The 62,426-nt window shown below is 36.8% G+C and overlaps 1 protein-coding gene, 2 non-coding genes and 1 pseudogene across 3 annotated transcripts; all 4 read left to right on the forward strand.

The window, feature by feature from the left end:
• Nucleotides 1–626: 626 nt before the first annotated feature.
• LOC135583775 (scarecrow-like protein 9) lies at nucleotides 627–3,857 on the forward strand. The gene is made up of 2 exons (XM_065127844.1): nucleotides 627–849; nucleotides 1,137–3,857. Exon 2 carries the CDS (start codon nucleotides 1,220–1,222, stop codon nucleotides 3,629–3,631), a length of 2,412 nt encoding a protein of 803 aa, XP_064983916.1. The 5' UTR covers nucleotides 627–849; nucleotides 1,137–1,219; the 3' UTR covers nucleotides 3,632–3,857.
• A 45,267-nt stretch (nucleotides 3,858–49,124) lies between these two features.
• On the forward strand, nucleotides 49,125–49,196 carry TRNAD-GUC (transfer RNA aspartic acid (anticodon GUC)). The gene has a single exon. It is a non-coding gene; the product is annotated as a tRNA-Asp (tRNA).
• A 168-nt stretch (nucleotides 49,197–49,364) lies between these two features.
• On the forward strand, nucleotides 49,365–49,436 carry TRNAD-GUC (transfer RNA aspartic acid (anticodon GUC)). Its single transcript has one exon. It is a non-coding gene; the product is annotated as a tRNA-Asp (tRNA).
• Nucleotides 49,437–50,632: 1,196 nt separating this feature from the next.
• On the forward strand, nucleotides 50,633–59,063 carry LOC135624346 (pumilio homolog 2-like; annotated as a pseudogene).
• The last annotated feature ends 3,363 nt before the right edge of the window (nucleotides 59,064–62,426 follow it).

A 62,426-nucleotide genomic window follows, 5' to 3' on the forward strand; every position in this document is an offset into this window, starting at 1 on the left:
AACACGCCGTCATGTTAATGCACATCTAATTGAAACTATGTTTCTATTTTAGAGAATTAAGTCGATCCTGAACCACACACGAGCTCGAGTTCAAATTGATCACGAACATCGAATCTGATGTGGGATGGTGTCCTGTTGATGGGACACAAACAAGATAGTGATTGACTATGAACTGCCCACATCTTTACATGACCCCACGCATCGATCTATGGCTTTGGGTCGGGTCATATATGGTTGTGACCCCCGTGATTTCCACCGTACCATGGTGGTACAAATCTCCCGACAGTGGATCAACCTACAAGAATCATCTAATTATGCTACTAACTGCCAAAACCTAACAAAAAGGACAAATTCTGTAGAAGGTGAGAACACCTCCACCTCTGCATTTTTTTTATGGTAGGTGTCATCATTTCATTGGTGTCACGCCACGTGGTTGGAGAGAGAGAGAGACTCGTGGCCTAGTCTACAGTAGTCTTGCCACTTCTGCGTCGTGCCTGTGGAGCCGACGTGTCGCGTGGAACGACGCTGGGCGATACGATCGAGCGACGCCGACCTTCTGATGCACGCCATCCTGACGCGCCACGTTGACGGAGAGAGAGATCTTGAGAAAGCCGACGAACCGGGCGAGGAATTGGCCCCGGCGGTGCAGGGGCGGCAGTCAACTCGCGTTATTCTCGGCGCACGTCAGTTCAACGGCGTGGTGACCGGCAACAGCCGGTACGTGAGAGGGGAGCCACATCGCGAATGTTTCGATCAAGACACTTTATAGCCGATCATCAACGAAGACCTTGTCCTGAGCGACGGACGCACTCTTTCTCGCTTCGAGGAGTATTTGGTGCCTCGATCCAGGTAAAAACCCTCCCTTTCTTCGTGGATTCCTTGGCCATCTTGTGATAGATCTCGTCTTTTGCTGGTGTTATCTTCGTTCCCTGATTTCAGCTAGTCGTCGATTCCTCTATTCTACTCTTTTCAATTTCACGGATCTAATCGCTTTGCTATTGTTTCGAAATCTATGGACGCCGTTTCGTGTTCCCTTGAGATGTTAGCTTTACCGCTCTCACCTTTCTTGTTTCTGCTGTTGGTATGAAACTTGTGATGAGAGTAGCATTGACTTGTCATATGGATCTTCGTGGCAGACTTGGTCTCGGTCAGAATAGCAGTGGTATCTGAAGTTGTTTTGGTGAAATCTGCTACGGAGGGTGATGAGAGTTTGGTTGCCATGGGTACCGGAATTCGAGATTTCCGGGCAGTGATTAACGAATTCAAGCATGACCACCTCTTCCCCGATCCGATCACTGCCGAAGGCTTCAAGCTCGGAGCGCCGCCGGCGATGACTGCCTCAAATCATACTGGCTTATTCGACCTCCAGAGTATTCCCGCTGTACATACCCTTGATTCCACATCTGATTCGAGTGCTGTGTTCAGTACTGGCATGGATGGCGGATTTAGTTATGGTCTCTTCACCGAGGAGAATGCCTTGAGTAGCTTAGACCTAGGAGAACCACAGCCCTTTTCGAATCTCCCGGATGTTCATCCTGGGTTTTCACCTTCGGTTTCCACCCCAAACTCCAACCTTGTGCCATCTTTGAGTGTAAGCACCAAGGTCGATGTCTTGGAAGACTCTGAGATCTTCTCTGACATTGTCCTCAACTATATTGAGCGGATGCTCATGGAGGAGAACATTGATGAGAAATTTGATGTATATCCAGAACACCCTGCTCTCAGAGTTGCAGAGAAACCCTTTTATGAGATCTTAGGTGAGAAGTTCCGACATTCAGCTGATCAGCCATCATCGTGTTCCAGCCATTTCTCGGATAACCCCAATGACCTTAACCACCATGGGAGTTCCAGTGTCAATATCGGTGGCAGCATGGTTGCCGGCAATAGCTGGCCATATGATCCTATCGAGTACTCTCAGCTACAAGCTCATCCTGTCGTTGACGGCTCTTCACAGTCTTCGTTTTCTTCAACAAATATTTTTGGTAATATCGTACTAGGGGTTGAGGAGTCTATTCTAAGCACACTTACGGATCCTGATTTCGTTACTGAAAGCCAACCTGCTTGGCAATTCCAGAGGGGAGTTGAGGAGGCATGCAAATTCCTTCCAAGTGCTGATAGGTTGGTAGTCAACTTGGAAGCTGATGGTTTCTCCTTACTTCAAGGGACAAAAGAACAAAGGAGACTGGTTGAGGTCAAAGAAGAGACTGAAGACAAAGAACACCCGGTTCATCCAGCGAGGGGTCGGAAGAATCCACATGGGGAGGATTTGGATACAGAGGGAAGGATCAATAAACAGTCAGCGGTTTTCATCGAGGAGACTCTTCGCACAGAAATGTTTGATGATGTTCTGCTATGTAATGGGGAAAATTGTGCAAAGGGTGTCAATGAACTCCGACTGAAATTGCAGAACCAACTAAGCAAAATTTCCCATATCTGTCATTCTAAAGGATCAAGTAGGGGAAGGGGTCGAGGGAAGAACCAGTCAAAGAGGGAGGTGGTGGATTTTGAAACTCTCCTCATTCAATGTGCTCAAGCTGTGGCGACAGATGATCATCCAAGTGCAAATGAATTGTTGAAACAAATCAGACAGCACTCTTCTCCTCATGGAGATGCGAACCAGAGGTTAGCCCATTGGTTTGCCGATGGCCTCCAGGCTCGCCTTGTGGGTACAGGAAGTCAGGTCTACCATTCCCTGGCTGCATACCGGATTCCTGTTACTGACATTCTAAAAGCTTACCAGCTTTATCTGGCTGCTTGCCCTTTCAGAAAGATCTCTCACTTCTTCTCTACCCAGACCATTGTAAATGTGGTGGAGAAGGCAACGCGGTTGCACATTATAGATTTTGGCATATACTATGGTTTCCAGTGGCCAGATCTCATGCAACGCCTTTCTACTAGGCCTGGTGGGCCTCCGAAGCTTCGCATGACCGGTATCGATGTACCTGTGCACGGATTCCGTCCGACGGAGCTGATTCATGAAACAGGGCACCGGTTAGCTGATTATGCACGCAGTTTCAACATCCCTTTCGAGTTTCGGGCAATTGCTGCTAAGTGGGAGACCATTCGAGTAGAGGATCTCAACATCGATAAAGATGAGGTGTTGGTGGTCAACTGTTTGTACAGGTTTAGGAATCTGATGGATGAGACGGTGCTAGTGGATAGTCCAAGGGATGCAGTCCTGAAAACCGTAAGAAAGATCAACCCAAATGTGTTCATTCATGGTGTCCTTAATGGCACGTACGGCGCTCCATTCTTCCTCACACGTTTTCGGGAAGCTCTGTTCCACTTTTCTTGTATGTTTGACATGATTGAGATGACCGTGCCACGTGAGGATGAACCCAGACAGCTGATCGAAAAGGTTATGTTCGGCCGGGAGGCTCTCAATGTCATCTCTTGTGAGGGTACAGAAAGGGTGGAGAGGCCGGAGACCTACAAGCGGTGGCATGCAAGGAACCTGAGGGCCGGGTTCACTCAGCTTCCATTGAACCCTGACATCGTGAAGAAAGCAAAGAACAAGGTGAAATCCTGCTACCACAAGGATTTTGTTGTTGTCGAAGATAGCCAATGGCTGCTACAGGGGTGGAAGGGGAGGATCATTTATGCACTATCCACATGGAAATCGAATAGATAGTAGAAACCACAGGGCTAATATCGGTCGTTCATTCATTATAAAGGTGATTTTTGCTGCAAGAGTTGCAGTTCACACTTTCATCATTCTTTTTATGCCCATGAAAACTTCGACATCTCTGTGCATGTCAAACATGGTTTGTTTTCAGTTGATAGGTCACCTGACTTGAAAGGTACGATTGGGGATATGTTTGTTTGGTGAAACTTATCAGTATCTTTACTCGAAGCAAGTCTCATCTGTGAATTGCCTAAAGAATTTTGTGCCCTGTGATGGTAAATGAGTCTTTTTATTTCCCCCCCCCCCCCCAAAAAAAGAAAGAAACTTTGATTAATTCAGATATGAAACTACACTGAGATCAGCAACCAGAAAAAAGTTAAAATGGTGCTCTGAGATGATTTGACCCTATTTGCCAATCCATTTCTCTCACGAAAAATATAAAAAAGAGATCAAAATTGTACAAGTGAAAGAGCATTCAAAAAAATAGATGAATAGCATTATCAATCACAGTGGAACTCACATAGGTAGTATAAATGCTTGAGGACAAATATCAAGATTGGCTAAATGATCAGTAGTGGGCAGTTTAGGCAACAAGAGTTTCCAGCAGAAACATAAGGGGAAGGACCTTGCAAAAACGTTTTCAATTAACAAATGTATAATAAGCATGAACAATGAAGGCATTCACCAGAATCACACAAGAAAAGCTTAAGTTGATTTAATTAATTGTTGCCCATGTGATAACATCTCCAAATTCATCTATCCTCATTGGGGTGATAAAGATAAAACTAGATCCTTAATAGCTGGAATAACAACAGAAGCAAGGCATTGAGCAACAATGTCCATATGCCAAGAACCATCACTGAAGAATTGACATAAACATATATAATCATTTAAAACAGTAATATCCACATAATAAGCAGGTTTAAACACAATAGGGATCTCGAAAAGTCAACAATCCTTTATTAGTGAATTATCATTCCGATAAAAGTAATCCAGATGTTACATGACCTTAGTAAAGGATTTTCAACACTAATCAATGTTTTTGATAGCATTGATGCTCAGAGGGTGGATCTCATCATACTTAATATGGACAATTCTTAACTAAATGATATAGGCCCTGTTAAGATATTACATTACTCTTTTGATTTGATAAGCAAACTTAATAATGCGAAGATTATGAGTTCAAAGACCCTCATTAATCTTATGATTTTAACTTTGTTCCAACTAGCAAAGTGAAGGCCTTTAGCATTAGGCTCCTTTTGTCATAAAAAAATCATGGACAATCCTTTTAATAGATTTGATAACGGATTTAGACATTCAAGTATTAGATAGCATATGAACGCGTTTAACTAAGAGAATAAAATTTTTTAGAGTAAAACTTGAGATAAGTGAAAGGATTGCCTAACTGACCTTTTGCTAGATTCATTGAATATTAGGTTTAAAGACAACTAAGGTATACATTTAGGAGCTATAAGAGTATCAAGGTACTTAAAAAGGAAAAAAGGAAAGGTTCTCCTAATATGCTTTGAAAAGAAGATTTCAATTTTTAAGCTATTAATCTTTTGATTGATCATCATCTCATATTTCTTAAAAATCCTAAGAATTGTGGCACACTGTTTCCTATTTGTTCTAAAGCAAAGCAAAATATAATCTATGTTCATGAGATGCGGAACTTTAAAAGAGTGTTTGAAATAGAATGGGTAAAAAGTTACAAGAAGGATGTATAAGGGGACAAAGGATCCCCTTGTCTACTGCCTCTATTATTTTTAAACGAATTAGATACCTCACCATTTACATAACATGAAAAGATAAGAGAAGATATGCATAAATTAATCCAAGCAATAAAAATAGAAGCTAAATGCCTTGAAAGCATTAGGAATAACCTTCCAAAAAAAGGTTATCATAGGTTTTTTCTAAGTCAATTTTCATATTACCCAATGATTCTTACCTTTGGAATCATGAAATGGATAATCTCCTATATCACAAGGATATTATATTGAAACCTTCTATCTAGTAAGAAGGTTAATTATTCTTTAGAGATAATTTTTGAAAGATAAGGTTTGATTCTATTAACTAGGATTTTGTCCAAGATATATTAATTTAACCTAATGATTCTTGTCTTTGGAATCAAATATGGAATGAGTAATCTCTTAACTATAAGGATATTATCTTGAATCCCTATACCTGATAAGAAAACTAATTATTCTTTGAAGATGATTTTCGAAAGATAAAGCTTAATTTTGTTAGCTATGACACAGCATGATATAAGAAACCTAAAGAATAGAATTAGTCCAAGATAGTCCTGAGTTGATCAGCAATAGTCTCCCAACTACTATGATAGAACTCAATTGTATAGCTATTCGGGCCAGGACTTTTACCATAACATAAAGATTTGACCGCATCCTACACCTCCTTTCTTAGAAAAAAGGCATCATAAGAGAAAGGCTCTCCTGAGTTAAAAGACTATTTATGTTAAGCCGAACTAAGGAGTAACATCACTATTTGAAGGTTAGTTACAAAGCATATAGTATTGATTGACAAAAATCTATAAAATATCAATTTGAAAGGTAAAGGAGTGATCATTATGTTTTATTAGTTGGATACAATTAAGACAAATATAGATGGTGATAGAACTATGGTAGAACTTAATGTTACGATCTCCATCTGCAATCCACTTAATCTTGGCCTAAATCATCATTTCAAGTTAAGCTACCTAAGAACAATTTGAAAATGGTATTTTACGCTAGTACCAACTCCTCTTAGTTTGAAAATGGTATTTTATGCTAGTATCAACACCTCTAGTCAAAATAACATATGGGATTTTTTTTTTGTACCTTATTGGTTTTCTTAATCAATCATAATTTTTAATAGGAGATTTTAATTGATTTCATCATCAAAATATCGAGATGGGACAAAATCATCAATTGATTTCATCATCAAAGTCAATTTTCATTATTACCTAATAATTCTTACCTTTGGAATCAAACATGAAATGGATAATCTCCTATATCATATCATGAGGATATTATCTTGAAACCTTCTATCCAGTAAGAAGGTTAATTATTCTTTAGAGATAATTTTTGAAAGATAAGACTTCAATTCTATTAACTAGGATTTTGTCCAAGATATATTAATTTAACTTAATGATTCTTGTCTTTGGAATCAAATATGGAATGAGTAATCTCTTAGCCATAGGATATTATCTTGAATCTCTATACCCGGTAAGAAAACTAATTATTCTTTGAAGATGATTTTTGAAAGATAAAACTTAATTTTGTTAGCTAGGATTTTATCCAAGATATAGTAATTTACGTTACACAAATAGATAAGTCAAAAATCCTTATGGAGACGGGTTGTGACATTTTGGAATAAACACAGTATGAGTCTTGATCTAATTATGATATAAGAAACCTAAAGAATAGAATTAGTCTAAGATAGTCATGAGTTGGTTAGCAATAGTCTCCCAACTACTATAATAGAACTCAATTGTATAGCTATTCGGGTCGGGACTCTTACCGTAACCTAAAGACTTGACCGCATCCTACACCTCCTTTCTTAGAAAAAAGACAGAAAGGCTCTCATGAGTTAAAAGACTATTTATGTTAAGCCGAACTAAAGAGTAACATCACTATTTGAAGGTTAGTTGCAAAGCATATAGTATTGATCGACAAAAATCTATAAAATATCAATTTGAAAGGTAAAGGACTGATCATTATTTTTTATTAGTTGGATACAATTAAGACAAATATAGATGGTGATAGAACTACGATAGAACTTAATGTTATGATCCCCATCTGTAATCCACTTAATCTTGGCCTAAATCATCATTTCAAGTTAAGCTACCTAAGAACAATTTGAAAATGATATTTTACGCTGGTACCAACTCCTCTTAGTTTGTAAATGATATTTTATGCTAGAACCAACACCTCTAGTCGAAATAACATGTGGGATTTTTTTATCCCTTATTGGTTTTCTTAATCAATCATGATTTTGAATAGGAGATTTTAATTGCATTAATGAACTTGTGACTAATCTGTGGGTTCTCCCTTTCTGGTAACACTTTTTATCCGTTCACTTAGGAACTTTATTGCTAACAATGGCCTCATGGACCTTGGATTTGAGGGTTCCAGGTTTATGTGGTCAAATAAACATAAAGAGTTTATGAAAGTTTTTGTTCGACTTAATCATGTCGAGGGTGTTCTACTTGTGTGAAAAATATCCACTATGGTTTGTTAGTATTTCCAATGGTGGTACTCCCTATAAATCGATGGTAATACCACTTGGACTTCGAAATTTTATAGATTTGAATTTTTGACGACATTCTTAAAGTCTTTTGGAGACTATAAATATCCCACTTAGGCTTGGTTGATGAGGCATCTATTCTTTAGTAAAAAAGTATTATAAACTCTCATTTTAAGTATAGTTTGAGTCTCCTCCACCTCTTGAGTTTGGTTATCATTGTCAATTTTAGAAGGTAAGAGATCTTGTGTAAAAGGATAATATGAAGATTATCTCCTCAACCTAAAAAGGAGAAAGTTATAACAATGGTAGTTGATTTTTGTTCATAAGAAAGAAAATTAATAGTGAAAGCCAGTGGTCTCGAGGGAAGAGAAATCGGGAGTGGATATAGGTCGAGAAGACCAAACCATCATAAACTACTTTACCTTTTTTTACTTATCATTTACTTGTGACTTAATTTTATTCTCTAACTTTAACTTGATCAATCGAGTTTTCGAAACATATTGATTTATTGATCAAGTTTTAAAATCGATTTAAAATGTTATTACACTAATTTACTCCTCCTCTTAGTATCATTAAGATCCTAACAATTGATATCAGAGTAAGGTTATCTCATTTGGATTAACATTCAAGAGAGAATAAATGATATTTTCAAGCAATCAAGAGGGATATTCTAGCACACATCATCCCATATTCAATGGGATGAATTACACCTATTAGAAAACATGAATGAGGATTTTTTTTACTTTATATGGATTTTGATTTATAGAATATTATTGAGTTTGAATTTTAAAAATCTTTCAAACCAATGAAAGAATAAAATGATTTTGAAAAGAGAATATTTTTCTTTAAAAACTAAAATTATGAATATTTTATTTTATGCTTTAGAGAAAAATAAGTTCAATCAAGTTTCTATTTATGACATGACACACACTTAAAGTCACTCATGAAGGTACAAATAGAGTAAAAAAATCTAAAATTAATATTTTTAGTTTAAAATTATAAATTATTTAAAATAAAACCAAGTGAATCTATTTGTGACATGTATGCCCGTTTTACGAATATTATCAATGGATTAAAAGCTCTTATTAAAACTTATACTAATCTTAAATTAGTGAGTAAGATCTTAAGGTTTCTTCCTAAAAATTAGGATTCAAAGGTAATGATAATCCAAGAAGCTAAAAACTTGAACAACTTGTTGAATCTCGGATTTTGATAATGAAACTAATTGATAGTGTTTATGATTTAATCTGCGTTTTGAGTGATGTGGGATACTTCGATTAGGGAGAAACAATTAAAGCAAGAAGAATCATATTGGGCCGGAGAAAAACACGTTAGAAGATTGGATGTCGAGCTGAAGGATCGATCGACATATCGACAGAAGGCTTCGGGCCATGAGTTTGGGCATCGGGCCAAGAAGAGAAGATATTGTGCCAAGGAAATCAGAGTTGCAGAGGTCAATTGTCCGATTGGACAATAGGCCGCAAGAGAGGACGATGCGCCAAAGAATTGGATGAAGCGTTGATGAACCAATGGACATACTAGACAACATTTGATTAACTTAGTAATAATTGTCTAGATCGAAGTAGGTTTTAAGTGTGTAGGATTAACTATGATAGTAAGGCATAAAGCAAAATGAAGTCCTGAAATCAAGAATGCGATTTCGTTAGGAGTTCAAGAGTTCGTCGGAAGTCCGGACATTCGTCGGAAGTTCTACTAGAATTGACCGAGAAGTCCAGGAGCTTGCTAAGAAGCTCATTGGAACTCACCAAGAAGATCATCATGAAGTCCAAGAGCTTACCGAGAGTCTGCTGGAACATTGCCGAGAGATCGTCGGAAGTTCGTCGGAAGCTCGTTGGAAGCAACCTAGACTAACAGGACTAGATTAGCTTATTGTATATCTTAAATTTTGTAGTTAGCACATAATTAGGAAAGAATTGGGCCAACCCAATTAGGGGTCAGTTGGGCTCAAGTTTGGGCTGTGTTGAGCCAAGTGAAAATGCCCAAACAATGACCTAACAGGTGAAATCGACGAGGCACAGTCTCCGAGACTGTGTCAGGCGGTGGTACCGTTAGTCTGGGCAGTGGTACTGCCCAAACTCAGTCTCCAAGATTGTCAGGCAGTGGTACCACCAGTCTGGGCGGTGGTACCACCCAGTGTCAGACTATAGGGGGGTACCCCGTAGCTTGAAATTTCGGGGATTTGAATTTTAGCTCCATTTTTTAAGCCATTTGGGGTCTATAAATACCCTAGCTATTCTTGCATGGAGAAGCAAGAAAAGTGAACAAAAACTCTATGTTTCTAGAGTTAAAAACCCTTGTAAAGTATATAGTCCCTCCTCTTAAAATTTAGAGACTATTATAAGGGAGAGTGTGAGGAAAGCTTTGTAAAAAGGGGGTGTAAAAATTCTCTCCTGAGCCCGCAAAAGGAGAATAGAGTTGTAAGAAGGAGTTTGAACTTCACATATTAAAGGAAGATCGTTAGTGGATGCTAGTGGCCTCGACGGAAGAGGAATCAGTGGAGTGGATGTAGATCACGATGATCGAACCACTATAACTCGGTTTGCATTTACTTCTTGCAATTTACATTTACTACAAACTACCCTTCTTTACTTGCTTTACATCCACTACACTCTTTTGTATGCTTTCAAGTTAACATCTTCCAAAATAGGTTTAATCACAACGAGATTTTCAAACCGACGTAATTTTTACCACTGCACTAATTCAGAGTTTGGTTTTTCTCATTTGGTTTAACACCCAAGAGAAATGACTATTTTCAGCTTTCAATAGGGCTTTTCTCTCATTCGTCATCTCATGTTCATTGGGATGGACTACACTTATTGGAAAACTCGAATGAGAGTTTTCCTGCTTTCATTGAATCTCAATTTATGACATATAGTCGAATTTGGTTTTCAAAAGTCTTCTCTTCCAATGAACAATTGGAATAAGTTGGAGAAGAAGACTTTCTCTTTAAATGCAAAGGCTATGAATGCCTTGTTTTGTGCCTTAGATAAAAATGAATTTAATCGGGTTTCTATGTGCGAAACAACTTTTGATCTTTGGCACACTTTTGAAATCACATACGAAGGCACTAGTAGAGTAAAAGACTCTAAGATAAACCTTTTGATGCATGATTTTGAACTTTTTCGAATGAAGCAAAGCGAAACCATTGTTGACATGTACACCCATTTTGCGGATGTCATCAATGGCTTAAAAGCTTTTGGTAAATATTTTTTTAATTTTAAACTTATTAACAAGATAATAAGATCTCTTCCAAAGAGTTGGGATCTGAAAGTAATCGCAATACAAGAGGCAAAAGATCTTAATGATTTTCCACTTGAAGAACTTTTTAGTTCATTGATGACATATGAAATGACGCACAATGTATAAAATGAACATGAGAACAACCTTCCAAAGAATAGGAAGGACTTGGCATTTCGAACAATAAAAGACCACTTGAGCGAAAGCTCAAGTGATGGTGAACTTGAACTCCTCACTATAAAATTTAAAAAGTTCATGAAACAAGAATTAAAGAATAAAAATAAACTTAAAAAGAATGTAACTACTTGCTATGAACGCAAGAAGAAGGAAGCACTTTGGGACGAATCAAGCTCATCATGACGAGGAGAAAAACAACAAAAGCGAGGTGGCAAACTACGCCCTAACGGCTTTCGACGACAAGGTAATCAAAATCCCCTTAGTTTACTTTGAAATTACTTAATATTTTTCATGAGTTATTTTTTATAGTTTAGAAAAATTATATATATTTTTTTAAATTGTATGTTTAATGATGTAATCATGCTTATCTTTCTAGTAATTTTAAAAAATGATCATAACAATTGCATGAAAATATCACAAAATGTTAATATAATGCTTGTGCACCTAGTAAGATTAATCTTATGTATGTGTTTAAGATGCAAGAATTGTGTATTTTGATGATTTCCATATAGCTTGTCGATTTTGATTAAATATGCCTTATGAAACCATGCTTGATGATCTAATAATGCATAATGAGTTTATATTTCGAAATTATGCATGATGATTTTTATAATTCATGGCTTATTAAACTTTGTCGCAATGAAAGTTGCTTTTTCAGTTTTAAATAAGATGGATGGTTTTCATATAAAAAAACTTGGGCATATTTATATGAAATCAATCAAAACGCATAAAAAGGAAAATAAATTATCATTGGAATAAAAAATGATAAATCAAATCACTTTTTTAATGAAGCCTTATGTTTAATTTGTCATATTTTTTGTCATGATGATGAAATTTATTTTTCCATTTTAAATGTTGATGCTTGTTTTTATTTGGCATCAAAATTTGGGGCATGCATATATGAAATCAATCATATGAATTGAAACACTAAAAAGATGAAAGCTTTCTCATTGAAATTTTTTTTTCGATTTTTCAAAAAGGAGATTACTGAATCTATTTATGTTATGAATTTTGTGAACCATGAAATTAATTTTGATGATTTGAATTTAATGGGTTTTATTGAAATCATGATCTTGATTTCTCGAGATTTATAACTTGAAATTATTTATGAATCAAGATCTCTTATTATGTGTTCTTGTATCTTCTTATTGAGATTTATCCAAATGAATCATGGTTTTTCTCTTGATTTTTCGGAATTAATAACATAAGATTACCTTTGACGATCATTGACTATTTAATCTCCTAAGATGTATTTTTTCTATTTACTAAAAAGGAGATTGATCAAGATAAATCATTTACGAATTGACCTTTCTTGATCTTTCATCTTTCATGTCATAATTTTTATATGATTACCTTTGTATTTATGTGATGCTTAGAGTATTGATAGAAAAAAGAAATAAATTGCACCATTAAAAATTCTTCTTGAATGTTTACAATAAAAAGGGGGAGAAAGAAAATCGCTAGCATCTTAAGAGATTGATAAATCAACTTATGTCATTTTAAATCTCTTGAAAATGTTTTTGTTGGCTTAATGATTTGAATTTGAATGAGTTTTATTCAAATTATGATATTGATTTCTTGGAATTACTTGAGATTTTTTTAATCGAGATCTCTTCTTTGTACTCCTATAATTTTTTATTGGTATTTTATTTAAAGGGGAGATTTGTCAAGATAAATCATGTCATTTAGTATTCATGACTTAATCCTTCAGAACCTTTGATATTTTATCTTTCATGATATAATTTTTATGTACAATTCCATGTATTCATGAAATATATCTTATCACCAAAATTTTCTTGAAATCTTCCATGTGATGACTTGAATATTTATACCTTTGTGCTATTCCCCTCACTTTTCATTCTCAAATGATTTCTTGCATTAATGAGAATATTTGTCCAAATGAATCATAATGTATCCTCGATTATTTTTTTTCACAACACTGAATACATAAATTGATTTTTCATTCATGTTTCGATACTCCCTTGTCTTCATGAAGTATAACTCATCACTAAACTAATTTTTCTTGTTATTATTTATGTGATGATTTGAAAATTGATGAAAATGAAAATGAATTGCACCATTATATTTTTATTCCCCTCTTTTTGCCTATGACAAAGGGGGAGAAAATTAATGATGAATGTTTGATATCATAAATGCTTTAGTATCATGTATGATATGCCCATAGAGTTGATTTATTTTTGGTATCATGTATAAAGTAAGGATGATATGTAAGGTTTTGAAATTATGCATGTTTTAATTTGAAACTATAATAATGCACAAACATATTGTAATTAAGAATGATACTTTATCTTTGCCATGATTTAGAAATTGATATAAAGGGAAAAGAATTACAAAATTATATTCTTCCCTTATTTTTTACAATGACAAAAGGGGAGAAAAGTTGCTAGTTTGCACATCATAAAGAGAAGCAAAAAGCTTGCTAATATTAAGCAAAACTTTGTCAACTTTTATATGTGTAAGATTGCTAACTTGCATATTTTAAGAAGAAAAAGTTGCTTTCTTAAACATCTTAAATATTGTTAGCTTACATGATGTAAAAAAAAAAACTTGCTAACTTGCATGATGAAAAACTTGCTAGAATTGCTAGCTTGGACTTTGTAAATAAAGCAAAAATTGCTAGCTTGGACTTTGTAAATAAAGCAAAAATTGCTAGCTTGCACTTCTCAAAAGAGAAGAAAGAACTCTGTAGCTTACATGTTTCAAAGTGATGAAAATTTTACTAAATCGCTAAGCTTGTATATCTCTAAATCTTAGAAGTTGCACTTCGCCTTTTTTTTTAATGAAAAACGGGGAGAAGATATGATGACAATTGAATTATGTAATTGAATGATTTGATTATGCATGATTTTATGATGATGTGTTGCAAATATTCTTGATTAAATTTGCTTTGACTTGAATTCAACTTGAATTCAAGGTTCTATCAATATGCCATATTGATAGGGGGAGTTAAGGTTAACTCCGTCATCAATTGGTTGTCATCATAAAAAAGGGAGAGATTGTTGAATCTTGGATTTTGATGATGAAACCAATTGATAGTGTTTATGATTTAATCTTCGTTTTGAGTGATGTAGGATGCTTCGATCAGGGAGAGACAATTAAAGCAAGAAGAATCATGTTGGGTCAAAGAAAAACATGTCAGAAGATTGGACGTCGAACCGAATGATCGATCGACGTATCGACAGAAGGCTTCAGGCCAGGGGCTTACGATAGCAAGGCATAAAGCAAAATGAAGTCCTAGAGTCAAGAACACGATTTCGTTGGGAGTTCGAGAGTTCGTCGGAAGTTTTACCGAAATTGACCGAGAAGTCCAAGAGCTTACCAAAGAAGCTCATCGGAACTCACCAAGAAGATCATCATGAAGTCCAGGGGCTTGCTGGGAGTCCACTGGAATATTACCGAGAGATCATCGGAAGTTCGCCGGAAGATCATCATAAGCTCGTTGGAAGCAACCTAGACTAACCGGATTAGATTAGCTTATTGTATGCCTTAAATATCATAGTTAGCACATAATTAGTAAGAAATTGGGCCAACCCAATTAGGGGTTAGTTGGGCCTAAGTTTGGGCTATGTTGGGCCAAATGAAAAGGCCCAAATAGTGACCCAACAGGTGGAACCAACGTGGCACAGTCTCCGAGACTATCTTAAGCGGTAGTACCACCAGTCTAGGCAGTGGTACCGCCCAGACTCAATCTCCAAGACTGTCAGGCAGTGGCACCACCGGTCTGGGCAGTGGTACCACCTAGTGTCAGGCTGTAGGTAGTGGTACTGCCCAATGTAGGCAGTGGTACCTCTCGTACCCTGATATTTTGGGGATTTAAATTTTAGCTCCATTTTTAAAGTCATTTGGGGTATATAAATACCCTAGCTATTCTTGCATGGAGAAGCAAGAAAAGTGAACAAAAACTCTGTGTTTCTAGAGTTGAAAACCCATGTAAAGTATAGAGTCCTTCATCCTAAAGTCTAGATACCATTATAAGAGAGAGTGTGAGGTAAGCTTTGTAAAAAGGGGGTGTAAAAGTTTCTCCTGAGCTTACAAAAGGAGAATAGAGTTGCAAGAAGGAGTTTAATCTTCACATATTAAAGGAAGATCGTTAGTGGATGCCGGTGGTCTCGACGGTGTTGAATCTCGTATTTTGATGATGAAACCACTTGATATGTGTTTATGATTTAATCTACGTTTTGAGTGATGCAAGATGCTTCGATCAGGATGAGACAATTAAAGCAGGAAAATCATGTTGTGCCGGAGGAACATGTCAGAAGATTGAACATCGGGCCGGTGGATTGGTCGACGTATCGATAGAAGGCTTCGGGCCATGTATTTGGGCATCGGGCCAAGAAGAGCGGGTATTGCGCCAAGGATATCGGAGTTGCAGAGTCAACTGGCCGATTGGGCAATAGGCCGCAAGAGAGGACGATGCACCAAAGAATCAGACGAAGCATCGAGGGACCAATGACATGCCGGACAACTTGATTAATTGCTTAGGAGTAATTGTCTAGATCGAACTTTTGTTTTACATGTGCAGGATTCACTATGATAGCTTGAAGACATAAAGCAAGTCTACCGGAGTCAAGTTCGATGGGTGTTCGAGAGTCCGAAGATTCGTCGGAGATGCTGCCGGAACCAACCGAGAAGAAATTGGGGACTTGTCGGAGTTTTTGGAAGTCCACTAAATAGATTGTCAGAGGTTCGTGGAGATCACCGAGAAGGCTCGACTACTCGCTGAACTCGCCACAAGATCGGGAGCCTACTGGGAGTCCACCGGAAGAAATCCGATAGTGTATCGGAAGTCCGCCGGAAGATCGCCGGAAGGAGACTCGACGTTTGTCGGTTGAAAACTTGCTTAGGGCTATGTTTTTAGTTGCATAGTTTGCATGTAATTAGGGTTAGGATTAAGGGATAATCCTATATCCTGGTTAGGGGCCAACTAGGCTCGATATTACCTAGTTTGGGCCAGATTTGAAGCCTATCTAGTGACCTGTAGGACCGGGCGGTGGAACCACCGGACTGGGCAGTGGCACCACCTAGAACCCGAGGATCGGGCGGTGGTACCATTGGACTGAGCGATGGCACCGCCCAGCACCTAAGAGTTCGGGCAGTGGCACCACCCAGAACTCGAGAGTTCCGGCGGTGGCACCGCCAGAACTCTATCAATGTTGAAATTGACAGGCGGTAGCACCGCCACCGATAGGCAGTGGCACCGCTAGTCACCGATCGATATGACATTGACAGGTGGTGGCATCGCCACCGACAAGCGGTGGCACCGCCAGCCTCGAAAACCCAAGTTAATTCAAAATTTGGAGCCCAAATTTGAATCCTCTTGGGGCCTATAAATACCCCTCAATTCTCAGCAGAGAATACAACTTTTTGAGAAGCATTAGATTGAGATAAAGGCCTTTGTAAAGTTTTTGGCAATCCTTGTTTTCAATTGCTTGAGTGTTCACCTCCTTCTTTCTCATTGAAAATCTGTAAGAGTGTGAACCACTTGTAAAAGGGTATAAGAGGGGTATTTGTCCTTCCCCTTCAAAGTGATTTGCTAGTGGAAGTTGGGAACCTCATTGAAGAAGGCTTCGCAAGTGGATGTAGGTCATTTTGACCAAACTACTTTAAATTGGTGTGTTCCTTGAATGTGTGAGTGTTTACCTTTCTTAAACCATTATTTACATAGCAGCAAGCTTTCGGGTTTTATCTTCTCACTTTACTTGAGCTACTTTCACCAAGTCATTAATTGTCGAATCGAAATCTCTACGCATTTACGAAATCGTTTTCAAACTTACGAGTTTTAATATACTACACTAATTCACCCCCCCTCTCTTAGTGCCGCTCCGATCATAATAATTGGTATCAGAGCCTCGTTATTTCTCACTTGGATTAGCACTCAAGAGAAATGACTCTTTTCGGCAACCAATAGGGTCACTCTCTCATTCGTCCTCCCTTCTTCAATAGGACGGACTACACTTATTGGAAAACTCGAATGAGAGTTTTCTTGCTTTCATTGAATCTTGATTGATGGCATATAGTCGAAAACGGATATGAAATGTCTTTTCTTCCAATGAACTATTGGAATGATTTGGAGAAGTTGTTTTCTCTAAATACAAAGGCTATGAATGCCTTGTTTTGTGCCTTAGATAAAAATGAATTCAATCGGGTTTCTTTGTGCGAAATAGCTTTTAACATATGGCACACTCTTGAAATCACGCACGAAGGCACTTCTAGAGTTAAAGATTCGAAAATCAACTTTTTAATGTATGATTTCAAGCTTTTTCGAATGAAGCCGAGCGAAACCATTATAGACATGTACACCAGTTTTACGGATGTTGTCAATGGTTTAAAAGCTCTGGGCAAATGTTTCTCAAATTTTAAACTTGTTAGTAAAGTTTTACGATCACTTTCTAAAGCTTGGGAATCAAAAGTAATGGCAATACAAGAAACAAAAGATTTAAATATTTTTTCACTTGAAGAACTTATCGGTTCATTGATGACATATGAAATGGTGTGCAATGCACATGATGAACAAAACCACCTTCCAAAGAATAGGAAGGATTTGGGACATAGAACATTTGAAGACCACTCAAGCATAAGCTCAAGTGACGGTGAACAAGAACTACTCACTATGAAATTTTAAAAATTAAAGAAACAAAAATTTAAGAACAAAAAGAACGGAACTACTTGCTTTGAACACAAGAAGAACACAAAGTGGGATGAATCGAGCTCCTCCAAAGGCGAGAAGAAAATCAAGAAAGGTGAGGTGGCAAACTACGCCTTAACGACATTCAACGATGAGGTAATCAAAACCCCCTTAATTTATTTCAAAATTACATGATGCTTTCCATAATGCATTTTCTTTTTTAGTATAGAATTAATTTTCTTGAAAATTACATGTTTAGATAATATAATGAAAATGCTAATGAATTAGGATTATGCTTATCATGTTTACCTTTCCAATGATTTTAAAAATAATCATGAAAAATGCATATCTTATGATAAACAAACAAAATGATTTTTGATTGAAAATATGAAATCATGCTTGATGATTCAATAATGCATAATGATGTTTTAATAGTATGATTGATGATTTTATTTTATGCATGAGATTTTAAAGTTATACATGATGATTTTTGTGGTTTATTGATCTTGATGGTTTTATGACGAAATTCATTTTTTGATCCTAAACGTTGATGCATGTTTGAAAAGCATGTTAACATGAAATCAATCACTTAAAATGAAACACTTAAAAAAAATAAAAAATTCTATTATCAATGAAATCATGAATCTACTTATGTTATGAATTTTGTGAACCATAAAAATGATTTTGATAATTTAAATTTAAATGAGTTTTATCAAAATCATGATCTTGATTTTTTGGAATAATATGACATTTCCTTTAATGATCATTTCGATTATTTAAAAGAAGATTTGTCAAAAATGATTCATGGAATTTTGAATTCATGACTTAATCCTTCATTTGTTTATGTGATGGTTGAAACCTTTGTACTTTTGAATTCTTCCCTTCTCCTTTCGATTTTTGAATTCATGCATCTTATATGTTGAAGATTTGAAATCATGTTTTGATATCATGCATACCCAAGAAATGTTGATTTGACAAATTGAATGATTTGAAAATGAATGATGATTTTTCTCTTAAATGTAACTTATGATATTCTTTATGAATCATCATCTTGATTTCTCGATATTCGATACATGAAATTTTATTATGAATCAAGATCTTGTTCTTTGAACTCCCATGTTTCTTCTTATTGTTTACTAAAGAAGAAAATTTCCGAAATGAATCATGAATTTTTGGAATTAATAATTTTTATGATTCATAAAGAATTGAGAGATTAAAAAAATGTATCTATGTTTTTCTTTTTATGAATCTCTTGAAAATGATTTTGATTTGATGATTTGAATTTGAATAAGACTTATCTTGATTTCGAAATTTATAACTTAAGACTTCTTATATGCAAGAATCAAGGTACTATAACATTTGATCTCCTACATTTCTTTTTGACATTTATAAAAATAAAGGAGATCTATTGAAATAAATCATGTCTTTTGGTATTCAAATGATCTTATCTTTGATGATATGATTTCTTTGTATCTATGATACAAATGCCTTGATATGATTGAATCACTGTTATAAAAGAAAAAGGAAATTGTTAGCTTGCTAATTGCAAAAATATACACAAGCTTGAATGATAAAACATGAGATTGTCTATAGTGTAAATTTACTGTTATCATGATGTGTAGATTGAAATAATGATTAGAATATTGATGTAATTATAAATGATGATATGGTATTATGCATAAAATACTCTTGATATTATTTTGATGCATACAAATGAAAAGTTATGAACATGCATGGTAGAATATAATTTGACAAAATTGATACCATCATGATATGAAACATTTATGATTTGCAATGATGCATGCAATACTTGTGTTTTTTAATTATGATGTGATGTATTACATATGATGTGAATCATGATTTAAAATGCTATGAGTTGTTGCTAAAATGATATATTATAAATGTTGATTTAATGTTTTATATCATGAATGCTCTAAATGATGAATGTTTGGTATCATGATCAAAATGTTGATAAATAATTAAAAATTTTAGTATCATGTATGACATGCTCATAATGTTGATTGATTTATTCAATAATGAAATATAAGGTTTTTGAAAAGGAGCATGTTTTAATTTGAAAATATAATGATGCATGAATAAGATTGATACTTACCTTTGTCTAAATTGATTTAAAGGGTCTTTCCTTCTTTTTGACAATGACAAAGGGGGAGATAGCTAGCTTGCACAAGACAAGGAAGCAAAAAATTGTAAACATACACATCGCAAAAAGGGGCAAAACTTATTAGCTTGCTCATCTCAAAAGCAAGAAATGCTATCTTGCAATCTCAAGCAAATGTGCTATCTTGCCTATCTCAAAAGCAAAACTTGCAACTTGCACATTGCAATAGGAAGCAAGAATCATGAGCTTATACAAGAAAGCTATCTTGTATTTACTTTCGAAATTTTTGCTAGCTTGTATGTAGTAAAACTTGCATATCGTAAAAATTGCAAGCTTGTAGTCTAAAGAGAAGCAAACAGTTGCTATCTCAAGATGCTAAACTTATACTTTGCAATGGAAGCAAAATTGCAAGCTCAAACATTACAAAGGGAGCAAAATTTGATAGCTTGTAACTTGCATATTTCAAGAGTTGCTTTTTGAACATCTTAAAACTGCAAGCTTGCATGTTCTAAAATATTGTAAAATGTTGTAAAGTAGGACATGCTATTTTACTGTCTTGTATATCTAAAACTTGATAGCTTGAATATTCTAATGTGGTATAGCACTTGCTAAATTTTTGCTAGCCTGCATGATGTAGCATTTGCTAAATTTTCAAGCTTACAAATTGCATGATGATAAACCTTGATATTATGTTTTTCATTCAATAAGTTGAATTCATCTCTCAAACACATAGAAAGTGACACTTCTCCTTTTTATTGATGACAAAGGGGGAGAAGTATGATCATGTTATACATGATGACGTATTGCAAATATTCATGATGAATATTTGCAATGACTTGAATTTGGCTTGAATTCAAGGTTCTATCAATATATCATATTGATAGGGGGAGTTTGTTTAAACTTTAGGAGTTAAGGTTAACTCCGTCATAAAGTGGTTGTCATCATAAAAAATGGGAAGATTGTTGAATCACGTATTTTGATAATGAAACCACTTGATATGTGTTTATGATTTAATCTACGTTTTGAGTGATGCAGGATGCTTCAATCAGGATGAGACAATTAAAGTAGGAAAATAATGTTGTGCTGGAGGAACATGTCAGAAGATTGGACGTCGGGCCGGTGGATCGGTCGACGTATCAACAGAAGGCTTCGGGCCATAGATTCGGGCATCGGGCCAAGAAAAGCGGGTATTACGCCAAGGATATCGGAGTTATGGAGTCAACTAGCTGATTGGGCAATAGGCCGCAAGAGAGGACGATGCGCCGAAGAATCGGACGAAGCATCGAGGGACCAATGACATGCCGGACAACTTGATTAATTGCTTAGGAGTAATTGTCTAGATCGAACTTTTGTTTTACATGTGCAGGATTAACTACGATAGCTTGAAGATATAAAGCAAGTCTATCGGAGTCAAGTTCGATGGGTGTTCGAGAGTCCGAAGATTCGTCGGAGATGCTATCGGAACTAATCGAGAAGAAATCGGGGACTTGTCAGAGTTTTCGGAAGTCCACCGAAGAGATCGTTGGAGGTTCGCGGAGATCACCGAGAAGGCTCGGCTACTCGCTGAGCTCACCACAAGATCGGGAGCCTACTGGGAGTCTACCGAAAGAAATCCGAGGGTGTATCGGAAGTCCGCCGGAAGATCGCCGGAAAGCTCACTGGAAGGAGACTCGACGTTTGCCGGTTGAAAACTTGCTTAGGGCTATGTTTTCAGTTACGTAGTTTGTATGTAATTAGGGTTAGGATTAAGGGATAATCCTATATCCTGGTTAGGGGCCAATTGGGCCTAATATTACCTAGTTTGGGCCAGATTTGAAGCCCATCTAGTGGCCCGTAGGACCGAGCGGTGGAACCGTCGGACTAGGCAGTGGCACTACCCAGAACCCAAGGATCGGGCGGTGGTACCGCCGAACTGGGCAGTGGCACCGCCCAACACCCAAGAGTTCGGGCGGTGGCACCACCCAGAACCCGAGAGTTTCGGCGGTGGCACCGCCAAAACTTTGTCAATGTTGAAATTGACAAGCGGTAGCACCACCACCGACAGGCGGTGGCACCACCACCGACAGGCGGTGGCACCACCAGTCATCGGTCGATATGACATTAACAGGTGGTGGCACCACCAGCCTCGAAAACCCAAGAGAATTCAAAATTTGAAGCTCAAATTTGAATCCTCTTGGGGTCTATAAATACCCCTCAAATCTCAACAGAGAATACAACTTTTTTAGTAGCATTAGATTGAGACAAAAGCCTTTGTAAAGTTTTTGGCAAGCCTTGTTTTCAATTGCTTAGTGTTCACCTTCTTCTTTCTCATTAAAAATCTATAAGAGTGTGAACCACTTGTAAAAGGTTGTAAGAGGAGTATTTGTCTTTTCCCTTCAAAGTGATTTGCAAGTGGAAGTTGGGAGCTTCATCGATTAAGTCTTCGCAAGTGGATGTAGGTCATTTTGACCGAACCACTTTAAATTGGTGTGTTCCTTGAATGTGTGAGTGTTTACCTTTTTTAAATCATTATTTACATAGCAGCAAGCTTTCAGGTTTTATCTTCTCACTTTACTCGAGCTACTTTCACCAAGTCATTCATTATCGAATCGAAATCCCTAAGTATTTACGAAATCATTTTCAAACTTACGAGTTTTAATCTGCTACACTAATTCAACCCCCCCCCCCTCTTAGTGCCGCTCCGATCCTAACTGACGGAAGAGGAATCGGTGGAGTGGATGTAGGTCATGACTACCGAACCACTATAACTCGGTTTGTATTTACTTCTTGCAATTTACATTTACTACAAACTGCCATTCTTTAGTTGATTTACATCCACTACACTCTTCCGTATGCTTTCAAGTTAACATCTTCTGAAACGGGTTTAATGACAACGAGATTCAAACCGACATAATTTTTACCGTTGCACTAATTCACAACCCCCCCCCATCTTAGTGCCGACTCGTTCCTAACACAACCTTCCTCTTAAAGAACTTATAGGATTTTTATTGATATATAAAATAACATGTAAAACATATGATGAAGAAGAGAAAACCTTCCAAAGAAAAAAAAAGATTTTACCCTCAAATCGAAAGAAGATTATTCGAGCAAAAGCTAAGTGATGACGAAGAAGACATGAAATTTATTATAAAAAGTTCATTAGAAAAAATATAAGTTTAGCAAAAAGAGAAGATAAGAATAAAAGTAAGCTCAAGAAAAATATAGTCATATGCTATGAGTGTAGAAAGTTGGGATTATTAAAAAATGAGTATTCATATTTGAAAAATACGACCCCAACCCAAAAGAAGAAAAAAACACTCAAAACAATATGGGATGAATCAAATGAGTTTGAAGTGGAAGAATAAATGAATGAAAGAAAAGTAACAAATTATGCCTAAATAGCTTTTGACAATGAGATAATATTTTTTTTCAAAACTTCCTTATCGTATAAAGAATTACTTGAAGCATTTCATGATTTATATGATGAACTCAAAAAGATTGATAAAAAATATAATTCACTAAAAAGGGATCATGCATTACTCACTAATAAATTTGATATACTAAAATATATTTATGCATGATAAATATACATTAGCATCTTGTACTCTTTACTCTAAATGTGAAGATTTAAAATCATCTAATCTTGAACTTAAAAAGAGTCATTTCAAAAATCACATACTTTGAAAAATATGAAAAAAGATCTAATTACCATGAATGAGAAACTAGAATATTGCTTAGAAGAATCAATTGATAGTAATAATATAATAGAATATCTTAAAAAGGAAAATATATTCCTATGACAAACATTAGAAAATTTTAAAATTAGAAATAAGTCACTTAATATAATTTTGCTAAACAAGATTATGTATTTAGAAAAGAATGTATTAGTTTCATAAGGAGTAGCATACATCAAAAGACAACTAAATTTATAAAAGGATCCACATTACATATTCCTCCTAAAATTAAATGTAACTTTTATAAGTTTGATCACTATGCTTACACAGCAAACTTCCTAAGAAATAAGTCATTCTAAATTAGTTTGGGTTCCTAAAAAACCATAAATGATTTGAAATTAAAAGATAAGAAATATATATCTAACTATGAATGATCCAAAGTTAAATAAGTACTTAAAACAAATCTCTCTTTCTTATAAGTATATCTTGAAACAAGAGCTAAGAGTAAAAGATGACATTTTGATAATAGATACTTAAGGCACATGATTGTAGATTCTACAAACTTTTCAAAGCTCACTAGCCGAGATGGATGATATATTACATTCAGAGATAATAATAAAAGAAAAATCATTTGTATTAAAAATATTAGTAACAAATCAAATATTTTAATTAAAGATATACTTTTAGTAGGTAACAAATCTCTCTTTCTTATAGATATATCTTCAAATAAGAACTAGGAGTAAAATATAATATCTTGATAGTGGATACTTAAGGCATATGATCGTAGATTTTATAAACTTCTCAAAGCTTATTGGCCAAGATGGATGATATGTTACCTTTAGAGACAACAATAAAAGAAAAAATCATTAGCATTAGAAATATTGGTTATAAATCGAATCTTTTAATTAAATATGTACTTTTAGTAGATAGTTTAAAGCATAACTTAATAAGCATTAACCAACTTTATGATAAGGGATATAATATTAAATCTGAATCTCAGTATCATAGAAATACTAAATAAGAATAAATCTATGATATCTTTAAGAAGTGGTAATATTTATACTATTGAGATCTTAATGATTTTCATGATGTAACTTATTTTTTGGTTTTAAATGATGATGCATGGCTGTGGCATAGGAGATTAGAACATGCTAGTATGAAATTAATTTTACAAATTGGAACTAAAGAACTTGTAGGAGGAATGCCTAAATTTAAATTTGTTAAAGATAAAATTTGTGATGCATGCCAACTAATTCACATAGATTTATTTGGACATATTAATAACATAAGTTTAGAAAGTAGCAAATATATTTTTATGATTATTTATGATTATATTAGATATACTTTTTGGTACAGAAAAATAATTATTTCAATATTTTATCAAATTTTGTAAATAAGTTCAAAATGAAAAATATTTTATGATTTCTTTTATTTGTAATGATCATAGTGGTGAATTTAAAATTTATGATTTTCAAAAATTTTATGATTTGAATAGGTATGACTATAATTTCTTCACTCCAAGAAATCTACAACAAAATAGAGTTGTTGAAAAAAAATAAAAGTTTACAAGAGATGACAATAAGCATGCTTAATGAACATAGCCTACCTAAATACTTTTGGGCCAAAGCCGTTAACACGACATGCTATATCATGAATATGGTTCTTATAAGATCTCATATATTTAAAATGTTTTATGAATTGTGTAACAATAAAAGACCCAACATCTTATGTTTCAAATTTTTTTGATATAAATATTTTATTTTAAATGATAAAGATGTCTTAAGAAAATTTAATGTAAAATCTGATGAAGACATTTTTCTTGAATATTTCTCTATCTCCAAATCTTTTCGAGTTTTCAATAAGAGATCTATAGTCATCAAAGAATCTATACATGTTTTTAATGAATCTCTCACAACTAAGAAAAATAATTTTGATGGTAATTTTAAATTTGATAAATTGAATTTGAATGAGGTTTTTTATCCTTAAAGCAACTTAGATACATCTACTTCTGAAGAAACTTTACCTAAGAAATAGAAGTATATAGATGCACATTGTAAGGAACTAATTATTGATGATATATTAAATAGTGTTCAAACTCATTCTTCATTAAAAAATATTTATGCAAATGCTACTTTTTATCTCAAATTGAGCCTAAATGCATTGATGATATTCTTAAAGATGACTCATGGGTCTCAACAATCCATGAAGAACTAAATCAATTCGAAAAAAATGAAGTTTGGATACTTATTCCTGGACCTAGTGATTATCTTATAATTAGCACTAAGTGGGTCTTTAGGAATGAGAAAGATGAACCAAGTGTCATGATTTAAAACAAAACTAGACTAGTAGTCAAAGGTTTCAACCAAGAAGAATGTATAGACTATGAAGAAACTTTCGCTCTTATGGCTAGACTTAAAGCCATATAGATACTTCTTGCTTATGCATATTTTAAAAATTTTAAATTATTTCAAATGGATGTCAAAAGTACTTTTCTTAATAGTTTTATTTTTGAATAAGTTTATGTTGAGCAACCACCTAGATTTTAAAATGATCTTTTTTCAAACCATGTTTATAAATTATCTAAAGCTCTTTATGGGTTGAAGTAAGCCATGAGATGCTTAGCTTCTTTCTTATTTAAAATATTTTTTCAAAAAAAAAAAGTCGATACTATATTATTTATTCAATATTTTAATAATATTTTTTATTATTTAAATTTATATTTATGATATTATTTTTTATTCTACTAATAAATATTTATGTGAATCATTCGTGAGTCATTTGCTAAAAGTATGAGTCAAGAATTTAAAATAAGTTTAATAGTGAATTGATATTTTTTTCTAAGTTTACAAATTAAGTTACTAAATGATGAGATTTTTATTAATCAAATTAAATATATTTTATATCTATTATAATAATTTTATATTGATAATGCTAAGAATATCAACACAATAATGAACATTTCTACTAAATTAAATATGAATAATGAAGGAGAATGCTTTCATAATGAAGGAGAGGCATGATAGGCAATTTACTATATCTCATTATAATTAAACTTGATATAATGTTTCATATTGGGCTTTGTATAAGATTTCAGTTTAATTCCAAATAATCTCACTTTAAAGCGATAAAAAAAAAATTTAGGCACCTAAAAGAAATATTATCTCTAGGATTATGATATCCTAAATCTAATAATATTGATTTGATTGCTTATATTGATGCTGACTTTATAGAGATGAATAAAAAAAGTACCTCTAGAACTTGTTAATTCCTAGTGTTGAATCTCGAATTTTGATGAGAAAACTATTTGATAATGTTATGATCTAATCTGCATTTTGAGTGACGCTAGACTAGCGTCGATCAGGAGAGGCAAATTGATTAAAGTAAGAAAAATAAAAAGTTGGGATGGAATTAAACATGTCAGAAGATTGGATGTTAGACCGGAAGAATGGTCAATGTGTCGACAGAAGGCTTCGTGCCATGAATTCGGGCATCAGGCCAAGAAGATCGGACATTGCGCTAAAGAAATCAGATGTTGTGAGAAGGAAACATGCCAACTGGGCAACATGCCGAAGGAGAGAATGATGTGCTGAAGGGTCGGATGAAGCGTCGGATAAACTAATGACATGCTGGACAACTTAGTATTCCTACTTGTAATAATTTATCTAGATCGAAGTAGTTTTAGTTGTAATTGGGTTAATTTAGAATATAATTAGGCCAACTCAATTAGGGACCAATTGGGCCTGAATTAGAGCTATTTTGGGCCAAAAGAAATACTCATTCAATGACCCAAAAGTTGGGTTATGTGGTGGCACCGCCAAAGGCTTAGTCTCTAAGACACGATCTCTGAGGCTGTCAAGCGGTGGTACCACCCAGACATAGTCTCCTAGACTGTGTCAAGAGGTGGTATCACTAGACTAAGCGATGGTACTACCCAAATTAAGCAATGGTACCGCCAGGACCTAGGAAACTCAAGATCAGACCTTTTTTGCTCTAATTTTAAAGCCATTTGGGGTCTATAAATACCCCAACTATTCCTGCATGAAGATGCAAGAATTAAGCACAAAAATAGAGTTGAAAGGGGGGAAAGAATACTTGAGAAAAATTATGTAATCTCTCTTAGGATTCTAGAGTCCCTTCTTCCTAGTATTTAGAAAGTTCTTCTAAAGGGAGATGTGAGGTCTAAGAAAGAGATATTGTAAAGATTCTCTCCTAAGCCTATTAGAAGGAGAAAAAGTATAAAAGGATAGTTGATCTTCGCCCATTGAAGAAAGATCAGTAGTGGAAGCCGATGGCCTCGAGTGAAGAGGAATCGGGAGTGGATATAGGTCACAATGATCGAACCACTATAAAAATCTAGTCTGCATTTAATTTAAGCTTTTCATTTTAATTGCAAATTGATTCTTTACTTTCACTACGCTTATAAATGTGTTTCAAGTTAACATATTTTTTATATCGATTTTTATCGAATGTATGAAGTTTCAAAACCGATATTTTTATCATAAGCACTGATTCACCCCTCCCCCCCCCCCCATTAGTGCTGACTCGATCTTAATAGTTGGTATTAGAGCCATGTTTTTTTCTCGTTTGGTTTAACACCCAAGAAAAATGACTCTTTTTTGGTTTCAAGAGGGTCACTCTATTATTCGTCCTCCTATATTCAATGGAACAGACTACACTTATTGAAAAACTCAGATGAGAGTTTTCTTGCTTTCATTGAACCTCGATTTATGGAATATCATTGAAAACATATTTCAAAAGTCTTCTCTTCCGACGAACGATTGGAATGATTTGGAGAATGAAGACTTTCTCTTTGAATGTCAAAGCTTTGAATGCTTTATTTTGTGCTTTAGATAAAAATTAATTTAATCAGGTTTCTATTTACGAAACTGCATATGATATTTGGCACACTCTTGAAATCACATACGAATGCACTAGTAGAGTTAAAGATTCGAAAATTAATTTTTTGATGCATGATTTTAAATTATTTCGAATGAAGCAAAGCGAAACTATTATTGACATGTACATCCATTTTATGGATGTCATCAATAGTTTAAAAATATTTGATAAAAGTTTTTCTAACATTAAACTTGTGAACAAAATTTTACGATCTCTTCCTAAAAATTGGGATCCTAAAGTAACGGCTATTCAAGAATCAACGAACTTGAACCTTTTTCCGATTGAAGAACTTATTAGGTCTTTGATGACCTATGAAATGACGTCTAAGGCACATAATGAACTTGATGAACATAAGAATAACCTTCCAAATAATAGAAAGGATTTGACACTTAGAACTCAAGAAGACCACTCAAGCAAAAGCTCAAGTGACGATGACTTTGAACTCTTAATAATAAAGCTTAAAAATTTTATGAAGCAAGAATCCAAGGATAAAAATAAACTTAAAAAGAATACAACTGCTTGCTATGAATATAAGAAGCTGGGGCACTCCAACGATGAGTATATGAAACTAAAGGAGTTGCCAAAGAAGAATGAAGCACTCAAGGACGAATCAAGCGCATCCGAATTTAAGAAAAATGAGTTTGATGATGATATTAATTTTGATGCTTTGAATTTAAATAAACCTTCTCCTCTAACTAGCAACTTGGATACATCTTCTTCTGAAACATCCTTACTCCAAGAATGAAAATATGTAGATGCTCATCCTAAGGAGCTAATCATAGGAGACACATCAAAGGGGGTTCAAACTCATTCTTCTCTTAAAAATTTTTGTGCTAATGCCGCTTTTGTTTCTCAAATTGAACCAAAATGCATTGACAAAGCATTGAAAGATAATTTATGGGTCATTGCAATGCAAGAAGAGTTAAACCAATTTGAGAGAAATGAGGTGTGGAAGCTTGTTCCGAGGCTAAATGACCATTTAGTTATTGGTACTAAATGGGTCTTTAGAAACGAGCAAGATAAATTTAGTATCATGGTCAGAAACAAGGTTAGATTAGTGGCCAAGAGTTTCAACCAAGAAGAAGGTATCAATTATGAAGAAACCTTCGCTCATGTGATAAGATTAGAAGCCAAAAGGACGCTCCTTGCCTATGCTAGTAGTAATAATTTGAAGTTATTTCAAATGGATGTTAAAAGTGCTTTCTTAATTTGTTTTATTTTTGAAAGAAGTGTATGTTAAACAACCACCTAGATTTGAGAACTCTCTTTTTCCTAATCATGTGTTTAAGTTAACTAAAGCTCTATATGGATTAAAACAAGCCCCAAGGGCTTGGTATGAGAAACTTAGCTCCTTTCTTATCTAAAATATTTTTTTTAAGCCAAGGTCGATAATACATTATTTATTGAAAATTTTGAAAATGACTTTCTTGTTGTTCAAATTTATATTGATGATATTATTTTTTGTTCTACAAATGAATCCCTATGCGATCATTTTCTAAGAGTATGTGCCAAGAGTTTAAAATAAGCTTAATGGGTGAACTAACTTTCTTTTTAGGCTTACAAATCAAACAACTTAGTAATGATATTTTTCTTAGTCAAACCAAATATGCATTAGAATTGCTAAAATGGTTTAATACAGTTGGTTCAAAAGCTATCAATACTCCTATGAGTACCTCCACTAAGTTAGACATGGACGAAAGTGGAGAAATCTTTGATCAAAAAACTTATAGGGGTATAATAGGTAGTTTACTATATCTCGTCGTAACTAGATCAAATATTATGTTTAGCATAGGACTTTGTGCTAGATTTCAATATAATCCTAAGCAATATAATCTTAAAGCAGTTAAAAGAATTCTTAGATACCTTAAAGGAACTCCTAATTTAGGATTATAGTATCCAAAATTCAAAAATTTGAATTAATTGCTTATGCTGATGTAGATTTTACTGGATATAAAGAAGATAGAAAAAATACATCCGGAATATGTCAATTATTAGGTCATGTATTTGTTTCTTGGTCTTCTAAGAAACAAAACTCGATTGCATTATCTATAACCAAAGCTAAGTATATACCAGTCGGTGAATGTTGTGCACAAATTATATGGATAAAAAATACATTAGAAAATTATAGAATTCACCTTAAGAATATTTTCATAAAATGTAATAACATAAGTGCAATATATTTAACAAAAAATCCTATTCAATGTTCTAAAACTAAACATATTGACATTAGGCATCATTTTATTAGATATCATGTTAATAATCATGACATATCTTTAGAATTTATTAATACGAAATATCAATTAGCCGATATCTTTACAAAACCGCTAAATGAAGAATAATTTGATTTAATTAGAAGAGAGTTAGGGATGTTAAATTGTCCGAATGCATAAGTTTGTTGAATATCTTTTCCAGACTTTCTCGATTTTTTTTTTTAAAAAGGCCTTCATGAAATCTGAAATTTCAATTTACTTGGTATCAAATTGATTTCATACTCTTTCACTTAATGATTTTTGATACACTTAGTCCCTTCATTAATGGAATTAATTGACAAATATATCTCTCGTGGTTTTCACTCTTGTGAATTTTTAATGAGAAATGAATTTGATTTATGAAGTTTTACTCATGGATTATTTTCCCATGAATTCTTCCTTACTCTTCTCATGAAAGAAGAATTTTTATGGACTTTTAGTATATGATGATCACTTGCAAGAATAAGGATTTAATTTTGTATGGACATCTTGATCCTTTTAATGAATCCTTTCTCTTTATTAAAATAAAAGCTTGATTTGATGATACTCATTTATTACTTTGGATTTGACTTTGTTCAAATCCTTTCATGAATTTGGTTCTTAATGAATTCTTCCCTTACTCTTCTTCCTCTTCTTCTTATTTTTATGACAAAGGAAGAAAAAAACTTACATATCTCAAGAAGAACTAAAAATCTTTTGCTCATCTAAAGTAAAAATGTTAGCTTATCCAAAAGTAGTTATCATGCAAAGTTTTTCTAACTTGGATAAATTGGTGTTGAACTTACTTGAATAGTTTTTTTTTTAACACTTCCCTTGTTAAATGATTTCCTTTTTGTTGATGACAAAGGGGGAGAAATGTAGCAAATTGATGATAATGTGAAAAGAATCATAACATAAATGCTTGAATAAATTATGAATGCTTGAAATATGACTAGTTTCATCAAATACATCATAAATACTTAAAAAATATCAAAATGTATGATTGATTTCTATCGTAATGTGGCATGGATACTTGAAATTGTTTATTCTTAAAATCATGCTTGATTTCCTATCAAAATGATACATGTCTATCATTATGATGAGGTATCGAATTTATCATACTTAGTATCATATCTCGGATTGATGAATTGTCATCTTTTATCGTAAATTGAATCTTGCTAAATTTCATATTTGAAATTTATATCATACATGAAAATGATGATTGTCTATCATCATTATATATTGGACTTAAAAATGGATGTCATGCCTTGACATCATTTGTATTGTGATAAATACGTGGTATCGTATTTTGAGATGGTAAATCATGATTGGTATCATGATATGCATATCGATAAGTTTAAATGCATATAACTTATCGTTTTGATGCTTGAATTCAAAGACATTGAATCAAAGAGTGTCTCTTCTCAAATATGTCATATAGATAGGGGGAGTTAAGGTTAACTCCATCATCAATTGATTGTTGTTATCAAAAAGGAGGAGATTGTTGAATCTCAGATTTTGATAATGAAATCAATTAGTAAATTATTTGATCAAATCTATATGTTGAGAAAAGTGTGCATGATTAATTATGATAGTGATCAAAGCATAAAGTAAAATGAAGTACCAGAGTCAAGATCAATACTTCATTAGAGTTCGAGAGTTCGTCAAAAGTCTGGAGGTTCGTCGAAAATGCTGCCAGAATTGACTGAGAAGAAGCTCATTGGAACTCGCTAAGAAGATCGTCGTGAAGTCTAGGAGCTTGCTGAAAGTTCATTGGAAGATTGTCGAGAGATCGTTGGAAGTCTACCGGAAGATTGCCAGAAGCTCACTAGAAGAAACCTAGACTTACCAGGCTTATTTTGTTTAGTGAATGCCTTAAAAATTATAATTAGCACATAATTAGGGTTATGTTTGAGAGGTAATCTCATTAACCCTGTTAAGGGCCAACTAGGCCCATAATTGGATTGGTTTGGGCTGAATTCAAGGCCCAACCAGGTTGCTGGACCTTGTCTGGCGGTGGCACTACCAGACTAGGGTAGTGGAATCGCCTAGGGAATAGTCTCCTAGGTAGTTTGGGCATTAGTACCGCCGGCAGTTAATACCTGCCAAGCGATGGTACCGTTAGAGCTCAATATCCGAGACTTCGTCAAGCGGTGGTACCGCTCAGTACTAGCGATGGTATTGCCCCACGTACTAGGCAGTACCATTGTCAGTACCCCAGAAATCTAGGATGAAACATTTTTTGGCTCCAATTTTGAAGTCATTGGGGCCTATAAATATCGCACCCTTGTCTGCATAAAAGGGTAACAAAGTGCAATCAAAGTGTAAAAAAAACTCTAAGTGTTGGGGTGTTAAAAATGTTATAAAAGTGAGAAGAGTCCTCCTTCTACCTCTTTTTAGCTTTATAATCATCCATAAAGATATGTGAGGCTTGTAAGGGTTATCTCCTAAACCCATGAAAATGAGAAAGTGTTATAAAAAGGTGTTGGTCTTTGCCTATTGAAAGAGGACCATTAGTGGATACCGGTGACCTCAACGGAGGATCGAAAGTGGATGTAGGTCACAACGACTGAACCACTATAAATTCTAGGGCGTTCATTCCTTACTACTTAATTTCTTTATTGTATTCAACTTTACTTCATTATAAACTGTCCAATCCCCTCTTCTCTCCTCATTCAAGAAAAACGAAATGGTTTTCGTCAAAATTAGATTTTATCGTACGAAGATTTTCTAACTGACGTAATTTTTTTGTTGCACTAATTCACCCAACACCCCCCCCCCCCCTTGCCCCTCGCTGCCCCCTCTTAGTGCCACTTTTGATCCTAAAACTTTCCTCCTCGATCTGATCAAAGTGTCTTGATACTCTTTCCAGTCTGGTTCTCTACTTCATTCTTATACTCTCTGAATTTTTCAAAAGCTTCAAACTTATACTTCATCAAGTATAAATATACATACCTTAAAAAATTATTAGTAAAAGTAATAAAGTAGGAGTAATTACCTATGACATAAATTGATATGGGTCTACATACATCAATATGTATGAGTTCCAACAACTCAATAGCTCTCTCTCTCTCTCTCTAGTTTCACTAAATGGAGAGTTGATCAGTTTTCCACGAAGGCAAGGCTCGTATGTTGCATATGACTCATAGTCGAATGGATCTAGATATCCTTTAGCAACTTTTGAATCCTTCCCTCATAGATGTGACCTAGCTTACTATGCCACAAGTATGCACTATTCATCTCATCTCATTTCCTCTTGGACACACTTACATTTATGAAATGTGGAGCAATGTCTAGCATAAATAAACCACTAATTTCTCAAAACTAATTTATATCCACTAACTTTCAAATATGAAATAAAAATAATATTTTTGATAATAGAAGGAATAAAATAGCATGCCTCTAATACAATAATAGCTCCACCAGGCAGATATATGGTGACCTTGCTAACAGCTACTACAGTAACTTTTTCTTCATTGCACATCTTGATGTTCATCTCACCTCTTGCCAATCTCCTAGGTCTTGCCAGAACCTACAACGAATTACAAATATGACAAGTACTACAAGTATCCAATACCTATATATTATCATAAGAGTCTAACAAATAGAGACTAGTCATGAATGTACCTGAAGTTTCTCTAAGCTTCTGTTTCGCTCTCTCTGCAAGGTACTCTTTATAGTTCCTCTTTCAGTGCTCATCTTGGACGCAAAGAAAGCATTGGCCTTTGTCCTTTGCCGGGTCATTCTTAGCAACCTTTGCTTTACCCGATTTGCCTTTGCCCTTGCCCTTCTTAATGGACTTTTCTATCTTTCTTTCCTTTTTGGTCTCACTAGTATAGAGAACTAGCTTCTCTTTCTTGATAGTGTTCTTTGCCTCCCTCGACATACTAAAGAGCTTAGGGAGAGTCATATCAAGCTTGTTCATATTAAAATTCATTATAAACTATGAAAAGAAATCTGGTGGGGACTAAAGCACAAGATCTACACATAGGTTATCCTCTAGGACTATTTCTAGACCTGTGAGTTTCTCTATCTACTCAATCATCATTAGGATATGGTTCTAAACCGGTGTCCCCTTAGTTATCCTAGCATATAAGAGGCTCTTGGATATCTCTTATCGTTGAGTCATTTCCTATTCCTCAAACAGTTTGTGGACATGTAAAAGAATGGATCTGGCATCCATCTTTTCATGCTATCTCTGTAACTCAAGAGTCATGGAGCCCAATATGTAACACTAAGCAAGGGTGGAGTCATCTATGTACTTCACATAGCGAGTGATCTCATCCTCACTTGTCCCTTCCTTGGACGTAGGCATCATTATATTAAGGACATATGTGATTTTCTCTATTGTGAGAACAATTCTCAAGTTGTGGTACCAATCCATATAATTCAGATCAGTGAGATGATTGACATCAAGTATGCCATGTAAGGGATTTGAAAGCGATATTTTTCGAAAAAAATACAGTGGAAACAAATAACATATAGATTTTATAAAAAGTAAACAACTAAGATATGGTATTCTATCTTAATCTGCTCCCACTATTTTTCTAGCAAGTCACACGACACCTTCAGCACATGAAACGAAAGTCTCCGGCAGACTTCTAGTGGGGATCAAGATCCAATCAACATCTTAGTGTAACCTTGAGTGACTCGACCAATCACACTAAGCCTAAAAGGTAGGCAACTCTTACCGATCATAACTCCTTGTGATTCCCTTGTTATTCAACCTCCGAACCACCATGGTCTCGAGGGACTTAACCAACTATAATGTTTGGTTAAGTAAATACCATCGTTACAAGATGAGCCTGGTTTGATAATATACCCTCGAGGGATTCGACCAAGCATACCATGTCCTCAAGTCACCAGTGACATCTCTATATCGTAGGCAAGAGAGCGAATCGTGATATAGGTGAGCTTCGAGGGACTCGACTAACTCAACCTACATTGGGAATTAGTTCCTACTTATAACGATGAAAGGCCACGTGGGTCAATCTGATTACCTCATATTTATTGACTTAATATTATCGAGAGATGGGATTTTGATTTGGTCTCCTAATATGACATGTCATACATATATATATTTAATATATATCTACATCGCATGCAAATATATATACATATATAGTATGTGTACAAGCAATCACACATCACATGAGCAATCACACCAGATGACCATGGACCACAGCCTGATGTGATCAAACCCGAGCCATTGAGCCTAATCACTCACATCAAGATCTATATGTGCAGCGGTGTGTCTCCATGTCTTGTGATCATCCATCTCATCCTCGTTAATTCCGTTAGTATCTCGACACATCTCCATGCGTCGCGATTGTCGGTCTCGATCTCGTGGGTCTCACTATCGCTTCCACACTCTTGTTACACCTCCTCATGTGATTACAACTTAATCATAGGCACGCAGGCCCAACAATAAATGAGAAAAAAATTGGAAGCTCACAGGCCTCAATAGCAATAATCACATCACATGTACACACATTACACGGTCCATGATTATCCGTCTACATCATACATTACATGTACACATTATCATCATGCAAGACTACTAGATAATAATAATAATAATAAATTAATTTTTTAATTAATTGATATTTTCTAAAATTAGGGGCATGCAGTAAATTTTTTGAATTATGAAAGGCATTTTGATAATCTGGACAAAGAGGACAGAACTCAAAATATTTTAAATTTTGAGGGGGCAAAACTATCATTTGCCTAGAAAAACCCTAATCCCTTCTCCTTCTCCCCTGTTGTGTTGCGATCGCTACCACCCTGCCGGCGACGGCCACTACACTAACGGTGGGTGCTGCCTCTACCCATGGGTGGCTCGCCCGTGGGCAATATGCCTATGGGAGGCTCGCTTGTGGGTGGGCACCCCCTTTGCCTGCTAGCGAGCGTCGTCCCTTCGGTAGTAGTGCTTGAAGCGGTGCTCGCAGCGAGCTAACGCCGCCCCAATGGGAGGACACCCCACCAGATTTCTTTCACATGAACAACCTAGCTCTAATACCACTTTAGGGAAATCTAGGGGAAACATTACATGTGTAGCAGAAGAACAGAAAATGAGAATCCCAAATTTCCCAAAAAGGTATTCGTCATCATGTGAAGATTAGTGCACAAAAAATCTATGAAACTTAAATCCATGTTTGAAATAGTTATATTTTTTTACCTAGGGAGATCGTATATCCATGAATCTTTGTAAATTTGTATGAGAGAATAAAGGAGGTCAAGCGCTCTCCTCTCTAGCAATGATCCACATAGCAAGGCTGTGATGACGCTCCTCAAATCGCTACCCGAATCTCCATACCTACTATCTAAGGATGAGAATGAGATAGGAGAATAGAAGGTGGCAACTAAGAAGCATCTAGCTTATGGGCCTTTAGTTCTCTCCTATTTATATATATTAACTTAACCCTAACAGATCGTGCCCTATTAGGTATTGGATCTTTATTTAACTACCCAAGCCTCTTAGATTAGTGGATCTCAATCCAATAATCTCTCATTGGCTCTTATTGGACTCATCTATAGGATCCAATAATTTAGGGGCTTATTGGATATCCAATAAGATAGGAGCTTTGGCGGATATCTCATATTCAAACCTCTACTCATCATGATGCATACTATATGTGTGTGATCCTCTAGGCTCAATATCGAGATGGCCATGAGTCATATCTGTCAAAACTCCTTGCTCAGTCAATTATTATTTTCATCATAATTCACTCGACCCATCGACTTTGGATGTACTAGGCCACTACGTCGTAGTCCCCAAATGATACAAGGGAATCTAATCCTTTGGATCTATCTATCCTTAGTTATCATGTACATATAGTCTCTCATCCATCTAATATCCTAGAGATTATATATCAGACATGGTGCTGTTAGGCCCATATGGTTTCTCTTCGAGTCTTGCTCTAATCGAATTCTCTCGGAGAACTCTTTCTCTCTTAATCTTAATGACCTTGACCAAGGATTTATCTGAGCAAGAACACACAGGATATTCCTCGTATAATGTCGAGAGTGGATGATCCTCTATCGACACTCAATAGCCTTCGTAAGATTGGCTACCACTCCCAATGATTGGCTGTACTAGATTTGAAACTTCTAAACCTATAAGTCAAGTATCAAAGAGTGGAGCACTCATATAGGACATCCTTAGTGTCTAAAGTCTAAGAACTATGTATACTATTAGGACAATGGAATCATTATCTAACAATGAGGTATCATCAACTATCCAGCATTCTGTAAGCAGATCAATTAGTGAACTCATCTCCAATGAGCACTTGCACTGTATCCCTAGTGTCCCCATATGAGCAGCTATGAGACTAGTCGTCTTCATTATATGGACGGGTATATAGTACACCAGATTGTCCGGTTATCTCGATGTCCCTCTCGAGGAACCTATGACTAGGATTATTTAGGAACTATGTTTAAAGGTGAATCGGTCTCATTATCGTGATCTTCTCGGTTGGTTCCGGCAGCACTTTCGATGAATCTTCGGACTCTCAGCGGACTCTCAAACACCCATCGAACTTTACTCTAGTAGACTTGTTTTATGTCTTCAAGCTATCGTAGTTAATCCTGCACATGTAAAACACACTTCGATCTAGATAATTAATCCTAAGCATCTAATCAAGTTGTCCGGCATGTCATTGGTCCCCCGACGCTTCGTCCAATTCTTCGGAGCATTATCCTCTCTTGCGGCCTATTGCCCAATCGGCCAATTGACTCTGCAACTCCAATATCCTTGGCACAATCTCCACTATTCTTGGCCTAATGCCCGAATCCACGGCTTGAAGCCTTCTGTCGATACGTCGACCGATCCACCGACTCGACGTCCAATCTTCTAACATGTTCCTCCGGCTCAACATGATTTTCCTATTTTAATTGTCTCATCCTGATCGAAGCATCCTGCATCACTCAAAACGTAGATTAAATCATAAACACATATCAAGTGGTTTCATAATCAAAATATAAGATTCAACATTATAGAGATAATAATTCACTAAGCCAGAAAGAGTTCTAACAAGTATGATTCATAGCTAGCTCGATATTGGTCCTAGAGTGTCACACATATATGATAAGTGTTGTGATGAGTAGAAGTTTGGATATGAGATATCCGTTGGAGTCCCTATCTTATTGGATATCCAATAAGCCTGTGAATTTTTGGATCTTGTGGATGATATCCATACGAGCAAGTGAGAGATTATTTGGTAAAGATACACTAATCTAAAATGCTTGGGTAGTTGGTTGAAGATCTAGTATCCAATAGGGCATGATCAATTAGGGTTAAGTTGATAGAGACATTTATAAATAGGAGAGAACTAAAGGGGCATAAGTTAGACCCTTTTTGGTTGCCACCTCCTATACTCCTTCCTCCCTCTCCCCCTCAGTTGGCAAACCCAGTTTGAGGTATATTGTCATGGACAAAGTTCTAAATAAGATGTTTAATGTAATACATATGTATGTTTGTGTCTTTCTGTTTATTCATGCTTTGCATAGCATGTAGAAGAATGGTCGAAGGCTTAATAACCCCATTTTAGTTGGGTTTGGTGGCCTTCTTAGGCTTGTAAATAAAGGTTGTGTCATGTGGACACTTGTGAGAGATACTCGGTCTATAGTGGACCATTTTGACCCTCTGTTATGCAATCATTTAGAGCTTGTAAAGTCTGTTTGTAATTTGCATTGTCTATGAAGTGTTTTCGGAAATGTTTGCTTATGGATCCCGAGTGAGACAATTTCTCTAACCCGTTTTCTCTTTTTAAGTTCTAAGGAACTATAGGAGGTTTCGGGTATGCTGACCTTTGCGGACGGACACACAAGGGTGCCGCACGACTTAGGCAAAACCAGCTAAGTCCGTGACATATGATATCAAAGCAGGACAAGCACTCATAGAAACACTTGGCATGTAAATGTGGGGGACCTAGTGGGGCTGTGTTGAGGGCAGTTAGCACGCACGACCGTTTGGGGGAAAAATGGACATGGAGATGTTGGGAAAAGGAGTCGCTCGGAGGAGCGGGCATTTGAGATTGACATTCAGAGGAATGGTCAACCCTTCGCGCAAGAGGCACCAAGAGAACAAGCAATCTTGGAAGAATGCGTAGTGTACAAAGATTGGGATGACTGAGTTCGAGCTACGGCTCGACGTTGACAACCATACTTGATGGTGCTCAAGGCAAGCGAGGCGCTTGGTAAAGGATGAGACCATGTAAGGTGGAATGAGTTACTCAGCGACAGAAAAAGTTATGCAAGCTCATAGAGGTGAGGGGAATTGCTAACTCGAAGAATTCAGTACTCATGCAAGGGCTTGTATGCAGACGATGGAACGTTCGCGGCCATCCCAAGGTGACCGAAACTCGACGCCATGGAGCATTAAAACTTTCTCTTCAGCATGAGAAGGATACGTCCGTAGGAGGCTAAAGTGTGTAGTGAGTTCAGCATGTTGCTAGGCTTTGAGGGGTGCAGCGGGGGCTGTATTGACGTGGAGTCATAATCTAGCAAGTGCATTTGCAGGAAGTAGAACAAATCACAGTCGTAAGGCGGAGTAGCCCAAGTGGATGGTGGTCTCCGAAACTTTCAGAGAGAAGGAAACGAAGATAGATATTGCTCCAACGAGATAGAAATCTAGGAAGGATAAGTCACGACTCTCTAGAGGGAGAATCATGTATAACATACTACATATGTTGAGGAGTAGTACCTCAAAAACAATAACTCCACGAAGCTCAATGGACCGAGTGAGCAGCGAGGAGTCGTCACATGATCTCGCTTGAGAGAATACATTGGTGGATGCATTACAAGATCAAGTGGGGGAGTGAGTTAAAGCAACACAAATGAAGGCACACTTGGAGTCGATATGAAGATCAAAGACTCAAGGGAGGGCTGACCCATGGAATGGTGGGCGCAAGGGCCACCATCAACTCAATGCAAAACGAGGAGCAGAGTAACTTGGATGTAACTTGGTGAAGCACACAAGCCGCATGAAGTGAGCTGGCATAGAAGATGGAACATGGAGCGGAGGCACAGAGCTTTCCTTGGACAGAGGTCAAGGACATGAACTCTTGTAGAGGCAAGAGCAGGATCATGTTGTTCCATGGGTCCTTCATTCTAATGGAGCAGACTCATCTTGTATGGTGCCAAAGATGAAGGGAGTTTCTGGGCACATGCACTTTATCTCGGAGAAGCATTTGATGGAGGAACTAAGGTGACTCAACTTGCGGAGGCGAAGTTGGGTTCAGAAGGCCTTAGCACAAGGCAAAAGAACGCAAAGGCGGGTACTCGTAAAGAATATGCCACAGTGTTATCATTCAAGTTACTATGAAGGAAGCGGTTTGCAGCGGAGATTGTGTTGGTAGGGGCATAGGCCTATGATCCAGACAATAGTGCACTAATTGCAGCGAAGTCGGTGGACTTCGGGAGCTACTAGGCGACAGACTGTCCTAGAGCGGTGCTTCATTTAGGTATGACCCAAGAGTGGGTGGATGAAGGTCGATTGCCAAAGGAGCGAACAAAATCGAAGGTGGAAGAGACCCTGCGATGTATTGGTAGAGGCCACGCATGGAGGGATCACAATTCGAGTTCATCCCACAAGGATCAGAATGCAATAGAGATGTCACCAAGAGGCGACATGGTGCAGCGGATCGTGGTGGAATAGTTTGTGACAATGCGATACACACAACATAGTCCCGTGAGGGACTATATCATACGAAGGTATGATCAGGAGCTACTGAAAGCTCCACTTCGGTGAACAACACGATGGTAAGAAGGGCTATGAATTCAAGGAGTGAAGGCCATGGTACCGTAGAGGCGGGTCTTCTATGCATGCATTGAGTTTTGCATCAGATAAAAGCCTTGGTTATCAGCATATAGGGGCTGTGTTCCACCAAGGGAAAAGTTTGAATACAAGTACCAGCGAGTCCCATGGGAGAGACTTGATCATACAAAGGTATGACCGAAGCAGCTGGAGAATTGGATTGCTCCAGAGCCCATATTAGCTTAAGGGAGCCCGGCAAGTCAAAGGACAAGGTCGAGTAAGCGAACATTGCTATTAAGGAAGCTAAGGAGAATAGAATCGGTACAAACCCTACAACATGATGGTAGAGGCCATGCATGGGAGTTACAGTCTGTCTTTCCATCGACTAAGGCGAACTGCTTGGAGAACATAAAGGTGTTGAAGTAGGGGGTCGAAAGAGGCGAGGAAGTAACGATGAGTCCAAAGGGACTTAGCTACCCAAAATCAAGCATCAGTTAGAATGGAGGTGGACTCGGAGAAGTGTCACAGATACATATCTACTGATCATGAAGAAAAGAGATATAGATGCGAGACGACGGATAGTAGGGCCATGGGCATAGCAGCGCCATGGTACCGTAGAGGTGGGACTTCCATGAAAGTCATTGATCCCTTGCTCTCATGGAGGGAGAGTGCTTGGTCATAAAAGGGGCTAAGGAGGTGGAGTATGTAGAGGCAAACTCCAAGTACTGAGACAAGGCTGAAGGGTAGAGGCTAAGGAACTTCGTAAGACCAGTGTCAACGAGCTTCTCATCAAGATAGCCGAAAGTGAAGGACTTCGGGTCATGCAAGAGTGCATGACCAAGGAACGAAGCAGGCAGTACGCGGTCCTGTATCTTTGCTACTCAGTGGAGTAGGTGATCGGGTTGATAGAGAAGACGGTAAAATCCCAGAGACAACCAAAACTATTAGAGACTTACTCTAAGTTGGAGTAAAAACTTCTTGCATTCCAGAAGTTTGATGTCATTGAGAAGGTGAATCGCAGTAGCTAACTCAATGCAAGGAGTGCAAACACTTTAAGTGCTTCAGAAGTGTGAACAAAGAGCAGGCAAAGGTTAGTAACCAGCTCGATGCATGGAGTACAACCCTTGAGGAGGCGAGCAAAGTTAAGAAACCATTACCTTCTCAACTCTTAAGAGAATGGGCGAAACCGAGTACCATAATTCTCTTATCTATCCAACAGAGGAGCTCTACACAGGTTCAAAGACCTTTCGAAGATATTAGAAGATAATAGTTGTCAAATCCTCACCAATGGTGATTAGTGCTACTGAAAGTAGATTATCCGCTTTATTTCCCAACAGAATGCTAATTGAAAGCGGAAGTGATGTAAATCTACTTGGAAGTGACAACTAAGTGAAAGAAGAGTCAATAGGCAAATTTTATGGAGGAAGGACCTAAAACTTCATAAGTTTATGAGGCGATGCTCGTTAAAGCTCCAACAAGCATCCACCCAGTTCAAGCAGCACGAGGCATTTGAGAGACTGATGCATAGTAAGGATGGTCTTTTCCTTCATTTAAAGGATCCGCAGGAACCAACAGGGATCAACACAACTCAGACAACCCCACACTATAGTCAAAGTCATTGGCGAGTTGAAGCATCATGGCGGATCAAAGGTTCGACTACTCAAAAACAGCAGCGGAGAACAGTTGGGAGCCAAGAGGCACATTGCAGCTGGAGTGGAAGATTGAAGACTCAACAAAGGCGAAGAGTTGCAGTGTCGACAAAGGCTTCGATAAGGACGTTGAAGGAATAAGTGGAAGAGAATGTCATGGACAAAGTTTTAAACATGATGTTTAATGTAATACTTATGTATATCCATGTCTTTCTGTTTGTTCATGCTTTGCACAACACGTAGAGGAATGGTCGAATGCTTAACAATCTCATTTTAGTTAGGTTTGGTGGCCTTCTTAGGCTTGTAAATAAAGGTTGTGTCATGTGGACACTTGTGAGAGATACTCGGTCTGTAGTTGACCATTTTGACCCTTTATTGTGCAACCGTTCAGAGCTTATAAAGTCTGTTTATAATTTACATTATCTATGAAGTGTTTTCAGAAATGTTTGCTTATGGATCCTGGGTGAGGCACTTTCTCTAACCCGTTTTCCCTTTTGTAGGTCCTAAGGGACTATGGGAGGTTTCGGGGAGGCCGACCTTTGCGGACGGACACACAAGAGTGCCGCACGACTTAGGCAAGACCAGCTAAGTCTGTGATAGTATGGATAGCAAGAAGGGTCGGCCCCTTCTTGATCACGTAGTGTGTGTGGAAAGGAGGATTATGCAGCGATTTGAGGAGCGTCTTTATTGCATATACTATATGGATCACCACTAGAAAGAAGGACAATTAGCTTCCTTTATCCTCTCTCATAGATTTGTAGGATTTCAAGGATATATAATCTCTTTAGGTTGTTAGGATCAAAATCGACACTAAGAGGGGGGTGAATTAGTGCTTTCGTAAAAACGTCAGTTTGTAAAACCTTTATTTGATAAGGCACATATCAGAAATATGTTTAAACATAGAGTGCAAGTAAAAGTAGTAGATAGTTAAATCAATTAGCAACAAAAATAAAGAGTAAAGAAAAGAGCACACCAAATTTGTAGTGGTTCAGTCGTCGTGACCTACGTCCACTTCCGATTCCTCTTCCGTCAGGCCACCAACTTCCACTAACAATCATCTTTCAATGGGTGAAGATCAATTACTCTTTTAAAACTCTTTTCTCCTTTTGACAGGCTCATGAGAGAACATTTACACCCCCTTTTTACAACGTAACCCTCACACACCTCCCTTATATCAACTTCTATGCTCAAAGTGGAGGGAACTCAACTTTTTGGCAGAGTTTTCTTAATTTTTTTTCTTAATAATTCTTGCTTCTTTTTTGCTACCCAAGTGGGGTCTTCCGGGTACGGGCAGTGCCACCGTCTATTAATCTAACATTAGGTGGTACCACCACCTAGTTTGACTCATTAACACTAAGAGGTACCATCGCTCGGTCTGGCGATACCATCGCACGATTTGGCGATACCACCGCTTGACAACCTCAGAGACTAGGCTTTTGACTTTTCTAGCTTATAGGCAATTTCATCGTCAGTTTGGTAGTGCCATCGCTTATCCCAACTTTTGGGTCACTAAATGGTCCTTCCAATGAACCCAAATCAGTCTCAATTTAGGCCCAATTGGTCTTAATTGAATTAGTATGATTACACCAAAAGCTAACTCAATTTGCCCCCTATACTACTTTGATCTAGACAAATGATTACAAAGCGAGAATACTATATTATCCAGCATGTCATTGGTTCATCTGGCACTTTATCCGATCCTTCAGCGTATTGTCCTCTCCTTCGACGTATTACCCAATCAGTATATTAACCCCCCGCAACTTCTGATTTCCTTGGCATAATGCCCGATCTTTCGGTCTGATACTCGAACTCATGACATAAAGTCCTTCTGGCATATCGATCAGTCCTTCGGCTTGACGTCTAATCTTCTGACATGATTCATTCTAGCCCAACGTCTGATTCTTTCTACTTCAATCAATTTATCTTTCCATAATCGAAGTTAATCCTGTGTCACTCAAACGCATATTAGATCATAACTTTATCAATTAATTTCATCATCAAAATCCAAGATTCAACATAAAATATATCAATTACGTACGCACAATTTTCGTTTTTACGAGTTTTTGCACACCAATCTTCACATGACGATGAGAAACTATTTTTTATTGAAAATCTAGGAGTTTTATTTTTTATTCTTCCGTTGCATATGTGCTACTGCCCAAGGTTTCCCAATATATAGGCTAGTCCCTTTTTGGCTACCACCTCCTATACTCCTCCCTCCCTCTCCTACTCAGCCGATAGCCCTAGTTAGGGGCATGTGGATAGCAAGAAGGGTCAACCCCTTCTTGATCATGTGGTGTGCTTTGGAGAGGAGGATCGTGCATCGATTTGAAGAGCGTCTTCGCCACATCTACCGTGTGGATCACCACTAGAGATGAGGATATCTGACCTCCTTCATTGTCTCCTTTAGATCTGAAAATTTTTAAGGATATATGATCTCCTTAGGTAACATATTTTTCACATATGTGTAGTTTTTAGTTTTATGGTTTTTTACGCACTAATCTTCGTAGGATGACAAGAAACTTTTTCTGTGAGAAATTTAGGATTTTTTTTTCTATTCTTCTACTGCACATGTGATGCTACTCTAGGTTTCCCAACACAGTGTAAGTGCTTATTGGAGAATGAGTTCACTAATTGATCTGCTCATGAAATACTAGATAGTTAATGATACCTCATTGTTAGATAGCAATTATGTGGTCTCAATTATGTGTTCTAGTCTTTAGACTTGAGACACCAAGGATACCATGTATAAATACTTCACTCTTTGATATCAGACTTATAGGTCTATAAATTTTAGATATAGTACAGTCAGTCATTGAGATTGATAGCCAACCTTACGAGAGTGATTAAGTGTCGATAGATGATCATCTGCTCTCGACGTCATGAGAGAAATATCTTATGTGTTTTTGCTTAGACAAATCTCAAGCTATGGTCATTCATATTGAGAGAAATGAGTTCTTAGGGAGAATCTGATTATAGTGAGACTCGAGTAGATTCTGTATAGTTCTGAAAGTACCATGCCTGAAATATGGTCTTTGGGATATTAGATGGATGAAGGACTATAGATACATGATAATTGATGATAGATAAGTCTAATAGATTGGATCCCCCTATATCATTTAGGGATTATAACATAGTGGCATAGTATATCCATAGTCGATAAGTCGAGTGAATTATTATGAAAATAATAATTCACTAAGTCAGAAGGAATTTTGATTAGTGGTAGATGTTGCAACGTGTAGAGAGTCACATATATATAATAGGTATTGTGATGAGTAAAGAGTCACACACATGTGGTTGATGTTGCAACGAGTAAAGGTTTGGATATGAGACATCCATCGAGTCCCTATTTTATTGGATATCCAATAAGCCTCTATATTATTGGATCTTTTGGGTAAGATACAATAAGAGTAAATAGTCATTATTGGATACAAATTTATTAATCTAAAATGCTATAGTAGTTAAATAAAGATCTAATACTCAATATGTTAGGATCTAATAGGGTTGAGTTGATAGGGAACTCTATAAATAAGAGGGGACGAAAGGGGTCATATGTCAAACCTAATTAGCTGTCATCTCCTATTCTCCTCCCTCCCTCTCCTCCTCAGCTGACAGCCCTCTTGGTAGTGTAAGAGGACAGTAAGAAGGGGTCGACCTTTTTTATCACTACTATGAGATGGTGCACGAAGACTATGGGGATTCACACTACAAAAGGAGGAGTGTTGCCACTTCATTTATCGTGTGAATCATCACTATAGAGAAAGATATCTGACCTTCTTCATTTATACATTTGGATTTATGTTTTCGAAGATATACTATCTCCGATGGGTAAAAACATCTCACATGCATTACCTAGTTTTTTCGGTTTTGTTTTTCACTCTTCCACTGCATGTGATGGTTTATTAAAGTTTCTCAATAGCTATTAAGCTTTTCCAACAACTACACTCTCAAAGCCAAATTGTATGGCAGAGAGTTGCCATGAAAAGAGCTACCATGGTCTTAGAAGCAAGAGAGGTAGAAGCCTCATGATGCCCAATATATGGCTTATTAAAGACTTTGGGATAGATTATTAGCATCGTCGTATGCACACCTAGGGATTTAGGACCAAGGGGCCTCTCTTAAATACAAATACGACGACTCGGTAGGGTTTAGAGCTAGTTCAGTCACACCTGAACTAATCCAAGACTTATGGTCTCCAAAGAGGGGCGACTTTCTCTTAAAAAAAAAAAAAAGAAAAGACCTACAAGGCCCCAAAGCCAAAGGTTTCCACTGCTCTTCTAAGGTGGTCTCTTAAATCTCGCCGAAATTATTGGAAGACTTACGAATTTTATCAAATATGGAGGAGTTTATGATCAAACCTAAGGAGATCCTGGATAAGGATTAGACCCGAGACATAGCTGCTGGACCAGGAGAGGGTGGATTCCTCCTCAACCGAGCAAAAAGACAAAGAAAGTAGGATCATAAATATTTTAGCTAAAGGGGGCAAAATCGATGAAGCAACCAGAATAGAACCCTTCAAAGAAAGGAGCAACCCTAGGATCGTTTATAGAGATAATATTATGTGATAAATAAAAGGTGTCACACAGGAAGAATCGCCTCCTTCTTTCACTATCGTTGAAGCTTCCCGCACTACCCCATCTTTAGATAATTGATTATTCATCTTAAATGAGTTTTTTTGAGTTGCATCTCTTTTTCGTATACTACCAAATTGCATGCCTCGGAAGAATGCACATAATTAATAATGAGGTTGTCAGTCTGCCAAGTGCATGACCATAGAGAATCTGATTCCAATTTTTCTTTTTTTGTTATTGTATGAAATGCATCGCAAAACCTAAGGATTTTGAGAGCATATGATCACAGTGGATGCTGAAATAGTAATCTGCAAAAAATATAGTAGGAAATATGCCCCAAGAGTTCCTTCTCTGACGCTGTATCCTAAGTGAAAATACCATACATAACATTCAGTGAGATCCTGTTTTTATAGGCTTGAGACCGGTCGATTGTTGCAAAAGGATTTTAGAATCCCTACAATCTTAGAATAATATTTGTTGATCTGATGGTAACATGATAAATGAGCTGGTGGAATTGTGATAATCCTAGCTAAGTGATCATCTTTCATACGTCGACTTATGAGAAGAAACTCTATGTCAATTCATTCGTACGTGAATGAATCATCTCCTACGACGAAGCTGATGCAATGCCAAGTCACCCATGATATCATCAAAGAACATAATTATGGTACATTTATTTAGCTTGCGTTCTCGAAAGCAGCTGCATACACCCAATGTAATGAATTAAAGCTGGTTGGTCGCTACGAGTAAGTAGAACATGCGATCGATATAAAATTTAATTTACCTTTCCTTCTTACTAATTTATCATTGCTCCAAAATTACTTTTGAGATAAAAGAATATTTCTATTACCACATCAAATCCTACAAATAGCTAGCTATAAACCCAATCAATGGTTTCCGTTTCGATTGGAATCAAATCGGAGACGAATCGATCAAACATGAAATCAGGACCAATCAATGGTTTCACGATCCCAAATCGAATCGGATAGCAATTACATTTCGGAATCACCCTCCAGTTTATTTTCGTTTCGATTTCGAGCTGACTGCAAACAAATTAAAAATAAACATTAAGAGAAAAATTAAAATAAAATGATGATTTCGGAATCAAAATCGGTAGTTCTAGAATTTGAATCAGAATCATCTGGTTCCAATTTTTCAAGCAATATGAAATCACTGGATTTTGGCAATAGTTGGGTCTTCGGGCCAGCCCATTTAACATCATAATAACTTATTATCCGAGTATAATCCATTCTATCAATAAACTGATTCAATTACAAAGATGGCATGACTCTCCCAAACACAAAGTCGTTGTAGTATAGTGGTGAGTATTCCCGCCTGTCACGCGGGTGACCCGGGTTCGATCCCCGGCAACGGCGGCATTTTTTTGGTTTAACCTGATGTATAATCTATTCTGCTCACTTACACAGCGTTGAATTTTTGGGTATAATCTGCTAAATTTAACCCATTCAATTGGAATCCGAGTATAATTCACTGTCAATTAATAAGTTGAATTATATATATTGCATGACCAACCTAAGCATAAGGTCGTTGTAGTATAGTGGTGAGTATTCCCGCCTGTCACGCGGGTGACCCGGGTTCGATCCCCGGCAACGGCGTTAATTTTTTTGTTTTAACCGTTCAATTGTTGGTTTAATTTGTCCAATTTAAAATTCTGCTCGCTCAATTTTAAATTCAGCATCAATTCTAACTAAAATATAAATCACTCTTACACCGTTTTTCTTAGAAAAAAAAATAATATCGATGTTTAATTTAAATAATTTTCATTTAAACTATCAATACCTTATATGATCAGCTCATTGTTAATTATCCTATTTGGACCGCACGATTAAAACCTGGGTTGATGATCTCGCCATAATCACCATGGAATCTGTATTCTACTCATCACCATCAAACGTTATATGCTACACTTCAATGAGCCAATCTACCGGTCATTAATCATATTAATTTATTTTTAAACTAATATTTAAGTATATTATTATTATTTTTTGATCATATTGATATTTTCAACACATGTGAGTCACACGATCATCATTTATCATTAAAAATGGATCTAAAAATATTTTAAAATAAAGTTCTATGTTTCAATCCCATCTTCATCATTTATTTTTATTTTTTAAAAATAATAATAATAATAATAATAATAAAAGAAGAAAGAAAAAAAGTTGGTTCGTTGCATCCAATAAATAGGAGACATATTTGTTGAGTCCACCGTATCTACTCATTAATTGTTTGCCGGAAAAGCCCATCGGTCGTTGCATGCGCCTTGATCCATCGTGATCGTCCATGAGAGAATCGTACGGCACAGATCCTTTTACTATTGTGCTCATCACACACCCCGCACGCCGTTCGCTCACACCTTCGCAGCTTCACTTCGCTGCTACTGGCCGGAGGAGGGTCGAGGTGTTTCCCTGTTTCTTGATGGGAAGTGGCGAAATCGGTCGCCGATTAGTGATCGTCCTGAGCTGGGAGGTGTAGAGATCGTAGCTTTCCTTGTTCCGATCCCCCGGGTTCTTGGATTCTTCTTGGGAGTTGGCGCTACCGGACGCGTCCGGAAATTGCCATGCTTTTGGTTTTCGGTCTCCGGGGTTGGGATTTGGGGTTCCAATCCGGGAATGGAGCGAACACTTGTTTAAATGGTGAAAGATCAATTTTTTTGGTGAAGCCCTAGTGGGTGTTGGGGTTCCGAGGATCGGATCTGGTAAAGTTGCCAACTTTTGCCGCCCTTTTGGTTCTTTGATATCTGTTTGATTAGGTTTTGGGTTTGTTTCTGACTTCTTCTTATGTTGTCGTAATGGTCAGCGAGAGACCAGTGACGATGTCGCCGGAGATGGGCGTTCGTTTATAATCGGAAGCATGGGGGACGAGTTAGGCAGCGGGGATTCGGAGGAGGAGCTGGGGATGCTGCTTCGAGAGCAGAGGAGGCAAGAGGCGAGGGATCGAGAGAGGGAACTGAATTTTTATCGCAGCGGCTCGGCGCCGCCCACCGTCGAGGGGTCCCTCGCTGCCGTTGGACGACTCTTTGGCCGGGTGGCTGGCGGTGGCGTCTCGGATTTACTGGATTCGGAGAATGGGGGTGGCATCTTATCGGAGAAGGAGCTCCGGTCCACTCAGGCTTATCTCAATTACTACTACTCCCATGTAAATCTGAATCCCCGGCTCCCACCTCCGATGCTCTCCAAAGAGGACTGGAGATCAACTCAGAGGCTTCAGGTGGGAAGAACGGTCCTCCAGGGGATCGGGGATACAAGAAAAGTGAACCATTGGGAGGAAGGGGGCGGTATATCAATTTTTTCAAAGCAGCCATTGTTTCGCTCGCAGGAGCATGTGGTGGAGCCGAGGGAGGCCGCCCTTTCAGGGAAGAGGCTGGACAAAGGTGGAGAAGGGTTGATTGGGCTTTCACTCAGCAGGCAGATGAGCTTTGCCAAAGTCCTTCGGGTGATGTCCACCATCACAAATTTTATCCTTTTTTTAATTGTTATTACTAGTATAAGAATACCTACGTAAAAGTTTGATCTTTCACTCATAGCTCTTTCAAATTTCAATCTAGTTGTTCTTGCATTTTGGAACTTGCAGTTTGATATATTGTCTATAACAAGGCATGTAAAAGATAATAAGGCATGTTTCTTCACATGAAGTGTTCTTCCATATCTGTGTTGGCAACAATTGATTTTTCAGTGAAGCATCTCAAAATGGTAGCTGATACCTTTATGCTTAGTTTGGGTATATAACCAACATTTTTTCTTTTGCCTTCCTATATGGCTAAGTACGGCCAGTAGGTATGGAAATTGCAAATACAGTTTGCTAAAATTGTCATTTAGTTAAACAGATTGGCAGTGGCAAATGGCATGGTTGTTGTTATTGTGATCAGTATGAGAATATTATGTCTACGAATAATTCTTGGAACAGATTGAATTTTATTTTTTGACCCTTGAACTAAATAGTACAACTTGTGAATTAATGATTGAAGTGGCATAACATAGCTAAATTACTGAAAGTTTGCAATCAGGAACTGTAGTAAACATAAGCTTTTAGTGTAACTGTTCTTAATTTTTTGACTTTTTGTCAATGTAATGAGTCATGATTCATAAGTGTACTTTTCTCCTTGAAAACAAAGTTTAACGGTTGGAAGATTAGGCACTTGGCGTGATATTTGGCAATCACTTATTATGCAATAATGATTCTTTCTGTGCATTTAATTTGGAAGGTTCTAGATCAATACTATTCACCAATTTTGACATATGCTGTCAGTGCACAATTTATTTAAGGTTTATCATTTGGAATTCTATACGTAAGATTTTAACATGGATGATTTCTAAGTTGAACTATTTGTTATCCATGTAATTTTTTACTGTGCTGCCTATAAAATCTTGCAATTTTGAACACAAAGTTGCTAATAATTCATTTCTCTCTTCCTAGGATATGCAATTCTTCAACTGTTTTTTATTTCTTCTTTTGTTTTTCTGGATAGCATGCCATGTTGTGCAATCTAAGATCTGACAATAATATTATTTTTGTTTCCCAGGATGACGTTGACCACAAAACTCCCATCTCAAACCTTCTACCACGCCCACAAAGTTGTAATGCGTACGTAAATGACCTTGAAGCATTGGGTTCTGCTGATTCCCAGCTTTGTTTAAACAAAAAAATTGCAGCTTTTGGTGCGCAACAACCTGGTGATTATGTCCAAAGTGGCAATGGTCTTCAAAATGCTAGTATATCATTTCCATATAATCTTGCATCTGCTGGAGGTTTGTTCCTTGGGAAAGGTACCACTCCTGACCCTCAGTCAATTGCAAGGGCCTCTAGTCCTTGCTTTGCACCTTTTGGTCCAAAGGTTTGTTCAAATGTCCAGGATGAAGTTGAATCTGATGACTATATAGCTGCATTATCAGGTTTTTGTTTGTCAAATGATGGTGCTGCATCTGTAGAAAATATATCTCAATCAAGGCTTCGAAAGGAGTTGGATGATCACCAGAAGTTTCTTTTTGATTCTCTATCCAACCAAGGAAATTTTAATGCATGTCCTATCATGGAAAATTCTGATGCACATTCCTTAAAAACGTGCTCTCTTCCTCATTCATTGAAGTCTTCATATACTGATTCTGCTTCTGCAGGTCAGGTGGATGTAAGAAATTTGAGCTCGAGATTAAGTGATCCAATTGAACCTCATAGATCCACTATCTCATCTGCCAATTCATATGTGAAGTCATATTCACCTCCAGATTCTGGTCCTGGTGGTTCACCTGGCCATTTTCAGAACATCAAAAGTGTAGATGCATGTTCTGGGGGTATCAGGCCAGGTGATTATTCTGTTAATCCTGTGTTTCCTCCTTCTATGCTCCAGAATCATGTCGCGGCAGAAACAATGCCTACTTTATTTGAAAGTGCTGCTGCTGCATCAGCAATTGGATCTCTTACTATTCACTGTGGCACTTCTGATGGTGGTATTTTTGCACCACCAAATTTAGCTGGACTTACAGACCTGCAAAATCTAAGTCAAATCTGTAATCAGTCAGCAGTAGCAGCACTCCAAACTCCCATTAATGACCCTCTTTATGTTCAATACTTGAAGGCTGCTGAATATACAACTCAAATTGCTGCTAGCTGTAGTGAACCATCTGTGGAGATGGGTTACATGGGCAACTCTTATGCATATATACGTGGGATCCAGAAAGCTCACTTTGGGTTGTTGCTTCAACAACAGAAACAATATGGTAACCCACATCTTGGCAAATCAGGCTCTCTGAGTCATAGCTATTATGGTAACAGTACTCTGGGCCTGGGTTCATCATATCCAGGAAGCCCTTTAACAGGACAAATTGCTTCTCCAGTTGGACCTGGTAGCCCTCTTAGGCTTGGCGAGCTCCCCATGCAATTTCCTTGTGGCTTGAGACACCTAAGTGGAGGTATCATGGGATCATGGCATTCTGATCGAACTCATAAAATTGATCAACATTATTCATCCTCGCTTAGGGAGGAGTTCAAGAACAATAAAAACAGATGCTTCGAACTTGCTGACATTGCTGGTCATGTGGTTGAGTTTAGGTACACATCACTTTCATGCTTGTCTTGACTTCATATGCTTGTCCTGGTTCTTTATATTTTATCGACAAAGCAACTGGTTTTGTTGACAATACAGAGGTATAGCCACTAGTATCCTTAAATTAATACCAAAATAAAGGTGAGATCACAAGTCATAGAATAGATGCTTTAAGAATAATTATATCTGATTCTAGATTTATATACTGTAGACTAACAACTACTCATCTTTATTAAAGTTTTCATGAGTTAAATATTCATAAGGAAATACTCGTATTCATCTATTATGTTCTGTTTGACTGCATAAGGTATTGATGCAGCGACCACTAGATATTTATATCATATCGCCTTTTGGATCTAGTCATGACTGGCAAAATAATTTTACTGTTGTATTCTGTAGCCTGAAGCATTATTATCTTAATATGATAAATGTTTGTATGGTGCCATGATGAATATTTAAACTGTTGATACTCATCTGTTTGTCCAGTGCTGACCAGTATGGAAGCCGTTTTATACAACAGAAACTTGAAACAGCCACAAGTGAAGAAAGGAACATGGTTTTTAAAGAAATTATGCCTCATTCACTGTCTTTGACGACTGATGTTTTTGGCAATTATGTGGTACAAAAGGTATGGCGATCAGATTTTTTAGCTGCCAAGTTTAAATTAATTATCAAGCATATATGCACCTGAATAACAGGCCTTTTTTACTTTGTTTTAGCTTTTTGAGTATGGATCAATGGCTCAGCGAAGGGAATTGGCTAGCCAACTTAATGGACATGTTTTGGCTCTCAGCCTTCAAATGTATGGTTGTCGGGTAATTCAGAAGGTATTTTACTTCAAAATATTTCATAAGTGTCTTTAGATACACCTGATTATTATGAATGTCTTTGTTTCAAGATTTGGTGTATGTCTGGTTTTTGTTGGGTGTGCCTTGATTCTGTTATTCTATATAATTAAAGTTGGATGGTCAAGCTTTGTTCATGATGAGGAACTCTTTTAGTCACCTTTCCTCTGCTATAAATCTTAAACTTCAGAAATCCTACCATTTTGACCATCCATAAGTTGATACAATTGTTTTTTTATGCTATTGGCCATCCATCCATAAGTCCATAAATCTTAAAACAAATTGTATTGCAAGAAGACTGTTAAGAAAAGTTCACCTGTTTGATGCTATCGGGTTCATTTTAAACTGTGACATGCCATCCCTCTGTTTATCTAATGGTTTTTGCATCACTGGATAACAAATTTTTAAAAATAAAGGATCTAAGAATTGAAAAAACCACAAGCTGCCACTAAAACCTGATTTCATTAATCTGTATCATATTCAAGTATAATATTTAGTGTATTAATGCTATACATTTGTGTCAATCTATCGAGGCATTCATTCTTTTGTAAACAAAGCTTTCCACTTATTTTTGTATCAAAACTATCATGTTTGTGATTTTTCTTTGTATATTGTGCATTCGTAGTAATAAGCTGCTATATCAGGGTTTTCATAACACTTCTTTATACTTTTCCAACTTTAAAAAAACTATTATGTTAGTTGGCCTTTAGCCCTTCTATATGCACTGTCTCTTACAATATATTTAATAAACAAGATTTCTGGACATTTGGTCCTTTCTTTCTGGTCAATGTTGCCTCAGGATGTATATATGTGCATCATCCCATGTGGATACCATATAGCAAAAGTTGATTATCGAATGAATTTGACATTTAACTGAAGAAAACAAGTCATTTTATTTGATGAACAGACATTGAATTTTGACAATTTGTTTTTGTAGTAGTTAGTCCCTATGTATTGCATTCGGAAATCAGTAATCTTTCTGCCCCTGTTTGTCTTTTAAGCCATCTAATGTCATATTGATAGTTTATCGAAGTTATTGGAAAACAACTCTTGGACCTTTGCATCAGGCCATAGGAGGTGTTGACTTGGACCAGAAGAAAAAAATAGTTTTGGAGCTTGATGGACATATCTTGCGTTGTGTACGAGACCAGAATGGGAACCATGTTATTCAGAAATGTATCGAGTGTATTCCTCAGGATGAAATTCAGTTTGTCATATCAGCCTTCTATGATCAAGTTGTGACATTATCTACTCATCCATATGGATGTCGTGTCATACAGGTTGATAGTCCTGAGATATATTATTCTTGAAAATATAGATGCTATGTGCATTGTTGTATGTACTTCCTGCTCAATGTTTGTCTTTTGTTTCAGAGAGTATTAGAGTTCTGTGATGACCCCCAGATCCAGCAGAGCATGATGGGAGAGATTTTGCAGTCTGTTTGCTTGTTGGCCCAAGACCAGTATGGAAACTATGTTGTCCAGGTTTGTTTTTATCTGGATCTTATCAGTTCATCTCATAAATGTCTCAGTTTCATTTTTGCTCCAAGTGTGTTGGCTCATAGCATATGGACTGTGGACCAGTAGCACTTCATAGCTTTTATGATTACAAACTAGGATAACATGTTAATTTGTTAGTTTTTTGCACTATCTCAGTGATTGATTAGGATGAAAGATCATACCTTCTGATAATTATATGGAAATTACCCCACCCCAATATACGGTCAAGTTTCTTCCTAATAATGTAATATCCCCTAGCAAATCAAGTTGATAATTGTCCAGATCTATCATGATATACATGTTTATTCATTATCTGGCTTTAATGCACATATTTATGCTTTTGATTGTGCTGTTCATAATTTAAAAGGATAACTTTCATATGTAGTATAATTTAACCACTCCCTTCACTACCATGCTTAAGAATCCATATGGCATTAAATGGCAAGACTGGTATTGTTCTTCACAGAAAATCCTGAAACTTGTGCTGTGTCTAGAGTATCTAGTGTCATAACAAGATGTGTTTGATCTGCTCAGCTGTTTAGTGCTTCTGATGTGACATTTGCAATCTTTGTTCTGTGTGCTTGTATTTTTTCTTTGATTGAGATTAATTTTTTGACAGCATGTATTGGAGCATGGGAAACCTCATGAGCGGTCTGCAATTGTTAAAGAGTTTGCTGGACAGATAGTTCAGATGAGTCTACAGAAGTTTGCTTCAAATGTTGTTGAAAAGTGTCTGACTTTTGGTAGTCCTGAGGAACGTCAGATTTTGGTGAATGAGATGCTAGGATCAACTGATAAGAATGAGCCTCTTCAGGTTTCTTTCATCATTCAAATTATTATCTGACTACAATATTATACAGTTTCTTGGATTATTAAGTTATTCCGCTATTCTGCACTGCATTTGAGCACATGTTTTATTTCCAAATGCTGGTGCAGTATGGATTTATATTTTCTTCTTTTAAAAAAAGGTGTCAAATGTTTCACATAATTTCCTTTCTTTTGCCAGGCCAATGTATAATTTGTTTAAAAAATCTTTGGTTGGCCTCCTTTAGTTATATCCTAACTTGAATTTTTATAAAAAAAAAATATGAACATATTGAAAAGAAAGAAAAATATTATCCAATTTGACCCAAAATTACACACGACTCAATCTAGACTTTAAATGATAGCTTCCCTTGTAACCATCAGGCGACAGGAATCAATGAGTTTCATTTTTTAAGCATCTGGAACTAAGACATCAGTGAGTTTCATTTCCTGAGCATCTGGAACACTAGTTTTTATTAAATGCAACTCTTAAAGGTTTTATGGAGTTGGAACGAATGCGTAGTCTGTGCAGAGAATTCATAATTTTCAAAAAAAATTTGATGATATAAATGTAAACTGTTCATTGATTATTGAGGTGGCTGCTTTAAGGAACCTAGTTTGGTGTATGTGTGTTGGGTGTGTTCCTGTTAAGCCTTAATGCTCTGTAGCAATTATATTGTATTTGCTAGAAACAAAAATTGTATTGTATTTGCTTAAGATACAATTATGAGCTTCTACTATGTCCTAGTTACAATTTCCTTACCAAAATATTCTTTTAAGCTTCTAGAATAGATGTGCACTGGATCAAGATACTTGGTGTGAGGAAATGGAACCTGTGCACGAATTCATTGTCATGAAAATTGCAGTGACCACTAAGCTCATATTTCGACTCCACGACTATGAAATATAAAATTTGGTATTAGTTTACAAGAGAGAGTTTCTTCCTGTTAAATGAGTCAAGACTTTGTTGCTTTAATTATCTTGAGGTACTTATTTATCTTAAAATAATAGCTTCTTTGATCATTGTAATCTTTTGTGCTTATTCTTTGTTGCTTTAATTATTTTGAGGAACTTAATTAACATTTGTCTGAAAACAGACATTCACAGGAAAATATAGCCCTTTGACCATTGTGATCTTTTGTGCTTATTCATTCCTCTCTTTGGGTGTCAGGTCATGATGAAAGATCAGTTTGCTAACTACGTTGTACAGAAAGCACTCGAGACTTGTGATGACGATCAATGTGAGCTGATCCTCTCACGAATAAAAGTCCACTTGAATGCTTTGAAGAAATATACTTACGGAAAGCATATAGTTGCCCGTATAGAAAAACTTGTTGCAGCTGGGGGTAAGACATACTAGTCTCTTGGATTTCCTCAACTTGGTTTTGTTTACATTTCCCATACCGCTAGAACAAAGACCAAAATGAAACTCATTAAGGCATTGGAAGTTCATTTCTAGATCATTGTTCTTGAACCCTGTGCTGATTATTCTCCCTCGCTACATGGGTAACAGCACTAGTTGGTGCTTTTACAAGTTCACTACTGCATTCATGTTGCTAAAGGCTCTTCTTAATTATGTAGTTATCTTCTTTATGTTTTGCAGAAAGGAGAATTGGACTTCAGACCCAGCATGCATCATATGGCAGAAGAATGAGATTGTACAGCTAACGGAGTCTCTTGTGAGCTCGCTTCTTTCTGTTTACGTGGGCTCGTACAAGCTGGTTAAAAATGTTGCTTGTACTGAGAGTTGTACATTTCTGTAGGTGCACTATACATGATCATACTAAGGCTATGGCTCAGATTGTTAGCATATCTGATGCCCCACATAGGAATGGTTGGTTGCCTGTAAAAGGTTTTTATGGGTGTAAAGAAAGAAGTCTTAACATGACTGTACAAATATCAGATGTGGAGAGCGGTCCAATGTTCAGGGAAGGTTGTTTCAATTTTCTTTTCTATTGGATCATCAAAATTCCTGATATACAATTTTAAATTGTATTTAAACTCTATATATCATTTATGCCAATGTCTTGGACATATCATTGTGTGATTCGTGTACAGTGCTGCAAGAATTGTCTAGATCTAGAGAATCTCTGGAAGATGATTTGTGTTTCTATCTTCTAAGCTTTGGTTGTATGCTTATATTTTGCTGCTGTGTTTCTTCATCTGACAGTTTTTGTAGTTTTAAGGTCATGTAATCTTCAAAGTTGTTATGCACTTGTTTCCTATGTGCATGTACAATAATTGTGGTATTTCCTTTTGAAACCAGAACTTTCAGTTTGTGTTTCTACATCTACCAAATTCTATTTGCTAGGGCAGTTTTTTATTGTCTGAATAGGGAATTGATTTATATCTCAAGGTGAACTCTTTCAACAAGTCATTTGAATCTTGTAAAATTGTGTTGTGACACTCTTGACAATGCCCCTCCTCTTATGCCACTAGGTCAGTCAGTTGATGAGTCGGATTATTCGTCTCGAGTTGTACTTGTAAGTCTTTTTTTTTTTCTTTTTTTTTTATAGTGGACGCTTGGAAATGATATGTTCGAATATTACCTCTCTTATGCTCATGTGATAACGAAGGTGTGGGATTTGCCTGTAGGTGTTATCATCTCACGTTGAACTCCTCGGGATTGTGTGACTTCCTCCACATGGCAGCCATTAGGGGAAAGCCAATTTGGCTTCACTTTGTAGGAAGTCTGTGTGATATTAAGGTGGTGATGAACAATCGGCCAAGTTATGTGGAGCTGATGTCTCCTCCATGTGAGATCAATATATCGATCAAATGGAGTTGGCTCGTTGGCTATGTGGGGCTGATGTGTCCACGTGGCTATATGAGGCTGATGTGTCCTTCACATGGGACCAACGTATTGGTCGTGTGGAGTCGAGTCGTCGCTATATGAGGCTGATGTGTCCTTCACATGGGACCAACGTATTGGTCGTGTGGAGTCGAGTCGTCGCTATATGAGGCTGATGTGTCCTTCACATGGGACCAACGTATTGGTCGTGTGGAGTTGACTCGTCGCATGACTCGCTATGTCAACCACACGGAGCAAAGGCGCCGAGATGGAGTCTTCAACCATGTGGGGGTCGAAACACTTAATGGGCTGAAGAGCATGGGTTGTCGAGGTTGGTACTGAGGTGCACGGTGGGGTTTATAAGCTGCTAGTGGGGTCTCTGCGATTGGTGGGAATTGAATTGTGTAGGACGACGTTCGACAATTGATGGAGTCTTCGACCATGCCGAGGGTCGAAACACTTAATGGGCTGAAGAGCATGAGGTGTTGAGGTTGGTACCGAGGCGCACGGTGGGCCAACGAGGTCCAATGTAGTGGTGAGCAATGCGCTAACATGGCCGGGTGTAATAGTGCGTGGTGGGCCTGACATGGCCGGGCATAGTGGCACATAGTGGGCCGACACGGTCGAGTATAATAGTATGCAGTGGGTTGATTGTTGAATCTTGAATTTTGATGATGAAATCAATTGATAAAGTTAACGATCTATTCTACATTTTGAGTGATGTAAGACTAGCTTCAATCAAAGAAAGATAAATCGATTAAAGCAATGAAATCAAATGTTGGGCCGGAACATGTCAGGAGATTGGACGTCGAGCTGAAGGATCTGTCGACGTGTCGGTAGAAGACTTCGTGTCATGAGTTTGGGCATCGGACCAAAAGGATCGGACATTGCGCCAAGGAGATCAGATGTTGTGGAGGTCAACATGCTGATTGGGCAATACATCGCAAGAGAAAACGATGCAACGAAAAGATTGAACGAACCGTCGGATGAACCAATGATATGTCGGACAACATAGTATTCTATTTGTAATCGATTGCTTCTAGATTGAAGTAGTCATGATTGTAATTGAGTTGGTTTTGGAAGGAACCCTACTAACTCAATTAGGGGCCCATTAGGCCTGAGTTGGAACTATTTTAGGCCAAGTGGAAGACCCATTCAATGACTCAATGATAGGTGAAACTGCCCATGACCTGGAAAAGTCAAGAGCACACTTTTCCAAGCTGTCAAGCGGTGGTACGATCCAAACACAAGTCTCCTAGACTGTGTCAAGCGATGGTACCGCCAGATTGGGTGGTGGTACCACCTAGTGTTAATGTTGCAGGTGATGGTACTACCTAGCACACGCGGTGGTATTACCCAACATAGGAGGTGGTACTGCCAAGACCCGGGAAACTCGAGATGAGACCTTTTTTAGCTCCATTTATGAAGCCATTTTGGGTATATAAATACCCCACCATTTCCTGTTTAATAGAATACAAAATTGAGTATAAAAAGGGGAAAATATACTTAAGAAAAAAAGTATTGTAATCTCTCTAAAATTAGTGAGTCTCTTCCTCCTAGAGTTAGAATGTTTCTAAAGAAGGAGTGAGGTCTAAAAGAGAGAGGTATAAAGGCTCTTTCTTGAGCCTGTGAAAAGGAGAAAGAGTTGTAAGGATAGTTAATATTCACTCATTAGAAAGAAGATCATTAGTGAACATCGATGGCCTCGACGGAAGAGGAATCAAGAGTGGATGTAGATCATGATGATTAAACCACTATAAAACTCGGTTTGTATTTCTATTTTGTTATTTACCTTTATTGTAAATTGCTTTACTTGCTCATTACATTCTAAACATTTTCAAGTTAAATATATTTCGGATACAATTTTATCGAACGAAATTTTTGAATCGACGTAACTTTTTTTAAAGCACTAATTCACCCCTCCCCCCTCTCAGTGTCAATTGGATTGTAACAGTTGGTATTAGAGACAAAGTTTTTCTCATTTGGTTTAACACCCAAGAGGAATTACTTTTACCAGTAATCAAGAGGGTCTTTCTATCACTCGTCCTCCTATGTTCAATGGGACATAATACACTTATTGAAAAACTCGAATGAGAGTTTTCTTACTTTCTATGGATTTGAATTTTTAGAATATTGTTGAAAGTGATTTTCATAAGTCTTCTAATGTGCTCTAGATAAAAATAAATTTAATTGGGTTTCTATATGCGAAACTATGCATGATATTTGGCATACACTCAAAATCATATATGAAGGCACAAATAGAGTTAAAGAGTCTAAAGTCAATCTTTTGATGTATAGTATTGAATTATTTCGGATAAAGCCAAGCGAAACTATTGTTGACATGTACACCAGTTTTATTGACATCGATAATAGTTTGAAAGCTCTTCATAAATATTTTTCTAATCTTGAACTTATAAACAGGATTCTAAGATCTCTTCCAAAAAGTTGGGATCCAAAAGTAACGACAATACAAGAAGCAAAGAAGCAAATGACTTAAACAAATTTTCACTTGAAGAACTTATCGGGTCTTTAATGACCTATGAAATGACTTGAATTGAACATGATGAACATGAGAACTATCTTCCAAAGAATATGAAAGATTTAGT

The sequence above is a fragment of the Musa acuminata genome, chromosome BXJ2-10 (assembly GCF_036884655.1).
Source record: "Musa acuminata AAA Group cultivar baxijiao chromosome BXJ2-10, Cavendish_Baxijiao_AAA, whole genome shotgun sequence".
Classification (NCBI taxonomy): Eukaryota; Viridiplantae; Streptophyta; class Magnoliopsida; order Zingiberales; family Musaceae; genus Musa; species Musa acuminata.

What these genes read in the sequence shown, in the direction of transcription:
- LOC135583775 (XM_065127844.1), top strand. Translation starts at nt 1,220, where the DNA reads ATGGGTACCGGAATTCGAGATTTCCGGGCAGTGATTAACGAATTCAAG.